This window comes from Ovis canadensis, chromosome 1 (assembly GCF_042477335.2).
Source record: "Ovis canadensis isolate MfBH-ARS-UI-01 breed Bighorn chromosome 1, ARS-UI_OviCan_v2, whole genome shotgun sequence".
NCBI lineage: Eukaryota > Metazoa > Chordata > Mammalia > Artiodactyla > Bovidae > Ovis > Ovis canadensis.
The window spans coordinates 112,588,090-112,638,573 of record NC_091245.1 but is presented as its reverse complement, the minus strand read 5'-3'; the positions used below and the strand labels follow the sequence as shown (position 1 = coordinate 112,638,573).

At 43.2% G+C, this 50,484-nt stretch overlaps 1 protein-coding gene, 1 long non-coding RNA gene and 1 pseudogene across 2 annotated transcripts; 1 reads left to right on the top strand and 2 right to left on the bottom strand.

Annotated features, from left to right (window-relative positions):
* Positions 1-14,654: 14,654 nt before the first annotated feature.
* Positions 14,655-24,196, bottom strand: LOC138416657 (CD48 antigen-like; annotated as a pseudogene).
* A 1,221-nt stretch (positions 24,197-25,417) lies between these two features.
* On the bottom strand, positions 25,418-37,110 carry LOC138416665 (uncharacterized). The gene is made up of 3 exons (XR_011247801.1): positions 36,895-37,110; positions 29,494-29,745; positions 25,418-25,917 (listed from the first exon to the last, which is right to left on the bottom strand). It is a non-coding gene; the product is annotated as an uncharacterized lncRNA (long non-coding RNA).
* A 734-nt stretch (positions 37,111-37,844) lies between these two features.
* LOC138416664 (CD48 antigen-like) lies at positions 37,845-44,658 on the top strand. The gene is made up of 4 exons (XM_069546232.1): positions 37,845-37,910; positions 38,566-38,859; positions 41,973-42,236; positions 44,299-44,658. Exons 1-4 carry the CDS (start codon positions 37,907-37,909, stop codon positions 44,376-44,378), a joined length of 642 nt encoding a protein of 213 aa, XP_069402333.1. The 5' UTR covers positions 37,845-37,906; the 3' UTR covers positions 44,379-44,658.
* Positions 44,659-50,484: the final 5,826 nt, after the last annotated feature.

Below are 50,484 nucleotides of genomic sequence, written 5' to 3'. Positions count from 1 at the left end.
AGGTCATTGCGTCTAAATCTCTTCATGTCCAGAGTACGCCTGCAGATAGTTCTTTTATCTTCAGTTTATGACTCCCTCACCCCAAAGCCTGGTGGCACAGAGGTTTTACAAAAAAGCCCACCTGCCAATGCAGGAGATGTGGGTTCAATCCTTGGGTCAGGAAGATACTCTGGAGAAGGAAATGGCAACCTACTCCAGTATTCTTGCCTGGGAACTCTCAAGGGCAGAGGAGCCTGGTGGGCAACAGTCCATGGGGTCACAAAAGACTTGGACATGACTGAGTGATAAAACAACACCCCATAACCACATTTTGTCTAAATTCAACTTTGTGCTTTCCCTTGGAGGAGGTGCTTTCTCTCTTGCCTCTAGGCCTATATACATGCCTTTCCTTCTGCCTGAAATGTCCTGCATGCCCCCTCTCCAGCCCCTCCCATTCTTCTGTCACTTCCTCCTAGAAGCCTCAGGTTCCAGGTTATGGTTGGTGAACTGCTTGGCTGTCTGCTTCCTGGATCTCTTGAGCACAGGGACCCTGTCCATTGCTGAACCTAATACAGTGCCTAGCACGTGGCATGGGCTGAATAAATAATTGTAAAGCCTATGAATGAATGACATCAAAGAACTTCCATTCAGGCTATCTGTCCAGATCTTCCTGGAGGTATCATTATTCTTTTTTTCCCAGTAATGCATGTTTCTGTGGAGATATTTGGGAAGTATTTTTTAAATCTCCTCTTTTGGCCCTCCTCAGACTTGAGGTTCTCAGCTCTCTGATCTCCAGGCCCACTCCTCACTAGCAGGCATCTTCCTTGTCTCCCTCTAGCACCACAAAGTGCACTAGAAGTAGCTTATTCTGGGAATCAGAAAACGTATCTTCTTTTTTCTTAATTTGATTTTTAATTGGAGGATAATTGCTGTAAGACCTATGTTCTGAGTTCTAAGCCATGGGGTTTCCTATAAATTGTAAAAGCTTCCTGAGTCTCAATTTTCTCAACTCTATTATGGGTTTAATGATATGCTCCCCATTTTGTCAAGGGGTTATTATTAAGATCAATGAAATAAAGAATGTGAAATTGCTCTGTGATTGTGACCACAATGCCACAATACAGTTTGAGACAAATAAGAGCCAAGAATATCATCAGGAAATTCCAAAGCCCAGTGCTCTCTCCTGGGCCACAGAACTGAATCTCTGCTATTTCACCATCTTCAAACACATTTCCGAAATCTAACTCCTCATCTTGGTTTCAGCTATCTATTGCTGTGCAATAAGCCTCCACAAACCTGGGGCTTCCTCACCATGCATTTGGTCACTGTCATCTGGTCAATTAAATTCATGAGACTTCCCGTCTCAGGAAAGAGCACTGTACTCTTCATCTTGTCCCATGGCATGCATCTGAAGTCTTGTTGCCTATTGCCAAATTACTTCCCTGAAAGGTCTGTACACGTTTGCTATACAATTTATCCCACTAGAGAGCTGCATGTAACTCCCTGTCAGTATCTTTAAAACAACGCTTTTGGTTCTTAAAATTTTATGAGAAACCACATGACTTGCTTCAGAATATTCAGAATTTCCCCTTTAGCACCTCCTTCTTCTTCCGGGGTAGACCTTTTTGTATGAAATTACCACTTCTTTTGGTCTGATTCCCCTCCCTACACCATTTTAGTTTTACTTCTCTAGAGAAGGCAATGGCACCCCACTCCAGTCTCTTGCCTGGAAAATCTCATGGATGGAGGGGCCAAGTAGGCTGCAATTCATGGGGTCGCTGAGAGTCGGACACGACTGAGAGACTTCATTTTCACTTTTCACTTTCATGCATTGGAGAAGGAAATGACAACCCACTCCAGTGTTCTTGCCTGGAGAATCCCAGGGACGGGGGAGCCTGGTGGGCTGCCGTCTCTGGTGTCGCACAGAGTCGGACACGACTGAAGTGACTTAGCAGCAGCAGCAGCAGCAACAGACAAGAAACATGGGCAAGCATAGGCAAGGTCTGCCTCATTTATAAACTGCACATAAATACAGTTACTTTATCCTAAGCATTCAGACACATGAACAGCTACTTCTTGTTAGAATTAAATCAAAGTAGTACTTTAAGTAGTTTTATATCTAATAAAATATGGAATTGTTAAAAGGCAAATCAAAATATTTTTCAGTTTACTTTAAATTTGTTTTAAAAAACATAAATATACCAGAAAAAGAAATTATATATATATATATGAAATTATATATATATATATATGAAAATAAGGAGGAAGTGAAGAGATACCTGGAGAGGCAGCTTTGGAGTACAAAATGAAGCAGGGGAAAGTCTAACAGAGTTTTGCCAGGAGAACACACTAGTCATAACAAACACCCTCTTCCAACAACACAGGAGACAACTCTACACACGGACATCACCAGATGGTCAATACCAAAATCAGAATGATTGTATTATTTGCAGCTGATGATGAAGCTCTATACAATCAGCAAAAACAAGACCGGGAGCTGACTGTGGCATAGATCATGAAATCCTTATTGCAAAATGCAGACGCAAGTTGAAGAAAGTAGGGAAAATTAATAGGTCATGCAGGTATGCTGCTAAGTCGCTTCAGTCGTGTCCGACTCTGTGCGACCTCATAGACAGCAGCCCACCAAGCTCCCCCATCCCTGGGATTCTCTAGGCAAGAATACTGGAGTGGGTTGCCATTTCCTTCTCCAATGCGTCAAAGTGAAAAGTGAAGGTGAAGTCGCTCAGTTGTGTCTGACTCTTCGCGACCCCATGGACTGCAGCCTACCAGGCTCCTCCGTCCATGGGATTTTCCAGGCAAGAGTACTGCGTTGGGATGCCATTGCCTTCGTACAGGTATGACCTAAATCAAATATCTTAATTGTACAGTGGAAACGACAAATATATTCAAGGGAGTAGATCCGATAGACAGAGTGCCTGAAGAACTATGGATGGAGGTTCATAACATAGTACAGGAAGTGGTGATCAAAATCATCTCCAAGAAAAAGAAATGCAACAATGCAAAACGGTTGTCTTAAGAGGCCTTACAAATACCTGTGAAAAGAAGAGACTCGAAAGGCAGAGGAGAAAAGGAAAGATACACCCATCTGAATGCAGAGTTCCAAACAATAACAAGGAGAAACATGAAACCCTTCCTAAAATGATCAAACTAAAGAAATAGAGGAAAACAATAGAATGTGAGAGACTGGAGGTCTTTTCAAGAAAATTAGAGATACCAAGGGAATATTTCAGGCAAAGATGGCCAAAATAAAGTACAGAAATGGTATGGACCTAACAGAAGCAGAAGATATTGAGAAGAAGTGGCAAAAAACACACAGAGGACTATACAAAAAAGATCTGAATGACCCAGGAAACTGAGAGGGTAACGTCAAGAAGGCCAGGGGTCTCCAAATGGAGAAAATAGCCCGCAAGTGTCAGATATTTTTATCTCCCTTAAGTGGCAGGAAGAAACAAACTAGGGATTTTTTTTTTCCTTCTCTATTTAAATTTAAAAGGAGGTTTCTCTTAAAATTCTGTGTTGCCATAATGACACCTGGTTTCACTTGAAGTTAACCATTGCCTTTTTCTTATGGAAATGTTTATCTTAAGCTATGCTAATGTACTATACATTTACCCCAAACTCTGTCTTCAAGTCCGTTCAGCCTTTTGGGCTTCGAACCTACTTGATAAACCAGTATGTTATACTCCCAATATTGTTCCCCTAATCTATGTAAATGACACTATTTGTATGGTGTTCTGCCCTTCTTCAAGATTCAAGTTAATCTGTTTATGGCCCAAGATGAACCATTTGGAGCCAAGATTATCCCAAAATGCATCTTATGGGTGAGGGGCCTGGTGTCATTCTAAGTTTTGAGACATTCCTTTCTTTCATTAACAGACTGCTGATGACTATATAATATCCAGCTAAAGACCAGCAGCGGGGTACTTTTTCTGCCCCCTTCTGATGCCTATGTCAGAAGCTTTCTCTTATCTCCTTTATACTTTAGTAAAACGTTATTACACAAACCTCTGAGCAATCAAGCCTCGTCTCTGGCCTGGGACTGAATTTTTCTCCTCCAGGGGCCAAGAATCCTGGCGTCGTAATTCAACAACAACCTTTCACCTTGGGGGCTCGTCCGGGATACTTCAGGACAAGGTATGGATTCTTGAAGCTCTAGTTCTTTGTTCTCTTAGCTAACGTGTTCTCTGCTGTGCTTTACTAACTCTACGGTTTGCTTGTGTGAATGAATGACATGCCCTGCACGAAGCAAGTGAGGAGCTCTGCTCTGCGGTTCCACGGTGATCTCATACGGCTTATGGCAGAAACCTGTCGGGGGTTTATACCGACCTGCCAATGCCAAGAGGCACCCCAATGACTCCTTTGGGAACCAACCAGAAATGGGCAAAGCGTGTGGACCGAACTCTCCTTTCTTGGTCAAACTTTTCGGTCTCTTTGACCATTTCATAACTCCTTGGGAATTAGAAGTACTAACCTAATCTATCGGATCATAGACTTTCAAGGGACTTGTGATCTATACTGTTATTGTGTACTGTGGCAAACTTGGATTGGTAGTCAAGAAAGCGCCTAGCCTCGCTAGGAATCAAGAGTTCGGAAGCTAGATGGAGCTTTAGCCCCAAGACCATCTCGGAGTTTAAAGTTTACTCAGATTGGGACTGAAATGGGTTTTTTCCCCTTTGGTAACACTGACTCTTAGTGGACCAGAGGAGACTCTTATACTGGTGTGGTGATGCTTGAAAAGAACATCCCAACTTGATGTTCATATCGGTCTTATTGTGGTCAGGAATATACTCAGGGTCGTGCACAGGCACTCAGGTGACGAATGTTTCCCCCAGCGGTCTTAGCTTGGGAGGCATTCGGAAAGGTTACTCTGATTGCACCCCGGGTGGCATCAGAGACAAGCAAGGTTAAAGGTGAAGAGCTGGACATCAGGTAGAGATGCTATCAGGTCTACCCCGGTACATCCCCACCCCGTCTCGGTGGTAGAACCGAGAGGGTCGAGGACAGCACCTGTGTCAGTAAGGGACAGACTAAGTCCGACCAGGAAGGAAAAGCTTTTGGTGTAAAGTCTGTCTACACCCCCATCTAGAGCAGGGAGGGACGCCTCCGGTAGAAAAATGGCGCTGGTCGCTTTTCTTCTCTCTTACAGATGGGAGCTAACAATTCCAGCCTCACTCCTTTGAACTGTATCCTGAAAAACTGGGATAGATTTGATCCCCAGGGCTTAAAGAAGACACACCTGGTCTTCCTGTGCGATACTGCATGGCCACGGTATCCATTGGAGGACGGCGAACGGTGGCTGGTTGGAGGGTCTCTTAAGTGTAATACTGTTTTATAATTAGACCGGTTCTGTAAGGAACAAGGGAAATGGGTAGAAGTAGCATATGTGTTGCCCGTTTTCTCTCTGCGAAATATGCCAGACTTATGTCCTAAGGGTATAGATTTGGGCATAAAACCTTCAGCTCCCTCCTGTCCTCCTACTTTGCTCCCGTGCCCGGGGCTCCAAGCTGAGCTAACTGAAAGCCAGAAAACCCCCCTCAGAATGGCTGCTTTGGTCTCAGTGAAAACCCAAACTGAGATTCAAACTGCTTTGGTCTCAATGGAAAACCAAACTGAGATTCAAACTGCCCACGTGGAGGTCCAAACAACTCCTCTCTCAGTACGACCTCAGACTACTCTGGTTTCAGTAGAAACTCAGACCATCGAAGTTAGAGATGAGATGGAGGACAGAAGACAAAGAAAAAAAAGAAAAACAGGTTTCTCCACTCTATCCCTGGGATCATATGTGCAGAACAGCCAGAGAGACTGAGGAACAGCCACACAAGCTGTTGCCTCTTCATGAAACACCCACCGGGAGAAATAATCAGTCTATAAGAGTTAATGAGACCTTTTCTCATCAAGAAATACAAAGTATCAAGGAGGATCTGGGAAACTATTTAGAGGACCCAGAAAAATATATTAGAGCATTTACAGGTGTTACTCTGCTTTATGACCTTACTTGGAAGGATGTGATGTATATCTTGGGACAAACGCTGACTCCCAACTCAAACACTCGAGTTTTGGGGAAAGCGGTTGCTTATGGAGATGAATGTCTTGGTAATGAATCAGTAGGGAAGAGGGAGGACGAGATAGCAGCCCTCCACTGGGAATCAGGCGGTCCCAACTATAGAACCAGACTGGGACTACAAACACAGCTAAAGGAAGATGGGATCAGAGTCATTTTGTCAGACGTATTCTTGAAGGACTCAGGCAGGCGTGTTCTAAGCCTTTAAACTATAGCAAATTGGCAGACATAGAACAGGAGGAGAAAGAAGCTCCTGGTAAATTCCTAGATAGACTAAGAGAAGCTCTTCGCAGATTCACTGAGATTGATCCCGAAAGTGAAGAAGGAAAAGTGATCTTAAAAGACAGATTTATCACTCAGTCGGCTCCAGATATCCGCCATAAGCTACAAAAATGGGCGTATGGACCAAATCAGTCTTTAGATACTCTGTTACAACTGGCTCAGACGGTCTATTACGGTAGGGAATATGAGGGGGAAAAAAAAAGGCAAAGAAAGACCGAGGAAAGGGCGGACGCCTTCACAATGGCTATGAAAAACACTCTTAAACAGCCAGAGAAAAATGCCCAGAGGGACCCAGGTGAAAAGGGATGGGCTTGCTATTACTGTGGAAAGGAGGGGCACCTCAAGTGGGATTGCCCTCAGGCATCTAAGCTGCCCCCTGTTCCATGTTCGGTCTGGAAAGGACCACACTAGAAGAGAGACTGCCCTCAGAGGCATAGGTCCCCGGGGTCGGACTCTCAAGACAATGAGGACTGAAGGTGCCCGGGGGTCCCCACACAAGCTCCCCTCCTAATTACACCTGAAGAACCCCGGGTATTAATAATTGTGGGGGGCCAATCCGTCGATTTCCTTTTAGATACTGGGGCAACTTACTCTGTGCTTACTGAAGCCCCTGGCCCACTTTCTTCCCGATCCGCTTCTGTAATGGGACTGTCTGGACAAGCCAAAAGGTATTATTTCAGTTATTCTTTATCTTGCAACTGAGATTCTGTGCTATTTTCACATGAGTTTCTGATCGTGCCAGAATCTCCCTCACCCCTTTTGGGGAGGGATATACTGAGCAAGGTCCATGCCTCTGTTTTTATGAATATGGAGCCCTCCCTTTCTCTCCCTCTAGTTAAACAAAATGTAAATCCTAGAGTATGGGCTGATAGAAAATCTGTGGGTGGAGCACAAAATGCTATTCCTGTAGTTGTCAAGCTCAAAGACCCGCCCTTATTTCCACATAAGAAGCAGTATCCACTGAAACCTGAGGTTAAGAAAGGGTTAAAACCTATCATTAAAAATTAAAAAAAACAGGGACTATTAATTCCCTGTAACAGTCCTTGCAACACTCCTGTTTTGGGTATAAAGAAATCAAATGGTAAATGGAGACTAGTTCAAGATTTACGAATAATAAATGAGGCTGTAGTTCCTTTACTCCCCGCGGTGCCTAATCCTTATACTCTATTGTCTAAAATTCCTAAACGAGCCAAATATTTCTCAGTAATTGATTTAAAAGATGCCTTCTATTCAGTGTCTTTGGAGGAGGAAAGTCAATTTCTATTTGCCTTTAAAGACATTACACAGCCAGCTTTTCAGTTAACCTGGACAGTTTTGCCCCAGGGATTTCGTGATAGTCCTCACTTATTTGGACAAAGTTTGTCACGGGATCTCCAACGCTTTAATAGCTCTGAAGCGGTGGTGTTACAATATGTAGATGATATTTTGCTCTGCACTGAGACGGAGGAAGCTTGTTCGCGAGCCTCAGAAGATTTCTTAAACTTTCTGGCAGGCTGTGGTTACAAGGCATCAAGAAAAAAGGCTCAGCTTTGTCAACAATCAGTTAGATATCTGGGCCGAATCATATCAGAAGGGACTAGGGCCATAGGCCCTGAGAGAATTAAGCCTATACTAAATTATCCCCTACCTATGACTTTAAGGCAATTGAGAGGATTTGGGGGAATCACAGGTTACTGTCGCTTTTAGATTGCAGGTTATGGGGAACTTGCCTGGCCTTTATATAAACTTATAGCTGAAACTCAGCAGGCCCAAACTGACAAACTGGTTTGGTCACCAGAAACTCAAAAGGCTTTTAAGTTTCTTCAGACTGCTCTCCTGCAAGCTCCAGCTCTGAGCTTGCCCACAGGGTCAGAATTTAATTTGTTTGTCACTGAAAGGAAAGGTATGGCCTTGGGAGTTTTGACACAACCCGAGGGCCTCACCAACAACCTATTGCTTATCTAAGCAGAGAATTAGATGTAATTTCACGTGGGTGGCCCCACTGCCTCAGAGTAATTGGGACAGCGGCTTTATTATCACCTAAAGCTTTAAAAATAATTAATGGACAAAACCTTACTGTACTGACTTCTCATGATGTGAGTGAAATCTTAAATTCTAAGGTTAATATTTGGATGACAGACAGTAGGCTCCTTAAATATCAGTCATTGTTGTTAGAAGGACCAGTAACTAAGCTTAAAGTCTGTGAAATTTAAATCCTGCCACTTTCCTTCCTGAGAAGGAAAATGAAACACCTGATCACGATTGTTCTCAATTCCTAACTTTAAACTATGCAGCTCGGAAAGAGCTGATGGATACCCCATTAGACAATCCTGACCTGGAAATATTTACAGATGGCAGTTCTTTTGTTCGAGATGGAAAGCGTAAAGCAGGTTATGCCCTGGTGACTGCTGAACAGGTTTTGGAAGCAAAATCTCTCCCCCAGGGAACCCGTGCTCAGTTAGTGGAACTTGTGGCTCTGACCCGAGCTCTAGAGTTAAGCAAAGGGCAGCGGGTAAATATCTACACGGATTCTAAGTATGCTTATTTGACTTTACATGCTCATGCTACAATATGGAAAGAAAGACAGTTTAAAACAGCAACAGGTAAACCTATTAAGCATTTCAGAGAGATCGAGAGACTTTTAACTGCTATATATTGTCCTAAAGAAGCAGCTGTTATGCAGTGCAAAGGGCGCAGCAGAGATGGGAGTAAAGTAGCAGAAGGTAATCAGCTGGCTGACTGTCAAGCCAGAAAAGCGGCACTATAGGAAACCCCTTCACTGCAGATGCCTCTGATCTGGACAGGTCCTGTGGAACAGGAAAAAACACAATATGCTGAGGAAGAATGGAAAGATATGAAAAAAGAGGAGCAAAGATTGCTGATAAAGGATGGTTACAGCTTGAGGATGGACGATTAATAATTCCTAAAAATGCTCAATGGAAAATTCTTAAGGGTTTACATCAGAGTTTTCATTTGGGTGCAGAGAGTACTTACCAAATGTCTTCTCGTTTGTTTGAAGGTAAAAATGTAATGAAAACTTTAAAGAATACTATCAAAAGGTGTGAGGTTTGTCAGAAAAATAACCCAAACACTGAAAAACTAGCAAAATCTGGATTACAACGAAGTGGGAAGTATCCTGGAGAGGACTGGGAAATTGATTTTACTCATACGCCAAAAGCTAATGGATATTCTTGCTTACATGTTTGGGTAGATACTTTTACTGGATGGATTGAGGCTTTTCCCTGTCGTAGTGAACAAGCTAAGGAGGTTATAAAGATTTTAATCCATGAAATTATCCCCAGGTTTGGGCTGCCACGGAGCCTTCAGAGTGACAATGGCTCCGCCTTTAAAGCTGCTGTAACTCAGGGGGTATCGAAAGCTCTAGGAATAAAATATCACTTACACTGTTCCTGGAGACCCCAATCCTCAAGAAAGGTTAAAAAAGCTAATGACATTATCAAAAGACATCTACACAAATTAACTCAAGAGACACAGGACAATTGGATTAAAGTCCTACCCATAGCTTTAATGAGGGCTCAAATTGCCCCCAGGAATGAGGGACTGTCCCCCTTTGAATGTATTTATGGAAGGCCTTTCTTACGCACAGGCATTGTTATAGTCCCTGAAGCCTTGAAATTAACTAGTTATGTAACTCAGCTCTCAGCTTTTCAACAGGCATTAACAGAACTCCGGGAGACAACTCCTGACCCCGCCTCTGAGTCAAGCAAGCCTCTATTTGAGCCAGGAACTGAGGTCCTCATAAGAACTTTGGAATCTGGGGGCCCATCCCTCGAGCCCCTCTGGGAAGGCCCTTACCAGGTTATTCTTTCTTCTCCCACAGCTGTCAAAGTGCCAGAAATTGATTCGTGGGTACATCACACTCGAGTTAAGAGGTGGAACCCTGACCAAAACTAAGTGACATCTTTTTATGTCTTTATTTTCTATGCTCTGACTTTGTACTTTTCAGATGGGCCTGATAATCTATGTGAGCTTACTTCTGCTGACTCCAAATATCCTGAGTCTGCCGTTTGATCCTCAAGACAATGCCTTCCTGTCCTGGGCTCACTCCTATGCTCTGTTCCACAATTAGTCTAACTGCTGGGTCTGTGGAGCACTCCCCTCTTCATCAGTGGAAGGCTTCCCATGGTAGACAACTATGTTAATTACAATAATTCTGATTGTTTTGTTTTTACTGTTTGCTCTCTGTATCTGCAACTGTATAACTGGATTTGTTTCCAGCCGCATGGAAGCTTTCAAGTCACAAATGGTTGCTCAAACTCCTGCTACTGCTGCAGCTGCCTCCAACTACTATTTGGGGCCCCTGGATCAGATATCCTCAATATGAGGATTAGGAGAATATGTTGCCCCGTCAATTTAGGGACAACGCCCCTTCTCAGCTCGGAAGCAGTTATGGAATGAAAACGATGCCCCTTTTCCCTAGGCAACATAATTCTAAAAGAAAAGGGGGGAATGAGAGGGTAACAGGCAGGAAGGCCAGGGGTCTCCAAATGGAGGAAATAGCCTGCAAGTGTCGGACATTTTTCTCTCTCTTAAGCGGCAGGAGAAAACAAACTAATGATATTTTTTCCTTCTCTATACAAATTTAAAAGGAGGTTTCTCTTAAAATTCTGTGTTGCCATAATGACACCTGGTTTCACTTGAAGTTAACCATTGTCTTTTTCTTATGGAAATGTTTATCTTAAGCTATGCTAATATACCGTGCATTTACCCCAAGCTCTGTCTTCAAGTCGGTTCCGCCTTTTGGGCTCAGAACCTACTTGATAAACCAGTATGTTATACTCCAATATCGGTCCTCTAATCTATGTAAATGACACTATTTGTATGGTGCTCTGCCCTTCTTCAAGATTCAAGTTAATCCTTTTATGGACCAAGATGAACCATTTGGAGCCAAGATTATCCCAAAATACATCCTATGGGTGAGGGGCCTGGTGCCATTCTAAGTTTTGAGACATTCCTTTCTTTCATTAACAGACTGCTGGTGACTATATAACATCCAGCTAAAGACTAGCAGGGGGTGAAGGACCTAAGCTACTCCATTTTGTTAACAGAAAAACTCCATTTTGTAAGGTTCCAGGAAAAGAGCCTTTGAAAATCCAGGAGACTTTGGAAATCCCCTGACCTCACCCCACCACCCTCGAGCCAATCGGACCCCAGACCAGAATCTCCTGACTTAACGTTCAGGAACTCGTGGTCTACCTAGGTAATGGGAACCAATCAGAACCCGTGGCCAGCCCAGGAAATGAAAACCAATCAAAAACCAACACCTAACCCGTCCACAGAAGGTAACTAATTAGAGGTCTCCCAACCCGGAAACTCTCCTTTTTCAAATTTCTCCCACGAGAATACCCTATATAAGCAATATAACCCAGAGCTCCGGGCTCCTCCCTATAGCCGCTGCGTTGGTATCGGTGGGAGCCCCAACTCGAGCTTGGTATTAAAAACTCTCTTGCTTTTGCATCGGATATCGGCTCCCTGGTGGTCATTGGGAGATTTCGAGACTTGGGCATAACAGGGGGTACTCTTTCTGCCCCCTTCTGATGCCTATGTCAGAAGCTTTCTCTATCTCCTTTATACTTTAATAAAACTTTATTACACAAAAGCTCTGAGCGATCAAGCCCCATCTCTGGCCCGGGATTAAATTCTTCTCCTCCGGGGGCCAAGAATCCAGGCGTCATAATTCAACAACAACCTTTCAAATTCTTCCATGTCATTTCATTTTGCTTACTTTACTGTGTTTGGGGGTCTCCTGGCTACAGATTGGAAGTTGTAGTTCCTTTTAATTGTGCTGTCTTCCCCCTGCCCCTTGGGGGTAGCTGTGATTCCTGGTGCCTAATGAAGTTTCCCTGATAGGGGGACTTGTGTCTGTCTTCTGGTGGGTGGAGCTGGATCTCGTCTCTCTGAAAGTAGCGCTGTGTCCAGTAGTGTGTTTTGGGGTGTCTATGAGCTTGGTATGTTTTGGGGCAGCCTTTCTGCAAATGTTTGTGTTCCTACTTTGCTAAAGAATTGGCATGAGGCTTCTGGAACTAGAGCTTGCAGGCCTTTGAGTGGGGCTTGGTCTTAGATTTGATACAGAGACTTTTGAGAGGGCTCTCATCTATTAATATTCCGTGGTGTCAGGAGTTCTCTGGTGGTCCAAAGTCCTGAACTTGGGTATCCAACCTCTGGGGTTCAGGCCCATCCCCTTACTGTAGCACCAAGATTTCACAGGCCACACAGCACAGAAAACAAAATCCCAAGACTAATGGTGAAACAACAGTCAACAGCCAAGAACACCCAAAGAAACACACACTTACAAAGAGAAGAGAAGAGAAGAGAAGGAAAAAATAAAGCAAGTCAAAAAAGAAGAGAGAAATCAAGTCAATAATCAAGCCCCTAAGTGAAAATGAATACTAAAAATTAGACTCTCAAAAATACAAAATAAAAAACATGGAAAAAATTGCAGTGTAACTAAGCAGTACTAAGGAGTAGAAATAGGAAAAAATAAAATTAATTTATTTAAAACTAAGGTGTTTTTTACAAAAGAAAAAGTAAGTTATAAAAAATAAAAATTAAAGGAGTAATAACGAACATTATTAGAACAATGTAAAAAAAAGGGGGAGGGAAAATATATAGAATGGTAGTGATAAGAATGTCCATGTGATTCCTCTGTTTTCCTGCTCAAGTCAATTTGCCTACTGAGAAAGCCCTCCAGTATTTCTAGGAACATCTGTGGACCTGTTGTGGGCAGTGTGGGTTAGTTCAGAATAGATCTTGCCTTGCTCTAGCTTGTATTTGCTCTAAAACTCTATGTGTGTGCATGCAGGCTAAGTTGCTTCAGTTGTGTCTGAATCTTCGCAATCCTATGTACCGCAGTCTGCCAGGCTCCTCCATCCAAGGGATTCTACAGGTAAGAACATTGGAGTGGGTTGCCATGCCCTCTATAGAGAAAGAGCAAATGAGCCAAGATGGCATGGTCAGGCTTTCTTGTCCCACACCTTGTAAACAATGATCATGTAACAGCTGAGGTCAATACAAGCTAGAGCAAGGCAAGATCTGAGTCTCAAGTAACATCTGTGTTGCCTCAGTGCCATCAGAGTATCTTCATGGCAGTCAACCCTGGGTCTCTCCCTGAGGTCCAGCCCTCAAAACCTGAGCCTCTGCAACCCAGCCCCACTCTCCACAGCGCACATGAGCATGCGAGCCTGTTCTCAGCTGGGAAGCGCTGCTCCGCATGATCTCTGTGTGAAGTCTCTCCGTTTTGCCTTCTGAGCATGTGCTGTTTCGCTGCCCTCTGAGGTTCCAAGTTGAACCCGCCTGTGAGGGGGTTTCCTAGTGTATGGACTTTTCTCCTTCAGTACTCACTCCCCGGGGGTGCAGGTCCCCAACCTGATATCCTTTGTGTCCCTTTTTGTCTTTAACTATTCCCCTACCTCACTCTGAGGGGACTGGTTTGCCTTTTTAGAAGTCTGGGATCCTCTGCCAGCATTCAGAAGATGTCCTGTGGGGCTGTTTCACATACACATGAGTTTTTGATGTGTTTGTTGGGGGGAAGGTGGCCTCCCTGTTTTATTCCAAAATCAGCTTGAAAGTGTCCCCTGCCTTTCTGTGTTTTTCAAGCTTCAACTGATAGGGTGAGACTCGCCCCCACCTCCCCAAACTGGAAAGGATCATCTGCTTTACTAAGCCTATTAATTCAAATGTTAATCTCACCCAGAAACACCCTCAGGGGCACCCAGAATAAGGTTTGACCAGTGACTGGGTGCCTCTGAGGCCCAGTCAAATTTACACGTAAAATTTACCATCAGAGTCTAGGAAGAAAATGAAAGGGTTTGATGAACACACAGTATTGTCTCTGCCACAGACGTGATAAGGGAGGGAGAGGTAAGGTTGGTTTGATGTGAAGAGGAAGTGATCTGTGGTAGGACAGTTTGTTGAAAGGGAAAATTGTCTTTTAGTGACCCTATCAGCTCCAGGCCCATGAAGAACCACAGAGGAGGCAAACAAAGAGCAAAAATTCCCTTTGTTATGCCGGTGGTGGGCCTGGGAGCTCTTGCCATCCTATAATGAAAGACCATGGTGAGAGAGCTTTGTCGATTTGATGGGCTTTTTGGATCCTAGGATTCAACAATCAGTTTTGACAATTATAGCATTGTTTATTGAAACAAAACATTGCAGATTACATTCTGCCCATTTGTGGTGGGAAAGCACATATGTATATGTATGCTAGAAAGACAATTAGAAAACATAAAATAAAATATTACTGTGATTATAAAAACTTCATTTGAATGTTCTTTTAGACATCTCAGTCCATTCCCTTATTCCATATAGCCAGAGCTTCTGTCCTGGTTAAGAGCCGATTGTCAATGAGGGCAAGATCTTGCAACCTTGAAGTTTCACTCTAGTTAGCTCTTCTCAGGTCCAGAGGAGACTGAGAAGAGTGGTTACCATGATCACTAGCCAAGTTGCCATCCAAGCTACTCCAGAGGAGGAGGCTGAAAGAGTAAGAAAATGCAAAACATTTATGTGTCCTGATTAATTTGTTGAGAAGGGGGAGGGGTGCTGGACGTTGGCATGGGAGCTTCCATAGCAAAGGAGTGTGTCTCCTCTCTGAATCCAGGCACAGTGTGCCCTGCACATCCTTTTTCCCAGATGAGCAAGAGCTCAACCTCCCAGATGTAAAGTAGAAAGAACACAGAAATCCTCTAAATATTACTGGCTTCGCTGAGTCCTGTACATGAAGATCATCTTGGCGTGTCTGTGGGCTTAGCAAAGAATCATTCTCCTACACTGGAGAGCAATTAAGTAGGGCAGACCTTCAAGTGCAGTAGTTTATATGATACTGTATGCTAAGTTTAGGGGAGAAAGCACTGCCTGTTGATCCACACTACCAACCATCAGTACCAACTCAGTGGGGAAGGAAAAAAAAAAAAAGGGGAAACTAGGAGATAGAGAATGTAGGGCAAGGGAGAGAAGGAGAGGAGAGTGATAAATTACAGAAGGGGAATTAAGGATGCTCTTCTAGGATAATTGAGGTAGCTGAAAAGTAACAAGACGGGCTTAGACCTCAAAAGTGAAATGTATAATTGCTTTCATCCTCTCTGTGAATGGGCAGTCACTTTCATTCTATAAAGAACAAGGGCTGTGTCTCTTCCTTTTTCTGGATCTCAGGATATGGTGTTGATATAAAGGTGATTTTAGAACCACCCAGCCAACTGGTGGTCTCATGGTCAGACACCAAAGTCTTATACTGGATCTTCAGTGGTGGAAAAGCAGGGCGTTATCATGAAAGACTAGAAGACATGACCAGTTGGTTGGGAAGAACACAGAACTTATAGTTTCTATAGTTCACATTATAGGAGCAGAGGCAAAGAAATCAGCATAGGCGAGCAGGGTAGACTGGGTCCAGGAAGACCATGGAAGAGCCATGTCCCCAGGAGCCATGATCCCTGGTGACTGGGCGTGAAAAAGGTCTCAGGTAAATGTTGGCACCACGGGTACGAGTTATTCTGGAGAGATGTATACACCAGGGCTTAGGGATGTGATTCCAGGTGTGTGGAGAGTACAGGGCCTACCTAGAATGCTGAAGAGAGTGATTCAAATTTATCAGCTGGCCCCCCAAATCCCTAGTGTCTCTAGAATTAAAAGGACTTGGTGGGTCTAATTTAACCACCACTCATTGAAGCCTCTTTGACCCTGTGCTAGGTAGTTACCTGTATTGTCTAGTTTAATTCTCAGAACAGTATGCGATAAGAACTATTATTTGTCTTATTTAAGAAGGACATGACTTGTAGAAGCTTAGTCACTTGTTTAGCTAATAAGTAATAGTCACAGGATTAATCCCAGGTGTGATTGATTCCAAAATCTATAATCGTAGCTACCTCACAATTGGACCTGTGCAGGCTTGAGAGAGAGCCATGAGAGATGCTCAATAGAGTGGGGCCTCCAAGGAAATAGAGAAATCTCAAACAGGAAACCCAGGGTTTGCCTTTCCAACTTTATCAAGGGGCATACACCTGGGAAGAGCAGAGAATCTCAGTCCTAGGGCCAGGCTCTGCTGCTCACCACTCGTTCCCACTCATGTTCATCCATTTGGCCCTTCTTTCTTTTGCTCCTCACTCCTCCTCAACCACTTCTTGGCCCTTCTTTCCTTTGCTATCTACCAGAAACACCTTTATGTTGCTGTACAACACTATCTGGACTGTTCCTCTACTTGCCGTTTTCCTCCCTACTCATCTTGAAATCTCAGTTTATCCTGCAAGGACTCTGCCCTCAGATTCCAGGACCATGCACTTATTAAAGCAGGGCAGGCAAAGGGGACATGAGAGCCCTTTGCAGGTGAGGACACTGAGCTCCACAAAGGTGAGGGAAGCTTGCTGAGAGACCATGTCAGAGACACAAGGAGAATCCAAGTCTACCACACCTCACTGGTGCCTTTGGGATTCTCCATCAAACTCTATGACAGGCAGCTGGTCAAGATCCCCACACTTGTCTTCATTCAAGAGAAAACTACCCTGTGCCCATGTCAGTTCCCTTGGCAGAGACTCTTACCTTGTACACAGGGTGAAGTGAAGTGGATTGTATTGTGTTGGCTGCTTATAGGATTGCTGACTTGGCAGGTATAAGACTTTGAGTAGCTTTGTGGCGTGTGGACATCTTCAAGCACACTGCTCTGTAGCTGTTTTGGAAAGGACCCTGATTCCCAATACCGCGTGTAGGTTACAGATTGGTCCTAGATCCCACAGGATAGTGTCAGGTAGCACGTGTTCATTTTCTGTGTTTTTTTAACTGTTATGACAGGCTTTGGTACAGGGTCTGAAGATGAAGATGTTATAAGATAAGAGGATGGGTTTATGCATTTATGAAGCTTTTATGCTAGGAGGGCTTTGCCAACAAATTGCAAAGAGAGGTCCTGAGGAGCAGCCATGGAGAAGAGGGCCCTGTAGAGGGAGCTAGTGGGCAATTTTGACCTCTGTAGGCTTCAGAGGGAAAGAGCTACTTCTTGGCGTGAGGCTAAACTGAATCCAGAAGGGGGAGCCAGTTACCCAGAAACAAAATGGAGCTATACCCATCTGGGGGGGGGGGGGGGAAGAACAGCAGAGTTTTAGCACAGACATCAGCTAGAGTTGTACTTGATATTCCAACTGTCTGAGCTACTCAGGGCCCCTTCTCTAGCAATGACCCACACTTGGCACTTTAGCCCATCAGTCAGTCCTTCAAGAGTTCTTGGGCTCAGATACAATGAGAGTCCTGTAAGAGATAGCACTCTACACCTTTCCTGAACTCTGGCAGAACTACAGAGAGCCTCATGGATCTCCCAGCGCAAGCTGGTAGTGATGAATTGCATCTGTTAACTTTGGCATCTCAGTGCCTGCCACAGAGCAGGTATCCTGATGAAAGGGAAAGGTGAATGGATGTAGGAATGGATGTATGTAGGGATGAAGCTGTTATGCAACAGAAAAGACAAAATACTCCCTTCACAGTGAGACAAGCTTGGGTCCTGGACTTGGCTCTGAGAGAGTGGCTCTGAGAGGCAAGACAACTAACCCTCTGAACGCCTTCTCACATGGAAATGACCCTACTTCATAGCACAATGTTAGTAAGATACAGTACCATCATCTGTGAGTAAGTGCTTTTGCTGAGTGTGATGTAAGCATGTTGAAGGTCACAGCATCATCAGTGCTTTCACCCTGCGGGCAGATGGGTTGAGATGTAATCCCATCATCTGCTCCTTCCTTGACTAGGACTGCTTTACCTGAAATCCTCTGAGGTCTTTTCCTTCTGGTCAAGGGTAAAACACCTGCAGAATCAATGCAGCTCAGAAGTCATAGGATTAAAATGTAGCAGAGAATTGACCCAATCCGAGCTGAATTCTGGGTTGTATGTCTGTGAGGGGCGATGGAAGCTCTACCAATCTGACCTCCTGAACTCTAGATCCATCTCCTCCATGAAGCCTTATCACATTGCTGGACTCCTCTTGCATACTTTACATGAGCAATCTTCATATGCTTATTCATTTCCTGTGGTCTGGCCTCAAGTCTTATAAACCTTCTGCATTTCCCATAGTAAGCAGCCTAGCCCTAAGCACTCCAGAGCCAGATGGAGCAGTCCGGTTCCAAGATGCCCCGTTTGAGCTTTAGAAATTCCTGAGCTGGACAGAAGGATGATCCTTCCATTAATGGCATCCTCAGAGCCTTATCCAGAGGCAAGTGTACTGAAGCCACGTAGGCTTATGGCTTGTAGGATATTCAGAAATTTTGCAAGTTGGTTGTAAAATGAAACTGATAGCAGTTTACAGCTATGATGGGACTGTGATGGGACTATTTGCCACAAAATCTGGTAAATGATGTATATTTGAGATCTTTTTTAAATAAATCTGTGTAGGAACCTTTGAATATTTCATGTTGGTAATACATCTTGCAATTTTAGGGGATATTGCCGGGGTCCAGCCCCGGTGGATCCAGGGAATTCGAAGTGTGGACGGTGTTAGCGTGGAAAGACTTGTTTATTTATTAATATAAGATTAGATTAAGAAACTATAGTGTAGTAAGAAGATTAAGTGGAGGAAGAGGGCTGAATAGCTTGGTTTACGCGGAAGACCAATAAAATTCCAGACAAGGAATTTGCACCATCTACGTTGGGCCACCGGCGCCCGCTTGAATATCTAAGGGTGCCTTGCCTTAAGCTCCCTTTTGCGCGGGTGTTAACAGCCAGGGCAATTAAGTAGACCTGGCGAGCCTCCGCGCCCCCGGTGGAGATTCAGCCTGAAATTAAAGTAAAGAGCAGAGAGAGGGAAAGGGAGAGAAGAAGAGAGAAAGCCACGGGGGAAGCCAGATTCCCAAGAAACCAGGCCGAGAGACTAGTTCGAGAAACTGGTCCGAGAAGCTGGCCCCGTCCTTTATTGTTCAGAAGGCCTTTTATACTTTTGATAAAACTTGGAGATCAATGGGTAACACAAAATTATGTAGCGTTCGCAGCCCAGACTCTTTCTGTATATCATTTTGTATACAAAAGGTCTCAGGTGATTTATATTATCTTCTGGCCAAGAGGCTTGTTAACACTTTTTGGCTCTCTTCCTTAATGAATGTTAATTTTGTTTCCCCTGAAGTGTTTTTCTTTAATCTGCATCTCCTTAAAGCATTAAAGTTACACCTCTATAGAACAAAGGTGCAGTGGGTTATAACAAAGAAGGTACTTAACTCAAAGATCTAATGTTGCTAATACCAGGTCTACTACTTGTTTTTCTATAGACCAACTATATCTAAAAATAAAGGATATGAAAATTTGGCAGCAAGCATTGACAAAACAAATGAAACTTTTAATCAGTCCTATTCTAAAGATTTTGACTCTTCGGAAGCCCCTACATTCCTAGGATGTTTTAAGCTTCCTGTGCCTCCTGCAGTCAGGAGGCCTCAAACAATCACATGGGCAGCTGTATGAGTCCTGCAGGCAGGCTAGAAAGCCATCAGAGGGTTTTTTGGATTGAAACACTCTTTCAAATGCAGAAGACTAAAGCCCTGAATTGACTTTTTCCAGAAAATGTCAGAAGAGTGGAAAAGCAGAGCACAAAAACCGGCAGATTTTTGTTGGGGTACATGCTTAGGAATTTCCAGAGAGGTCCCTGAAGTCTGAGCACGCCTTGCATATGTCAGCTTCCTTCCTCATGACCTTGTCAAGGGCGGGATTCCTCACACTGGCTCCCGGCAGGATATGATATGGAGGAAGTAGCAAGAAGGCGATTCTAGCCTCTTAGACCAGGGGCCATCATGATCCGAGTCAGTGGGATACGATATATACAATTTCTTCATTGTTTGCAGGATTTTAGCATTTTTAAGGCTCCTCACCAGACACAAGATCTTCTGGCACATTTTTTTGTTATAATTTTATTATTTTTGACTGCACCATGCAGCATGCGGGGTCTTTGTTCCCCAACCAGGAATTGAACTCAACACGCCCCCTGCAGTGGAAGGGTAGATTCTTAACCACTGGACCACAAGGGAAGTTCCAGCATTGTAAAAGTGTTTTCACTTTCATTACCTACTTTGATTCTCATAACATCCTAAAAAGATATAATTATCCTCACAATATGATGAGGAACTCAAGTCTCTGAGGGGCACATCTCCCTTGGATGTCTGCCCAGCCCTCCTCCTCTCATAACTGACAATCTCCCCAAGAACCAAGTTTCTACCTTATAAGCTGAGTCTTTGGATCCTAAGAGTATAAATCACATACCCAAACCAAGACGGGCTAGTCAATTTCTCTTTCTTGAGAATTTAAACTAAGAGACATGAAAGCCTAGACTCTGAGAGAGATAGACTGTACTGGCAGGGACCCACTTTTACATGAAAGATGCCAGTGACTAGAGGCTCTGGACTGAGCCAGGCTCTCATTCTTCCTCCTCGTCAGTCCTTTTCAACTCTTCTAAACTTCTTTCATTGCTTTAAGAAGTCATAGCTTAAAAAACACTCCTTTTTTGCTAAAGGTATATAAAATTGGTGTCCATTACTTGCCATTAACAGAATCTTACCTAATGGGACAGAGATGTCAAGATCTTTCTCCAAGGTCACACAGCCAGTAAGTGTGGTCAAGTGGTTAAGAATCTACCTGCCAATGCAGGGGACACGGGTTCCATCCCTGGTCCAAAAGATGCCACATACTGCAGAGCAACTAAGCCCATGCATTACAACTACTGAAGACCACACATCCTAGGGCCAGCAAGCTACAGCTACTAAAGCCCACATGCCTAGAACCCATGCTCCACAACCAGAGACTCCACCACAATGAGAAGCCCATGCACCGCAACAAAGAGTAACCCCCACTTGCCACAATTCAAGAAAGTCTGCGTGGAGCAAGGAAGACCCAGTACAACCAAAAAATCAATTGAAAAAGAAGAACTCAGAACTTATTTGGATTGACCACAAGAGAACATGAAGAGAACAGAGAGGAAACCATCTTTGTTGTCTCCTTCCTCTTCAAATCTCAGACTCTCTAATGTCAGAAGAGGTTTCAAATGTCCCAAAGTTATCTACTTTGGGGTCTGCTGGCCCAGACTCACTTCCAAGTGGAACTGGCTCCAGGAGAAATGGATTAAGCCTGTCCTGAGGTTTTCTCTCCCCCTCCCATGGAGAGTCCCCAGAATCACCACGAAGTTTCCCAGTGATCTTTCTGGGGTCCCAGAGTGGGGACTAGCCCTTTGGTTACCGTAACTCACCAAGCACCATCAGAGAGATCTTGTATTCCTCCTCATGTCCATTGTCCTTCAGCACCCTCAGGAGGTAAGTACTGCTGTCTTCCTTCTGGACCTTGCGGATGTGCAGTGTGCCACTTTGAGAATCAAGCGTGGCCCTGTCCTTAAATTTAGTATCGAAGTACTTAGTAGGCTCCCCAGATTCCCACTCTACAATCTTCTGGTCAGTAGTATAAAACCAGGTGAGTGATCTGTGGTTCTTAGGCAGATTGGAGATTTGTACACTCACATTGTCGCTGGGGGTTGCATATTTTGAATAGCCTGCCAATGATAGTCAGAATGAGTGAGACCCATTTTAGAGAAAGTAAAGCTACCCAGTAGCCAAAGCGTGGGCTGATGGAACAAGGAAGAAGGGAGAGATTTTTGCTTGGGAGGAGAGAGTATGATCTTTATCAGAGGACCTGACCCCGATCAGGAATTCAGTGAAAGTGAGAGCTTGAGAGTCTTCCCTGGTGGCTCAGATGGTAAAACGTCTGCCAGCAATGCGGGAGACCTGGGTTCAATCCCTGGGTTGGGAAGATCTCCTGGAGAAGGAAATGGCAACCCACTCCTGCACTCTTGCCTGGAAAATCCCAGGGACGGAGGAGCCTGGTAGGCTACAGTCCATGGGGTCTCAAAGAGTCGGACACGACTGAGCGACCTCACATTCACTTCCGCTTTTTCACTTTAGAGCTTGAGAAGTGGGCATGGGGATAGGCAACGTGCTTATAATCCATCTAATTCTACCCTAGATGATAAAGACAAGGGACACTGAGCTGGCCCTGCCTCCCTTCCTTACTCTCATACCAGGACATTTTCACATCAAATGATAAGTTACCTGTCCCCTCTGTGCTTGTGCTCTCTGTGACTCAGTTTAGCTCTCTAGCAGTGGCTTCCCAGTTGGCATTAGTGGCAGCTAGAATACGCCTGCCAATGCAGCAGACACAAGAGACACGGGTTCGATCCCTGGGTTGGGAAGGTCCCCTGGAATAGGAAATGGCAAACCATTCCAACATTCTTGTCCGGAAACTTCCATGGACAGAGGAGCCTGGCGGGTCCATGGGGCTGCAAAGAGTCAGACACGGCTGAGCAACTGAGCACACACAGCACTAGGCAAGAAGTAAAGGAGACACAAGGTTTGAAATGAAGGGGAACAAGAGTTATTCAGTGACAAAGTATTATAGAAGAGTGAGCATTTTATTAACAAAAAGATTGTGCTATTTTTCTGGCTTTTGTGATCTTTGTATTTGTTCAGGTTTTAAAAACTTTCCACACATTGGGACTTCTTTTCTCATTCTAACTACACTTATTTTTGTTCCTATTTGCATTTAGAGTTCTATTCTTTTTCTCATGAGAGCACCCCAAATTGTATAAGCCTCAGTTCTTAAAGACCTGGTTTCATGAAGGCAAGAAGAAAAGGATGATAGCCAGAAGATAAAGATGAAGGGAGGTCTGCTGATTCTTGGAAATGAGAGAAATATCTGTATAAATGTACAGACTGAGAAAGAGCAGTGAGTGCTGAGTCGCTTCAGTCATGTCTGATTCTTTGCAACCCTATGGACTGGAGCCCACCAGGCCCTTCTGTCCATGGGGGTTCTCCAGGTAAGAATATTGGAGTTGACATGCCCTTCTTTAGGAGATCTTCCCAACGCACGGATAGAACCCATGTCTCTTAAGTCTCCTGCACTAAGAAATAGCCATAGGAAGAAGCTAATAATAGAGGAAAGTGGAAATAAATCTCTATCATTCTTTCCTCATATACTGTTACACAAAACCTCACATTGCTCAGCATTGTATCTACACCTATATTTTGGGTTGGCCAAAAAGTTCATTTGAGTTTTCCCATAGGCTGTTACTTTCCACATGTCTATCATTTACAAAAACATTCTTTTGAATAAAGATTAAAAATACCTATGGCCCCAGGTCTTTCAAGTTCCTAGTCATTAATCCTTCCAACTATCCATTGAACAGTTAGATATGGAGCATTTAACCTATGCCTGTTGCATTCAGAGACACACTTAGACATCAATTTCCACAGTGCTTTTGATTGGTCCATCCCATGCTCTATAATCTCTGTGACATAATCAGTCAGTCCAAGCGACAATATTTGAACAATGACTACATGCCAGGTCATGTGCCAGGCTCCAACACCAGCAATGTAGACAGAGTCTCTCACCTCTTAGACATACAGCCTCTTCAGGAGCATACATTCTCTTCAGGATTCCTAAATTATTGGACACACATTCTAGACTTGTTCTCATTCCATTGCTTGTTTCCATGTGAGTTAATAAAAGCGGTGATAATGGGCAGCCTGGGTCAGTGTTTCTCAGCCTTGGCCCTATTGACATTTTGGGCCAGGAAATCCTTTTGCAGAGATGTCTTTGTGTATTGTAAGATGTGTAGTGGCCTCCCTGGCCTCAGCTCACTAGATGCCAGTAACATCATTCCAGTTGGGATCTTCAAAAATGTCTCCAGACAATGCCAAATATTCCCAGGGAGGCAAAAATCTTACCACCTTCATTCTGGTTAAAAACTGTTGGCTTAGGCATCCTTGGTAGACTCTCCATCAAGTCTCAAAAATATGCTGAAGAATATAGCACAACCCACAAGTAACCACTTTATTTCTAAGGAGGAAGTCACTCCCATCTACCAGGATGGCTTTTTTTTTTTTTTTAATCATTACTCATACATGGTAAAGGAAGGGGGAGGGACAGCTGCAACATCCTATTCATGCCTATATGTTAAACTCAGTATACATTAAAGTGATCCATTTACTACCTATTACTTGCCTTTATCACCAGACTAGAAGCTTCCTAAGGACAGAAAATGAATCTTATAAATTAAAGTCATTTCCATTGTATAATGGTAGTTAAGAACATGGGCTCAGGAATTAGACTGTTCAAGCTAATAAGCTGTCACTTATTAGCTGTGTAACTGGGAACATTTTACCTGACCTCTCCGCTTTCATTTTAGTTTATCTTACCGAGTTTGTGATGATGAAGTTCATGTATGAAGTTTACTGAGTTAAAGGATGCCCAGATAGCTTGCAAACTCTCTTTCTGGATGGTCTGTAAGGTTGGTTTTTTTTTTTTTTTGTTGTTGTTTTTTTTTTTTTTTTAGCAGAGATTAGCATTTAAATCGTTCATTCAAATTTGACTGGGTAAAGAAGATCACCCTCACCAATGTGGGTAAGCATCACCCAACTAGCTGAGGCCCAGAATTGGACAAAAAGGAAAGAATAAAAGCATATTTCTTTCTACTGTGAGTTGGGGTATTCCATCTTCTTCTATCCTTGAACTCAGAGCCCCTGGTCCTTGGACCTTAGGACTTGAACTACAGCTTAGACCGCTGGCTTCCCTGAAGCCTCTTTGTGGAAGGATGAATGAAGTAGAGTCTACTGAGAATGAAGATTACAGAGTGTAGAAACTCAAATTGTGAGTCTATATATTCTCAGATCTGTGGATTTCTACTGAAACTACACAAGGAACTTTCTTGGCCTTCATCTTAGAGATGGCAGATCATGGGACTTCTCCAGAGAAGTACAGAATATGGATTATGCTTCCATAACTATGTGTGTGTGCTAAGTCACTTCAGTCATGTCTGACTCTGTGTGACCTCATGGACTGTAGCCCCCCAGGCCCCTCTGTCCCTGTCTATTCTCCGGGCAAGAATACTAGAGTGGATTGCCATTCCCTTCTTCAGGGTAATTTCCCGACCCAGGGATCAAACTGACATCTCTTACCTCTAACGTGCTATGGCTGGCGAGTTCTTTACCACTAGCGCCACCTGGGAAACTGTGTGAGACTCATTCTATATATATATCCATTGATTCTTTTTCTATAAAGAACCCTGACCCAGAGTAACAGAAATAAAATGCTTAGAATAGAATTTGATTAATTCAAACAATCAATACACATAAAATACTTGGTATAATACTTGGAAGATTCAGTTCAGTTCAGTCATTCAGTTGTATCCGACTCTTTGCGACCCCATGAATTGCAGCATACCAGGCCTCCCTGTCCATGACCAACTCCCAGAGTTTACTCAGACTCATGTCCATCGAATCGGTGATGCCATCCAGCCATCCATCCTCTGTCATCCCCTTCTCCTCCTGCCCCAATCCTTCCCAGCATCAGAGTCTTTTCCAATGAGTCAACACTTCGCATGAGGTGGCCAAAGTACTGGAGTTTCAGCTTTAGCATCATTCTTTCCAAAGAAATCCCAGGGCTGATCTCCTTCAGAATGGACTGGTTGGATCTCCCTGCAGTCCAAGGGATTCTCAAGAGTCTTCTCCAACACCACAGTTCAAAAGCATCAATTCCTTGGCACTCAGCTTTCTTCTCAGTCCAACTCTCACATCCATACATGACCACTAGAAAAACCATAGCCTTGAGTAGATGGGCTAGTCAAGGGCTTCCCTGCCAGTGCAAAGATTTAAAGCATCTGCCTGCAATGTGGGAGACCTGGGTTCGATCCCTGGTTTGGGAAGATCCCTGTAGGAGGAAATGGCTACCCACTCCAGTATTCTTGCCTGGAGAATCCCATGGATGGAGGAGCTTGGTGGGCTATAGTCCACGGGTGGCAAAGAGTCGGACATGACTGAGCGAATTCGCATTTACTTTGACTACATGGACCTTTGTTGGCAAAGTAATGTCTCTGCTTTTTAATATTCTATCTAGGTTGGTCATAACTTTTGATTAGTAGGTAATATATGTCAGGTATTGTTTATTATTATTACCTACATTATTTTTTGTATCCATATATTCTATACTGTACATAAATTATTGAGATGTTCTTTTCTAAAATTTTTCATATGCTTCAGTTTATTCTATTTTTTAAGTTAAATTTATTTTTTTTAATTAGAGGCTAATTACTTTACAATATTGTATTGGTTCTGCCACACGTCAAATCAGCCACGGGCATACAGGTGTTCTCCATCCTGAACCCCCCTCCCACCTCCCTCCCCGTACCATCCCTCCAGGTCATCCCAGTGCACCAGCCCCAAGAATATTGTGGCATAGCTTATTGGGATGTTTAACACCTGCCATTAAACTCATTTTATTGTGCCAAAACAGTGGTAAAATAAGGACTAGAATTTTTTTAGGAACGAATGCCTATCTGTGAATCTGAAAGTATAGAGTGTGGTGGAAGGGGGCAAAAAAAAAAAATTGCAGCAACTCCTGCAGAGGCTTTCACCTATAAGCTAGATATAGTAAAAGACATCAACATGCGCAAAAAATAAAACAAACCAGGTCTTTGGTAAGGACATGTGATTATAAGAAAGAGTCCCCAGCACCATTGTAAGACCAGAGAACTTACCTGAAACTTCCTTGGGCAAAGAAAAATGAGGATGAACTCACTGAGGAATAAAGAATACAGAGCATATAGACTGAAGTTATGATTCAGACTCAGTTATAATATACATTATTTCTCCATGTGAGAATGAAGTCTGCTTCATAATAATAAAACAGGGAACATTTCATACAAAGATGGGCACAATAAAGGACAGAAAAGGTATGGACCTAAGAGAAGCAGAAGATATTGAGAAGAGGTGGCAAGAATACTCAGAAGAACTATACAAAAAGATCTTAATGACCCAGATAACCACAACGGTGTGATCACTCATCTACAGCCAGAATCCTGGAATGCAGAGTCAAGTGGGCTTAGGAAGCATGACTTAGAACAAAGCTAGTGAAGGCAATAGAATTCCAGCTGAGCTACCCCTCAAAGATGATGCAGTGAAAGTGCTGCACTCAATATGTCAGCAAATTCGGAAAACTCAGCAGTGGCCACTGGACTGGAAAATGTCAGTTTTCATTCCAATCCCAAAGAAAGGCAATGTCAAAGAATGTTTGAACAACTGCACAATTCCACTCATCTCACACAACTTGCAAAGTAATGCTCAAAATTCTCCAAGGGAGGCTTCAACAGTATGTGAACCAAGAGCTTCCAGATATTCAAGCTGGATTTAGAAAAGGCAGAGGAACCAGAGATCAAATTGCCAACATAGAAAAAGCAAGAGAATTCCAGAAAAGCAGCTACTTATGCTTTATTGACGACACCAAAGACTTTGACTGTGTGGATCACAACAAACTGTGGAAAATTCTTCAAGAAATGGGAATACCAGACCACAATACCTGCTTCCTGAGAAACGTGTATGCAGGTCAAGAAACAAGAGTGAGAACTGGACATGAGACAATGGACTGGTTCAAAATTGAGCAAGGAGTACATCAAGGCTATATATTGTCACCCTGCTTATTTAACTTATATGCAGAGTACATCATGCGAAATCCTGGACTGGATGAAGCCCAAGTAGGAATCAAGATTGCCAGGAGAGATATCAATAATCTCAGATATGCAGATGACACCACACTTATGGCAGAAAACGAAGAGAAACTGAAGAGCCTCATGAGGAAAGTGAAAGAGGAGAATGAAAAATTTGGCTTAAAACTCAACACTCAAAAAAGTAAGATCATGGCATCTAATCCCATCTCTTCTTGGCAAATAGATAGGGATAAAATGGAAACAGTGACAGACTTTATTTTTTGGAGCTCCAAAATCATTGCAGATGGTGACTGCAACCATGAAATGAAAAAACGCTTGCTCCTTGGAAGAAAAGCTATGACCAACCTAGACAGCATATTAAAAAGCAGAGACATCACTTTTCCGACAGAGTTCCGTCTAGTCAAAGCTATGGTTTTTCCAGTAGTCAAGTATGAATGTGAGCGTTGGACCATAAAGAAGGCTGAGTGCCGAATAATTGATGCTTTTAAATGGTGGTGCTGGAGAAGACTCTTGAGAGTCCCTTGGACCACAAGGAGATCAACCCAGTCAATCCTCAAGGAAATCAACTCTGAATATTCATTGGAAGGACTGATGTTGAAGCTGAAACTCCAATACTTTGGCCAGCTAATGCCAAGAGCTGAATTGTTGGAAAAGACCCTAATGCTGGGAAAGACTCAAGGCAGGAAAAGGAGGGGATGACAGAGGATGAGGTGATTGGATGGCATCATTGACTCAAAGGACATGAGTTTGAGCAAGCTCCAGGAGTTGGTGAAGGACAGGGAAGCCTGGCATACTGCAGTCCATGGGGTCACAAAGAGTCTGACATGACTGAGCTACTGAACTGAACTTACAACATTAAGATCTTGTTTGTCCAGGATATCCCCAACACGTTCCAAAGAACTTCAAACTAAAGCATGAGGACGAGGGGGGAGATATAACAGACACAGAGTCACTGAGATTGTGAACGTTTCAAAGGCGAACACCATGTCTTACTCAATTTTGAATCCCCAGAATACTTGGCTCACAGTTATTCTTTAATATAGAATGGATGGGACAAAAATCTACACATAAGTGTTCCCATTCATCTCCTCATAACCTCCAGGTAGTCATATTTTTTTTTATCCCACTTAGCTTGCTTTTGCTTGGTATGTGTGTGTGTTAGTTGCTCAGCTACATCTGACTCTTTGCAGGCTCTTGGACTGTAACCTGCTAGGCTTTTCTGTCCATGGGATTTTCCAGGCAAGAATACTGGAATGGGTTGCTGTTTTCTCCTCCAGGGGATCTTCTTGACCCAGAGATCAAACCTGTGTCTCCTGCGTTACAGATGGGTTCTTTATCACTGGGCCACCTAGGAAGCCCTCCTCTTGCTTACTTCTTAAGATTTGTTTGACCTTTATGAGGAACCACTCGGGTTGGTTTAGAAAATAGAGGTTCTATAACATTATGGCTCAAGAGAATGAGAATCTCTGAGCTGTAGAGGAATGGAATAGTTTGAGAAGACTGAAGAGGGCAGATAAGTGTATGATAGGAAGAGGAAGTATTGCTATAGCTTATAAACTGGATTCCTTTTAACATCTTTTGAGAGACTTCAAGTAGAAATTTGAGTTACTTTTTAATTCCTTGTGAACAATGAACTGTTTCTTAAGTATCATAATGTGCCTACCTGGGCCAGTGTAGGAGTCCTGTCTTATGCTTGTGTGTGTGAGTCACTTAGTTGTGTCCAGCTCTCTGTAACTCCATGCATTGTAGCCTGCCAGGCTCCTCTGTCAATGGTATTCCCAGGCAAGAATATTGGAGTCGGTAGACATTCCCTTCTTCAGGGGATCTTCCTGTCCCAGCGATTGAACCTGGGTCTCCTGCACTGCAGGCAGATTCTTTACCATCTGAGCCACCAGGGAAGTCTTATGGTTGGATCCTGGATAAAAGAATCAAAGATGACTCTTATGACATATACAGCAGAGGAGCAGTGAAGAAGCTGCCCAGAAAGTTGTTTCTGAAAAGATACAACACAAAAGAGTGCTTCGTGTATCATTCATGGTTTCAGATATCTACAAAGCAATGAAAAGCAGCTAGAGAAACCTTGAAATGAAAACCCAGCAGCCTCAAATGGGCTGAGACTCATGGACTGAGAAGAGCAAAAAGAAAAGTGAGTTTTGGGAAAAGGATATGAAACAAGAAAGAATATATGTATATGTATAGCTTAAAGAATCCACCTGCAACGTGGGAAACCTGGGTATGATCCCTGAGTTGGGAAAATTCCCTGGAGAAGGGAAAGGCTACCCACTCCAGTATTCTGGCCGGGAGAATTCCATGGATTGTATAGTCCATGGGGCTGCAAAGAGTCAGACACGACTGCGCAGCTTTCACTTTCACTTTCATAGGTATAGTAGAGTCACCTCGCTGTACACGTGAAGCTAACACAATATTGTAAATCAACTATACTCCACTATAAAGTAAAAATGAATTTAAAAAGGAACAGTGAGTTTTGCTATGAAATATCTAATGATAGTGTGGCCTTCAAAAGCCACATCAAGATAGAAACAGTAGAAAGAATGCTTGATTAACCATTAAAAAAATGGAAAAAATTCTACTCTTCTAAAAGGATCCTATAATCCAATCACAAGTTAAATAAAGATGCAGTAATATTACTATTATAATATAGATTGCAAAAATTAGCATACAGACATTGTAGTACAATTTGAGATATCAAAGTAGTGGTTTAATCTTCTACAGAGGATTTTCTAATAAACTCAGATAAATTCATTGATATTTTCCTTTTATTGTTGTTATTGTTCAGTCACTCAGTCATGTCTGACTCTTTGCAATCCCATGGACTGCAGTACTCCAGGCCTCCCTGTCCTTCACCATCTCCCAGAGCTTGTTCAGACTCATGTCCATTGAGTCGGTGATGCCATCCAACCATATTGTCCTCTGTCATCCCCTTCTCCTCCTGCCTTCCATCTTTCCCAGCATCAGGGTCTTTTCCAGTGAGTCAGCTCTTCGCATTAAGTGGCCAAAGTATTGGAGTTTCAGCTTTAGCACCAGTTCTTCCAATAAATATTCAGGGTTGATTTCCTTTAAGATTGAATGGTTGGATCTCCTTGCAGTCCAAGGGACTCTCCAGACCCTTCTCCAACATCACAATTCAAAAGCATCAATTCTTCGGTGCTCAGCTTTCTTGACAGTCCACCTCTCACATGCACACATGACTGCTGGAAAAACCATAGCTTTGACTAGATGGACTTTTGTCAGCAAAGTAATGTCTCTGCTTTTTAAGATGCTGTCTAGGTTTGTCATAGCTTTCCTTCCAAGGAGCAAGCATCTGTTAAATTCATGACTGCAGTGACTATCTTCAGTGATTTTGGAGCTCAACAAGATAAAGTCTGTCACTCTTTCCATTTCTTCCCCATCTATTTGCCATGAATTGATGGGACCAAATGCCATGATCTTAATTTTGTGAATGTTGAGTTTTAAGCCAGTTGTTTTCACTCTCCCCTTTTCCCTTCATCACATGGCTCTTTAATGCCTCTTTGCTTTCTGCCATAAGGGTGGTATCATCTGCATATCTGAGGTTATTGATATTTCTCTCAGCAATCTTGATTTCTGCTTGTGCTTCATCCAGCCAAGCATTTCACATGATGTACTCTGCATATAAGTTAAATAAGCAGGGTGACAGTATATAGTCTTGACGTATTCTTTTCTCAGTTTTGAACCAGTGCATTGTTCCATGTCCAGTTCTAACTGTTGCCTCTTGACCTGCAAACAGGTTTCTCAGGAAGCAGGTAAGGTGGACTGGTGTTCCTGTCTCTTTAACAGTTTTCCAAAGTTTGTTGTGATCCACACAGTCAAAGGTTGTGTCAATGAACCATAGTCAATGAAGCAGAAGTAGATGTTTTTCTGGAATTCCCTTGCTTTTTCTATGATCCAGTGGATGTTGGCATTTTGATCTCTGGTTCCTCTGCCTTTTCTAAATCCAGCTTGACTATCTGGAGGTTCTTGGTTCATATACTGTTGAAGCCTCCCTTGGAGAATTTTGAGCATTACTTTGCTAGTGTGTGAGATGGGTACAATGGTGTGATAGTTCAAACATTTTTTGGCATTGCCTTTCTTTGGGACTGGAAGAAAATCACCGCTTCCAGTCCTGAGGCCACTGCTGAGTTTTCCAAATTTGCTGCCATATCGAGTGCAACACTTTCACAGCATCATCTTTCAGGATGTGAAATAGCTCAGCTCGAATTCCATCACTTCCACTAGCTTTGTTTGTAGTGATGCTTCCTAAGGGTCACTTGACTTCACACTCCAGGATGTCTGGCTCTAGATGAGTGATCACACCATCATGGTTTTCTGGGTCATTAAGATCTTTTTTGTATAGTTCCTCTGTGTGTTTTTTGCCACTTCTTCTTAATACCTTCTGCTTCTGTTAGGTCCATACCATTTCTGTACTTTATTTTGGCCATCTTTGCATGAAATGTTCCCTTGGTATCTCTAATTTTCTTGAAAAGATCTCCGGTCTCTCCCATTCTATTGTTTTCCTCTATTTCTTTACTTTGATCACTTTAGGAAGGGTTTCATGTTTCTCCTTGTTATTCTTTGGAACTCTGCATTCAGATGGCTGTATCTTTCCTTTTCTCCTTTGCCGTTCGCTTCTCTTCTTTTCACAGGTATTTGGAAGGCCTCTTCAGACAACTGTTTTGCATTGTTGCATTTCTTTTTCTTGGAGATGATTTTGATCACCACTTCCTGTACTATGTTATGAACCTCCATCCATAGTTCTACAGGCACTCTGTCTATCAGATCTACTCCCTTGAATATATTTGTCGCTTCCACTGTACAATTAAGGGATTTGATTTAGGTCATACCTGCATGAAGGCAATGGCATCCCAACCCAGTACTCTTGCCTAGAGAATCCCAGGGATGGGGGAGTTTGGTGGGCTGCCGTCTATGGGGTCGCACAGTTGGACACGACTGAAGCGACTTAGCAGCGTACCTGCATGACCTAGTAATTTTCCCTACTTTCTTCAATTTGTATCTGCATTTTGCAATAAGGATTTCATGATCTATGTCACAGTCAGCTCCCAGTCTTGTTTTTGCTGATTGTGTAGAGCTTCATCATCACCTGCAAATAATATAAACATTCTGATTTCGGTATTGACCATCTGGTGATGTCCGTGTGTAGAGTTGTCTCCTGTGTTGTTGGAAGAGGGTGTTTGTTATGACCAGTGTGTTCTCTTGGCAAAACTCTGTTAGACTTTTCCCTGCTTCATTTTGTACTCCAAAGCTGCCTCTCCAGGTATCTCTTCACTTCCTCCTTATTTTCTTATATATATATATTTCTTTTTCTGGTATGTTTATGTTTTTTTTTTAATTTTAAAGTAAACTGAAAAATATTTTGATTTGCCTTTTAACATTTCCATATTTTATTAGATATAAAAATATTGAATGTACTACTTTGATTTAATTCTAACAAGAAGTAGCTGTTCATGTATCTGCATGCTTAGGATGAAGTAACTGTATTTATGTGCAGTTTATAAATGAGGCAGACCTTTCCTATGCTTACCCATGTTTCTTGTCTGTACAGAAGTAAAACTAAAATGGTGTAGGGGAGGGGAATCAGACAAAAAGAAGTGGCAATTTCATACAAAAAGGTCTACCCAGGAAGAAGAAGGAAGTGCTAAAGGGGAAATTCTGAATACTCTAAAGCAAGTCATGCGGTTTCTCATAAAAGAAAGAATCAAAAGCGGTGTTTTAAAGATACTGACAGGTAGTTACATGCAGCTCTCTAGTGGGATAAACTGTTTAGCAAACATGTACAGACATTTCAGGGAAGTAATTTGGCAATAGGCAGCAAGACTTCAGATGCATGTCATGGGGCAAGATGAAGAGTACAGTGCTCTTTCCTGAGATGGGAAGTCTCATGAATTTAATCAGCCAGATCGCAGTGACCAAATGCATGGTGAGGAAGTCCCAGGTTTATGGAGGCTTATTGCACAGCAATAGATAGCTGGAACCAAGATGAGGAGTTAGATTTTGGAAATGTGTTTGAAGATGGTTAGAAAGCAGAGATTCAGTTCTGTGGCCCAGGAGAGAGCACTGGGCTTTGGAATTTCCTGATGATATTCCTGGCTCTTATCTGTCTCAAACTGTATTGTGGTATTGTGGTCACAATCACAGAGCAATTTCACATTCTTTATTTCATTGATCTTAATAATAACCCCTTGACAAAATGGGGAGCATATCATTATACCCATAATAGAGTTGAGAAAATTGAGACTCAGGAAGCTTTTACGACTAATAGGAAACCCCATGGCTTAGAACTCAGAACATAGGTCTTACAGCAATTATCCTCCAATTAAAAATCAAATTAAGAAAAAAGAAGATAAGTTTCCTGATTCCCAGAATAAGCTACTTCTAGTGCACTTTGTGGTGCTAGAGGGAGACAAGGAAGATGCCTGCTGGTGAGGAGTGGGCCTGGAGATCAGAGAGCTGAGAACCTCAAGTCTGAGGAGGGCCAAAAGAGGAGATTTAAAAAAATACTTCTCAAATATCTCCACAAAAACATGCATTACTGGGAAAAAAAAAAGAATAAGAATACCCACAGGAAGATCTGGACAGATAGCCTGAAAGGAATGACATCTTTGATGTCATTCATTCGTAGGATTAACAATTATTTATTCAGCCCATGCCACGTGCTAGGCACTGTATTAGGCTCAGCAATGGACAAGGTCCCTGTGCTCAAGAGATCCAGGAAGCAGACAGCCAAGCAGTTCACCAACCATAACCTGGAAACTGAGGCTTCTGGGAGGAAGTGACCCAAGAATGGGAGGGGCTGGAGAGGGGGCATGCAGGACATTTCAGGCAGAAGGAAAGGCATGTATATAGGCCTAGAGGCAAGAGAGAAAGCACCTCCTCCAAGGCAAAGCACAAACTTGAATTTAGACAAAATGTGGTTATGGGGTGTTGTTTTATCACTCAGTCATGTCCAAGTCTTTTGTGACCCCATGGACTGTTGCCCACCAGCCTCCTCTGCCCTTGAGAGTTCCCAGGCAAGAATACTGGAGTAGGTTGCCATTTCCTTCTCCAGGGTGTCTTCCTGACCCAAGGATTGAACCCACATCTCCTGCATTGGCAGGTGGGCTTTTTTGTAAAACCACTGGGCCAGCAGGCTTTGGGGTGAGGGAGTCATAAACTGAAGATAAAAGAACTATCTGCAGGCGTACTCTGCACATGAGGAGATTTAGACACAATGGCGTCATGTCTAGACAAAGCGTTGAGATAGTCCACTTCTTTTGGCATGTCTACCTTTCCCAACAATCGTATGAATACTTCATACCAGCCCCTACTCCCAAGGTCATATTAGTGACCTATGAGCTGAGTAAGCCCCATGGAGCTCACACAGCCACAGGAGGCCTGAAGACAGCATGTCTCTAGACATAGTGTAGGGGAGCAGATTGTGCCACCCTAAGATGTGTCTCTTTGGCATGTTAATTGTTTCCAGTAGGTTGTTTTCTAAGGAAGTAGCAGACATGGTAAACATTCTGAAAACCTTGTACGAGTTACTCTTTCATAAGAAACATTTATATTTGTAAGGGAAATCTCCACTAATAAAGCTGTCTCCCTCTCTGTACCAGACGAGGAGGATGACCAAATCTCTAGAAACTCTTATCAATGCAAAAGGCACTAACTTAAATCTGCCTAACAACCTTACCTTTATTTGCTGTGCTTTTCCTGATAACCTCCCAAAACTGTCATCCTCAACATTCTCTTTTCTCTTTAGCAGAGGATGATATTAAGATGAGGGCTTCAGCCATTTTAGGAAGTTACTTGATTTTTCTGGGTTTCACCCATGTGAAGTCGCTCAGTCGTGTCCAACTCTTTGTGACCCCATGGACTGTAGCCTACCAGGCTCCTCCCTCCATGGGATTCTCCAGGCAAGAGTACTGGAGTGGCTTGCCATTTCCTTCTCCAGGGGCTCTTCCTGACCCAGGGATCCAACCCGGGTCTCCTGCCTTCCAGGCAGATGCTTGAACCTCTGAGTCACCAGGGAAGCATGTACACAATATTAAACTCTGATTTTCTCCTGTTAGCTTATCTCATGTCACTTTCATTCTTACCCCAGTCAGAGATCCGAGAAGGGCAAAAAAATTTTCTTCCTCCCCCAAAGCCAGTCATAAGCCAGATCAAATGTCCTGCCACCCTGAGAGGCCTTGCATGAGTAGCCACCAGGATTTCCTTTGAGTATGGCTATCTCATCTACCTCAGAGTCACATACTATCATAATTTTAAAATGTTATATTTGTTTCCCGTGCCCAAACTCACTTTTACTCATTTTTGCCACAGTAGTGAGCATTAAAGCACCTTTAATGAAAAAGGCTTAAGTATTTATTAGGGGGAATAGCGAGAAAGGCAATAGCTTAGCTCTCAGTTCTCAGCTGACTTCGGAAGACAGGTAGTGGAGGGCTGGACAACTGTAACAGGAAGAGGAAAGTTGCCACACAAGGGGATAGAACACAATCATGGCAGAACGAACTTAGCTTTTAATCAGATGTTCCAGGGTTTCCCTGCTACTGAGGCCTCTGCTCAGACTCCCACTCAGCGACCCTAGACAGAGCCATCTTTTCCAAGTTTCCTTTCCCACAATTTTGATTTCACTCTGGAGCAATGACATTATTTACTTTTGCTCATGAAACAACCCCTTGCATAGACAGAGGTCTCAAAGAAGGTCTCAAGGATCACGGCATCCCTGAGCCTGCAGTGTGGCAGCTGCCCTTGCGGCCTTCTGTTCTTTGTAATGCAAAGAGACTTCACAGATGACTAACCATGGCACGAAATGGGAGAGGACTTCTCCATCTCACCAAAGTTCTATTTGTGTTGCTTCCGCTTGAGAAAAGAGATGGAGCCTGATTTTCCGAAGCTTAAGGAAGACTCCCCAACCCCGCTGCCAGGATGAAAATCCTTGCTGCCTGGAGCCACTACTCCACTTCAGGTGGAGACACGCCCATATTCCCTTTTTCATCTCACTGGGCCTCCAGTGCACAGTTACAGGCGGACAGTCTGTGGAAAGTACCTTGTCTGCCGGTTGCCAGGAACAAGAGAGGCAGCAGTAGAATTTCCAGAGTCAGAGACCACTCCCGCCTTCTGGAACACATGCTCCTCTTCTCCAGAACTTTACAGGAACTCTGGACACAGACCAGAGCCAAGCCAGAAAGAGACCAAAGGCACCTTTAATTCAGGGCTTAAGGTTAGAACTCTCCACCCAGCAACTCATGGGTGGGGCCTGGGGACCAAAAACAGGAAGCCCCATCGGTTTTTTTTTTCACTTTCATGCATTGGCGAAGGAAATGGCAACCAACTCCAGTGTTCCTGCCTGGAGAATCCCAGGGATAGCTGAGCCTGGTCGGCTGCCGTCTATGGAGTCACACAGAATCGGACATGACTGAAGTGACTTAGCCAAGAAACTAAGAACAGACTTGTGGTTGTGGGGGCAGAAGGAGAGGGTGGGACGAATTGAGAGAGTAGCCCTGAAACATCCATTATCATATGTATAACTAGACAGTTGGTGGAAATTTCTAGTGTGACGCAGGGAGCAAACGACAACCTAGAGGGGTGGTATGGGGTGAGAGGTGGGAGGGAGGGCCGTGAGGGTGAGAATATACATATACCTATAGCGGGCTCATGGTGATATATGGCAGAAATGAACACAATATTGTAAAGCAATTATCCTTCAATTTGAAATCAATAAATTTAAATTAAAAAAATAATTTTGTTTGAATGTGTGTTAGTTCTCTTTTCTGGTGAGAGGATCCATAGATTCTACTGGTTTCCAGAGGGATTGGTATTCAGAAAATGTTAAAGACCCCTGATAGTGAATATCTGCTTTCGGTTTCCCAGTCAGGAAACACCCTGATTAACCAGAGCACCCACCCAAGGGGATTTCTGACCTGAGCCAACTCTAAATCATGTGAGGAGTAGAAAGTAGATAATGTGTGGTGTAGGCTGAGAGCACAAAATGTGGAAAATCAGATCTACACAGTTTGAGTGCTGGTCTCCCAGCTCCACGCCCAAGCTCTTCCTCCCTTATGGGTAAGTTCACTATTTAAACCTTTACATTGGCCTACCCACTGAACATCAGTATTATTATTATTAACCTATATTCAAATATTGTATTACTAACCTGTTATCATGTTATTTGATCTAAATGAATGTATATGCACCCTTGTGGTCTAAGAGTTTCAGGCCCATCCCTCATGAATTAAAATGAATTATTCGCCCACCCAGGACACTTTGAAGAGCCATAGGAAAGTCACAGTCCCTGATATATCATATTTGTAGCAGTTTCAGACTGGGGACATTTCTGATTTTCACCATGGAGATGACCAATAAAAACCGCTCTCCTCAATCTGTGAGCTCCTGTCTTGGAAGTAGTTACCCTCCCTGAAAGATCAGCATGGGGAAATGGAGTCAGCTCACTACCTGAAACTGCATATGACACCATATTTACCTGATCATATTGGAGCCCTCAGACGCTTTACCATCTGAGCCACCAGGGAAGACTCTCAAGCTCTTACTTTCACTGAATTCCTGATCGGGGTCAGGTCCTCTGATAAAGATCATACTCTCTCCTCCCAAGCAAAAATCTCTCCCTTCTTCCTTGTTCCATCAGCCCAGGTTTGGGCTACTGGGCAGCAGCTCTGCTTTCTCCAGAATGGGTCTCACTCATTCTGACTTTCATTGGCAGGCTATTCAAAATATGCAACCCCCGGCGACAATGTGAGTGTACAAATCTCCAATCTGCCTAAGAACCACAAATCACTCACCTGGTTTTATACTACTGACCAGAAGATTGTAGAATGGGAATCTGGGGAGCCTACTAAGTACTTCGATACTAAATTTAAGGACAGGGCCACGCTTGATTCTCAAAGTGGCACACTGCACATCCCCAAGGTCCAGAAAGAAAGCAGTACTTACCTCCTGAGGGTGCTGAAGGACAATGGACACGAGGAGGAATACAAGATCTCTCTGATGGTGCTTGGTGAGTTACGGTAACCAAAGGGCTAGTCCCCACTCTGGGACCCCAGAAAGATCACTGGGAAACTTCGTGGTGATTCTGGGGACTCTCCATGGGAGGGGGAGAGAAAACCTCAGGACAGGCTTAATCCATTTCTCCTGGAGCCAGTTCCACTTGGAAGTGAGTCTGGGCCAGCAGACCCCAAAGTAGATAACTTTGGGACATTTGAAACCTCTTCTGACATTAGAGAGTCTGAGATTTGAAGAGGAAGGAGACAACAAAGATGGTTTCCTCTCTGTTCTCTTCATGTTCTCTTGTGGTCAATCCAAATAAGTTCTGAGTTCTTCTTTTTCAATTGATTTTTTGGTTGTACTGGGTCTTCCTTGCTCCACGCAGACTTTCTTGAATTGTGGCAAGTGGGGGTTACTCTTTGTTGCGGTGCATGGGCTTCTCATTGTGGTGGAGTCTCTGATTGTGGAGCATGGGTTCTAGGCATGTGGGCTTTAACAGCTGCAGCTTGCTGGCCCTAGGATGTGTGGGCTTAGGTTGTTGTAATGCATGGGCTTAGTTGCTCTGCAGTATGTGGGATCTTTCTAGACCAGGTATGGAACCCATGTCCCCTGCATTGGCAGGTAGATTCTTAACCACTGGACCACACTTACTGGCTGTGTGACCTTGGAGAAAGATCTTGACATCTCTGTCCCATTAGGTAAGATTCTGTTGATGGCAAGTAATGGACACCAACTTGATATACCTTAGCAAAAAAGGATATATATTTTTTAAGCTATGACTTCTTAAAGCAATGAAAGAAGTTTAGAAGAGTTGAAAAGGACTGACGAGGAGGAAGAATGAGAGCCTGGCTCTATCCAGAGCCTCTAACCACTGGAATCTATCATGTGAAAGTGGGTCCCTGCCAGTACAGTCTATCTCTCTCAGAGTCTAGGCTTTCATGTCTCTTAGGTTAAATTCTCAAGAAAGAGAAATTGACTAGCCCATCTTGGTTCAGGTATGTGATTTAAACTCTTAGGGTCCAAAGACTCAGCTTATAAGGCAGAAACTTGATTCTTGGGGAGATTGTCAATTATGAGAGGAGGAGGGCTGGGCAGACATCCAAGGGAGATGTGCCCCTCAGAGACTTGAGTTCCTCATCATATTGTGAGGATAATTATATCTTTTTAGGATGTTATGAGAATCAAAGTAGGTAATGAAAGTGAAAACACTTTTACAATGCTGGAACTTCCCTTGTGGTCCAGTGGTTAAGAATCTACCCTTCCACTGCAGGGGGCGTGTTGAGTTCAATTCCTGGTTGGGGAACAAAGACCCCACACGCTGCATGGTGCAGTCAAAAATAATAAAATTATAACAAAAAAATGTGCCAGAAGATCTTGTGTCTGGTGAGGAGCCTTAAAAATGCTAAAATCCTGCAAACAATGAAGAAAATTATATATATTCATTTCTCACTAACACGGGTCATGATGGCCCCTGGTCTAAGAGGCTAGAATCGCCTTCTTGCTCACTTCCTTCATATCATATGTCCTAAATTTGCAAGATGTATTAGCAACATGAATATTCAAGGGTTCCTACAGAGATTTATAAATAAAAAAGATGTCAAATATACATAATTTACCAGATTTTGTGGCAAATATTCCCCTCATAGCCAACTGTAAACTGCTATCAGTTTCACTTTACAACCAACTTGCAAAATTTCTGAATATCCTACAAGCCATAAGCCTACGTGGCTTTAGTACACTTGCCTCTGGATAAGGCTCTGAGGATGCAATTAGTGGAAGGATCATCTTTCTGTCCAGCTCAGGAATTTAAAGGGGGCATCTTGGAGCCAGACTGCTCCATCTGGCTCTGGAGTGCTCAGGGCTGAGCTGCTTACTATGGGAAATGCAGAAGGTTTATAAGACTTGAGGCCAGACCACAGGAAATGAATAAGCATATGAAGATTGCTCATGTAAAGTATGCAAGAGGAGTCCAGCAATGTGATAAGGCTTCATGGAGGAGATGGATCTCGAGTTCAGGAGGTCAGATTGGTAGAGCTTCCATCGCCCCTTACAGACATACAACCCAGAAGTCAGCTCGGATTGGGTCAATTCTCTGCTACATTTTAATCCTATGACTTCTGAGCTGCATTGATTCTGCAGGTGTTTTACCCTTGACCAGAAGGAAAAGACCTCAGAGGATTTCAGGTAAAGCAGTCCTAGTCAAGGAAGGAGCAGATGATGGGATTACATCTCAACCTATCTGCCCGCAGGGTGAAAGCACTGATGATGCTGTGACCTTCAACATGCTTACATCACACTCAGCAAAAGCACTTACTCACAGATGATGGTACTGTATCTTACTAACATTGTGCTATGAAGTAGGGTCATTTCCATGTGAGAAGGCGTTCAGAGGGTTAGTTGTCTTGCCTCTCAGAGCCACTCTCTCAGAGCCAAGTCCAGGACCCAAGCTTGTCTCACTGTGAAGGGAGTATTTTGTCTTTTCTGTTGCATAACAGCTTCATCCCTACATACATCCATTCCTACATCCATTCACCTTTCCCTTTCATCAGGATACCTGCTCTGTGGCAGGCACTGAGATGCCAAAGTTAACAGATGCAATTCATCACTACCAGCTTGCGCTGGGAGATCCATGAGGCTCTCTGTAGTTCTGCCAGAGTTCAGGAAAGGTGTAGAGTGCTATCTCTTACAGGACTCTCATTGTATCTGAGCCCAAGAACTCTTGAAGGACTGACTGATGGGCTAAGGTGCCAAGTGTGGGTCATTGCTAGAGAAGGGGCCCTGAGTAGCTCAGACAGTTGGAATATCAAGTACAACTCTAGCTGATCTCTGTGCTAAAACTCTGCTGTTCTTTCCCACCGCCCCCCTCCAGATGGGCATAGCTCCATTTTGTTTCTGGGTAACTGGCTCCCCCTTCTGGATTCAGTTTAGCCTTATGCCAAGAAGTAGCTCTTTCCCTCTGAAGCCTATAGAGGTCAAAATTGCCCACTAGCTCCCTCTACAGGGCCCTCTTCTCCATGGCTGCTCCTCAGGACCTCCCTTTGCACTTTGTTGGCTAAACCCTCCCAGCATAAAAGCTTCATAAATGCATAAACCCATCCTCTCATCTTATAACATCTTCATCTTCAGACCCTGTACCAAAGCCTGTCATAACAGTTAAAAAAACACAGAAAATGAACACCTGCCACCTGACGCTATCCTGTGGGATCCGGGAACAATCTGTAACCTACACGCGGTATTGGGAATCAGGGTCCTTTCCAAAACAGCTACAGAGCAGTGTGCTTGAAGATGTCCACACGCCAGAAAGCTACTCAACGTCTTATACCTGCCAAGTCAGCAATCCTATAAGCCGCCAAAACAACACAATCCACTTCACTTCGCCCTGTGTACAAGGTAAGAGTCTCTGCCAAGGGACCTGAGGTGGGCACAGGGTAACTAGTTTTCTCTTGAATGAAGAAAAGTGTGGGGATCTTTTCCCGCTGCCTGTCATAGCGTTTGGTGGAGAATCCCAAAGGCACCAGTGAGGTGTGGTAGACTTGGATTCTCCTTGTGTCTCTGACATGGTCTCTCAGCAAGCTTCCCTCACCTTTGTGGAGCTCAATGTCCTCACCTGCAAAGGGCTCTCATGTCCCCTTTGCCTGCCTTGCTTTAAAAGGTGCATGGTCCTGGAATCTGAGGGCAGAGTCCTTGCAGGATAAACTGAGATTTCAAGATGAGTAGGGAGGAAAACGGCAAGTAGAGGAACAGTCCAGATAGTGTTGTACAGCAACATAAAGGTGTTTCTGGTAGATAGCAAAGGAAAGAAGGGCCAAGAAGTGGTTGAGGAGGAGTGAGGAGCAAAAGAAAGAAGGGCCAAATGGATGAACATGAGTGGGAAAGAGTGGTGAGCAGCAGAGCCTGGCCCTAGGACTGAGATTCTCTGCTCTTCCCAGGTGTATGCCCCTTGATAAAGTTGGAAAGGCAAACTCTGGGTTTCCTGTTTGAGATTTCTCTATTTCCTGGGAGGCCCCACTCAATAGAGCATCTCTCGTGGCTCTCTCTCAAGCCTGCACAGGTCCAATTGTGGGGTAGCTACGATTATAGATTTTGGAATCAATCACACCTGGGATTAATCCTGTGACTATTACTTATTAGCTAAACAAGTGACTTAGCTTCTACAAGTCATGTCCTTCTTAAATAAAAGACAAAATAATAGTTCTTATCTCATACGGTTCTGAGAATTAAATTAGACAATACAGGTAACTACCTAGCACAGGATCTAGGAAGCCTTCAGTGAGTGGTGGTTAAATTAGACCCACCAAGTCCTTTTAATTCTAGAGACACTAGGGATTTGGCGGGGCCAGCTGATAAATTTGAATCACTCTCTTCAGCATTCTAGGTAGGCCCTGTACTCTCCACACCCCTGAAATCACATCCCCAAGCCCTGGTGTATACATCTCTCCAGAATAACTCATATCCGTGGTGCCAACATTTACCTGAGACCCTCTGCACGCCCAGTCACCAGAGATCGTGGCTCCTGGGGACATGGCTGTTCCATGGTCTTCCTGGACCCAGACTACCCTGCTCGCCTATGCTGATTTCTTTGCCTCTGCTCCCACACGTGGACTATAGAAACTATAAGTTCTGTGTTCTTCCCAACCAACTGGTCATGTCTTCTAGTCTTTCATGATAACGCCCTGCTTTTCCACCACTGAAGATCCAGTATAAGACTTTGGTGTCTGACCATGAGACCACCAGTTGGCTGGGTGGTTCTAAAATCACCTTTATGTCAACACCATATCCTGAGATCCAGAAAAAGGAAGAGACACAGTCCTTGTTCTTTATAGAATAAAAGAGACTGCCCATTCACAGAGAGGATGAAAGCAATAATACATTTCTCTTTTGAGGTCTAAGCCCGTCTTGTTACTTTTCAGCTACCTCAATTATCCTAGAAGAGCATCCTTAATTCCCCTTCCAGAATTTATCACTCTCCTCTCCTTCTCTCCCTTGCCCTACACTTCTCTATCTCCTAGTTTCCCTTTCTTTTTTTCCTTCCCCACCGAGTTGGTACTGATGGTTGGTAGTGTGGATCAACAGGCAGTGCTTTCTCCCCTAAACTTAGCATACAGTATCATATGAACTACTGCACTTGAAGGTCTGCCCTACTTAACTGCTGTCCAGTGTAGGAGAATGATTCTTTGCTAAGCCCACAGACACGCCAAGATGATCTTCATGTACAGGACTCAGTGAAGCCAGTAATATTTAGAGGATTTCTGTGTTCTTTCTACTTTACATCTGGGAGGTTGAGCTCTTGCTCATCTGGGAAAAAGGATGTGCAGGGCACACTGTGCCTGGATTCAGAGAGGAGACACACTCCCTTGCTATGGAAGCTCCCACGCCAACGTCCAGCACCCCCTCCCCTTCTCAACAAATTAATCAGGACACATAAATGTTTTGCATTTTGTTACTCCTTCAGCCTCCTCCTCTGGAGTAGCTTGGACGGCAACTTGGCCAGTGATCACGGTAACCACTCTTCTCAGTCTCCTCTGTCCCTGAGAAGAGCTAACTAGAGAGAAGCTTCAAGAATGCAAGATTTTGCCCTCATTGGCAATTGGCTCTTAACCAGGACAGAAGCTCTGGCTATATGGAACAAGGCAATGGACTGAGATGTCTAAAAGAACATTCAAATGAAGTTTTTATAATCACAGTAATATTTTACTTTATATTTTCTAATTGTTTTTCTAGCATACATATACATATGTGCTTTCCCACCACAAATGGGCAGAATGTAATCTGCAATGTTTTGTTTCAATAAACAATGCTATAATTGTCAAAACTGATTGTTGAATCCTAGGATCCAAAAAGCCCATCAAATCGACAAAGCTCTCTCACCATGGTCTTTCATTATAGGATGGCAAGAGCTCCCAGGCCCACCACCGGCATAACAATGGAAATTTTTGCTCTTTGTTTGCCTCCTCTGTGGTTCTTCATGGGCCTGGAGCTGATAGGGTCACTAAAAGACAATTTTCCCTTTCAACAAACTGTCCTACCACAGATCACTTCCTCTTTACATCAAACCAACCTTACCTCTCCCTCCCTTATCACGTCTGTGGCAGAGACAATACTGTGTGTTCATCAAACCCTTTCATTTTCTTCCTAGACTCTGATGGTAAATTTTACGTGTAAATTTGACTGGGCCACAGAGGCACCCGGTCACAGGTCAAACCTTATTCTGGGTGCCCCTGAGGGTGTTTCTGGGCGAGATTAACATTTGAATTAATAGGCTTAGTAAAGCAGATGATCCTTTCCAGTTTGGGGAGGTGGGGGCGAGTCTCACCCTATCAGTTGAAGCTTGAAAAACACAGAAAGGCAGGGGACACTTTCAAGCTGATTTTGGAATAAAACAGGGAGGCCACCTTCCCCCCAACAAACACATCAAAAACTCATGTGTATGTGAAACAGCCCCACAGGACATCTTCTGGATGCTGGCAGAGGATCCCGGACTTCCAGAAAGGCAAACCAGTCCCCTCAGAGTGAGGTAGGGGAAAAGTTAAAGACAAAAAGGGACACAAAGGATATCAGGTTGGGGACCTGCACCCCTGGGGAGTGAGTACTGAAGGAGAAAAGTCCATACACTAGGAAACCCCCTCACAGGCGGGTTCAACTTGGAACCTCAGAGGGCAGCGAAACAGCACATGCTCAGAAGGCAAAACGGAGAGACTTCACACAGAGATCATGCGCAGCAGCACTTCCCAGCTGAGAACAGGCTCGCATGCTCATGCGCGCTGTGGAGAGTGGGGCTGGGTTGCAGAGGCTCAGGTTTTGAGGGCTGGACCTCAGGGAGAGACCCAGGGTTGACTGCCATGAAGATACTCTGATGGCACTGAGGCAACACAGATGTTACTTGAGACTCAGATCTTGCCTTGCTCTAGCTTGTATTGACCTCAGCTGTTACATGATCATTGTTTACAAGGTGTGGGACAAGAAAGCCTGACCATGCCATCTCGGCTCGTTTGCTCTTTCTCTATAGAGGGCATGGCAACCCACTCCAATGTTCTTACCTGTAGAATCCCTTGGATGGAGGAGCCTGGCAGACTGCGGTACATAGGGTTGCGAAGATTCAGACACAACTGAAGCAACTTAGCCTGCATGCACACACATAGAATTTTAAGGAAATACAAGATAGAGCAAGGCAAGATCTATTCTGAACTAACCCCACACTGCCCACAGCAGGTCCACAGATGTTGCTAGAAATACTGGAGGGCTTTCTCAGTAGGCAAATTGACTTGAGCAGGAAAACAGAGGAATCACATGGACATTCTTATCACTACCATTCTATATATTTTCCCTCCCCATTTTTTTATATTGTTCTAATAATGTTCTTTATTACTCCTTTTTTATTTTTTATAACTTACTTTTTCTTTTGTAAAAAAACACCTCATTTTTAAATAAATTGATTTTATTTTCCTATTTCTACTCCTTAGTACTGCTTAGTTACACTGCAATTTTTTCCATGTTTTTTATTTTGTATTTTTGAGAGTCTAATTTTTAGTATTCATTTTCACTTAGGAGCTTGATTATTGGCTTGATTGCTCTCTTCTCTTTTGACTTCCTTTATTTTCTCCTTCTTCTCTCTTGTCTTTGTAAGTGTGTGTCTCTTTGGGTGTTCTTGGCTGTTGACTGTTGTTTCACCATTAGTCTTGGGATGTTGTTTTCTGTGCTGTGTGGCCTGTGAAATCTTGGTGCTACAGTAAGGGGATGGGCCTGAACCTCAGAGGTTGGATACCCAAGTTCAGGACTTTGGACCACCAGAGAACTCCCAAGACCATGGAATATTAATAGGTGAGAGCCCTCTCAAAAGTCTCTGTATCAAATCTAAGACCAAGCCCCACTCCAAGGCCTGCAAGCTCTAGTTCCAGATGCCTCATGCCAAATCTTTAGCAAAGTAGGAGCACAAACCTGCCCATTTGCAGAAAGGCTGCCCCCAAACATACCAAGCTCATAGACACCCCAAAACAGACTACTGGACACAGCACTACCTTTCAGAGAGACAAGATCCAGCTCCATCCACCAGAACACAGACACAAGTCCCCCTATCAGGGAAACTTCATTAGGCACCAGGAATCACAGCTACCCCCAAGAGGCAGGGGGAAGACAGCACAATTAAAAGGAACCACAGCTTCCAACCTGTAGCCAGGAGACCCCCAAACACAGTAAAGTAAGCCATATGAGATGACATAGAAGCATGCAGCAGCTGAAGGGATGGTGAAAAGCCAGAAGACCACACAAATGAAGAAATAAGCAGTCTACATGAAAATAAATCCAGAATAATGATAGTAAAGTTGACTTAAAATCATGGAAATAAAATGGTCGGAGGCACAGATTGAGAAGATACAAGAAATGTTTACCAAGGACCCAGGAGATTTAAAGAACAGACAATCCGCAATGAACACAATAACTGAGGTGAAAACATTAGAGGGAACCAATAGCAGAATGAGAGAAGCAGCGGATTAGAGAAGTGAGCTGGAAGATAGAATAGCAAAAACAGCTGAAACAGAGCAACATGCAGAAAACAGGATAAAAAGAAATGAGGACAGTCTCATGAAGAAGGCAATGGCACCCCACTCTAGTACTCTTGCCTGCACAATCCCGTGGACGGAGTAACTTGGTGGGCTGCAGTCCATGGGGTTGCTAGAAGTCAGACAAGACTGAGCGACTTCACTTTCACTTTTCACTTTGATGCATTGGAGAAGGAAATGGCAACCCACTCCAGTGTTCTTGCCTGGAGAATCCCAGGGATAGGGGAGTCTAGTGGGCTGCCGTCTCTGGGGTCACACAGAGTCGGACATGACGAAAGCGATGCAGCAGCAGCAGGACAGTCTCAGAGACCTCTGGGACAACATTAAGTGGCCCAACATTTGAATCACAGGAGTCCCAGAAGAAGAGGACAAAATGAAAAGGTATGAGAAGATATTTGAGAAGATTAAGGTCAAAAGCTTCCCTAAAATGGGAAAGGAAATAGCCACCCAAGTCCAGGAAGACCAGAGAATCCCACACAGGATTTCTCCCAAGGAGAAATATGCCAAGACACATATTCATCAAATGAACAAAAATTAAACACAAAGAGCAAATATTAAAAGCAGCAAGTGAAAACAACAAATAACATACACAGGGATCCCCAGAAGGCCAGTAGCTGATTTCTCAACAGAAACTCTGTAGTCCAGAAAAGAGTAGCAGGATATACTTAAAGTGATGAAAGGAAAAAAAACCCATAAGCTATGGTTTTCATAGTAGTCATGTATGGCTGTGAGAGTTGGACTGTAAAGAAAGCTGAGCACCGAAGAATTGATGCTTTTGAACTGCGGCGCTGGAGAAGACTCTTGAGAGTCCCTTGGACTGAAAGGAGATCCAATCAGTCAATCGAAAAGGATATCAGTCCTGAATATTCATTGGAAGGACTAATGCTGAAGCTGAAACTCCAGTACTTTGGCCACCTGATATGAAGAACTGAAAGACCCTAATGCTGGGAAAGATTAAAAGCAGGAGGAGAAGGGAATGACAGAGGATGAGATGGTTGGATGCCATCACCAACTCAATGGACATGAGTTTGAGGAAACTCTGGGAGTTGGTGAAGGACAGGGAAGCCTGGTGTGCTTCAGTCCTTGGAGTCTTAGTCGGACACAATTGAGTGACTGAACTGAACTGAGCTATATATACTGTCAATAAGAGACCCACCTCGGACCTAGGAACACATAAAAACTGAAAGTGAGGGGTTGGAAAAAGATATTCCATGCAAATGGAAATCAAAAGAAAATAGAAGAACTACTCACATCAGAGAAAATAGACTTTAAAATAAAGACCAATACAAGAGACAACAGAGAACACTACAAAATGATCAAGGGATCAATCTAAGAAGAGGATATATCAATTAAAAATATATATGCACCCAACATACAAGCATCTCAATATATAAGGCAAATGCTAACAACTATTAAAATGGAAATTGATAGTAACACAATAATAGTAGGGGACTTTAACACCCCACTCACACCACTGGACAGATCAGCCAGACAGAAAATTAATAAGCACAAGCTTTAAATTATACATTGAACCAGTTAGACCTGGTAGATATCTATAGGGCACTTAACCCCAAAATGATAGATTTCCTTTCTTTCTCAAGAGCATTTGGAACATTCTCCAGGGTTTATCACATCTTGGTAAATTTAAAAAAATTGAAATTTCAAGCATCATTTCTGACCACAATGGTATTTATAAGATTAGATACCAACTACAGGAAAAAAAAAAAAACCTGTAAAAAAAACCACAAACACATGGAACCTAAACCATACAATTCTGAATAACCAACAGATCACTGAAGAAATCAAAAAGGAAATGAAAATATGCCTAGAAACAAATGACAATGAAAACATGACAACTCAAAACCTGTGGGATGAATAAAAGCAACGCTAAGAGGGAAGTTAACAACCATACAAGCCTGCCTCAAGAAACAAGAGAAACAACAACTAAAGAACCTAACTTCACACCTAAAGCAACTAGTAAACGAAGATGAAAAACCCCAAGTCAGTAGAAGTAAATAATAAAGATCAGAACTTAAATAAGTGAAAAAGAAGCAAACGAGACAATAGCACAGATAAATAAAACTAAAAGATGGTTCTTTGAAAGATGAACAAAATTGACAAACCATTAGCCAGACTCATTAAGAAAAAAAGGGTAAGATTCAAATCAATCACATTAGAAATGAAAAAGGAGAAGTTACAATGAACAACACAGAAATTCAAAAGATAAAAGATCATAAGACTCTTATGAGCAATTATATACTAATAAAATAGAGAAACTGGCAGAAATGGGCAGATTCTTAGAAAAGTGTAACCTTCAAAAACTGAACCAGGAAGAAATAGAAAATATGAACAGACCAATCACAAACATGGAAATTGAAACTATAATAAAAGTCTTTCAAAAAACAAAAGCCCAGGGCCAGATGGCTTCAGGAAAATTCTACCAAAAGACCTAACAGGCTTCATGCTCAAACTCTTCAGGAACATTGCAGAGGAAGGAAAATGCCCAAATCCATTCTATGAGGCCACCATCACACTGATACCAAAACCAAAGATGCCACAAGAATAGAAAATTACAGAACAATATCACTGATGAACATAGATGCACAAATCCCCAACAAAAGTTTGGAAATCAGAATCCAACACAACATAAAAAGAGTTACATATCATAATCAAGTCAGTTTTATCCCAGGGATGCAAAGATTCTTCAATATATGGAAATCAATCAATGTGATATACCATATTAACCAATTGAAAGATAATTTCCATATGATAATCTCAATAGACACAGAGAAAGCCTTTGACAAACTTCAACAGTCATTTAAGATGAGCATTCTCCAGAAGCAGGCACAGAAGGAGCATACCTCAACAGAAGAAAGACCATATGTGACAAACCTACAGCAAGCATTATTCCCAATGGTGAAAAACCTACAGCATTTCATTTAAAATCTGGAACAAGACAAGGTACCCACTGTGACCACGACTATTCAACAGTTTTAGAAATCCTAGCCACAGCAATCAGAAAAGGAAAAGAAATAAAATCGAGATTGGAAAAGAGAAATAAAAACTCTCACTGTTTACAGATG

Bases quoted from the DNA above. Each gene is read 5' to 3' on its own strand.
- LOC138416664 (XM_069546232.1), top strand. The intron at 38,860-41,972 runs GTGAGTTACGGT...CTTCATCTTCAG, and splicing joins GATCTCTCTGATGGTGCTTG to ACCCTGTACCAAAGCCTGTC. The intron at 42,237-44,298 runs GTAAGAGTCTCT...TTACTCCTTCAG, and splicing joins CACTTCGCCCTGTGTACAAG to CCTCCTCCTCTGGAGTAGCT.